At 37.1% G+C, this 72,089-nt stretch overlaps 1 protein-coding gene across 1 annotated transcript; it reads left to right on the top strand.

Moving 5' to 3' along the window:
- Positions 1-28,630: 28,630 nt before the first annotated feature.
- On the top strand, positions 28,631-30,733 carry LOC133828882 (phenylacetaldehyde oxime monooxygenase CYP71AN24-like). The gene is made up of 2 exons (XM_062258948.1): positions 28,631-29,740; positions 29,889-30,733. Exons 1-2 carry the CDS (start codon positions 28,796-28,798, stop codon positions 30,516-30,518), a joined length of 1,575 nt encoding a protein of 524 aa, XP_062114932.1. The 5' UTR covers positions 28,631-28,795; the 3' UTR covers positions 30,519-30,733.
- Positions 30,734-72,089: the final 41,356 nt, after the last annotated feature.

Here is a 72,089-nt window from a genome sequence, read left to right on the forward strand (position 1 = left end):
GGTTATACCTTGATGATAGATGCTAAATTGAGCAACAAGTTTGTTCAATAAAAAGTTTATCGGCATAAAAAAAAATAGATAACTAGAAAAAAATTATATAGCCGATGAAGATTATTCTTTAAAACCAAGTCTCTGTGAAACCCTTTCGTTGTCAAAACCGACTTCTTACCCTGAATGAGAAATAGTGAGTTAGGCCATTCATTAGGTACCAGTTCAGAAAAGCCTGACTCTCATTCTTTCTCTAAGAAAACATTTAAAAATCAAAATTGTTTTCAAATGTATAAAAATAATAAAGGGCGTATTGATACTATGCTAGAATGCAAATAACCGTGGCCACTCAGAAATTCATACACTTAGCTTAGTATCCCCTCATTGAATAAAACATGGGATAAGTCTTGACTAACCAATCCACCACTTTATCTACTAAAAAAAATAATTCCCACATGTCTAATAAGATAGACATGTCTCGTTTCAACACCTATACCAATAACACTTATTCATCACTTCACGCAAGTAATACATTAAGTTACTTTCGGGATAAAGCAGCTAATATACTATAATTTAACCGCCGAAAGTAATTCACACTACAGAGTAATTCAGTAATTAACATTTATCACCTCGATTCATTCAACAATTCACAAAATGTTTCCATGTTCAAATCAGGATCACAAAATCAATAGAAGTGATTTCTTTGTCGACAACATTTAATAAGTTTGACTTTCATCATTAGATAGGATAGTGTAACACATATTAAACAAGTTAAAATCTGTGATATCTATCTTGAAAACAACCAAATTCAAGGATCCAATGACCCAACAGTTCAACGCATTTTTCTATAAATAAAATTCATCACATACACACTAAAACACAATCAATCTCAAGCTTTTGAAAACAAATCATTATTACTTCCGTCCATTACTCAAGCTAAGCAACACATGGCATCCTCATCATCTCAGATGAACTTAGACCTAACTTTAGCTTTACCTGAGCCAAATCTACCCACTATCGAACTGCACAATCTTTTCTACCCTATCGGTAGTGGATTAATGAATTTGGTTGTGACATGTGAGGTGGTTGTCCTTACCTGCGTAAGAGTCATATGTTTTGTTAGAGCGACTCTAGCATGACATGATCGTTTCTGTTGATAGATCATTTGGAAAGCTGAGAAAACGAGCAGATAGCCCGATCCTTGTTTTCACATGCATAGTGGCACTGCTCATTGATATTTTCTCTTAGCTTCAAGCAATCCTAAAATCTCTCCTGTTTAGTTATCAGATGGGACAATAATATGTTTTGACATAACGATATCTCATTATAAAGAAGGACTAGGCCTAAAATTGATAAATCTTGAAGTCGCATTGTTTAAATAGATGCCAAGTTACTCCATGATTAGTGAGAGATTAAGATTATTGAGATGGGTGTGAGTTGGCTGTAGTGAGGTATATATGTGTTAATCGATCTTTCTATGACAACTTTATGTGGATGAGATCACTTAGGAATCTCTTAAGGTATTGGAGTGAAACTCTTACATTTTTCGATAATGATGAGTTCATGAGACTATTGCATTGATTTTATGCTCTGAGATAGTTTCAGTGGAACTAGTGAATCATATATTATGGTTTTCTTATAATTAAGGCTCAAGATATGACATAGATCATAAGTGGACAAATTTTGGATGAATACAACAATGGATATGTGATCATTATCTATTTCAAGGTGATAATCGTATTACTTGAAGACGTTCGTAAACATGATGAATCCAAATTAAATGGAAAAATGCATGTGTACTCAATATCATGTTGTTGTTGCTACTAAATTTGAGGATAGCTAAGTTATATTTAGGCAACAATTTTGGTTTGATTGAAGTAAATGAAACAAAGCTTGCCATATAGTGATATTGATGACTTAGTATTCTTTTTTAGATAAACCAATGGAAAGAATAAGGGAAAGCTAGGTTTTAACTTATTTAAGCATAGTACACATGTTGATATATTGATTCTTTTGTCCATAATTTTTTTTATGATCTATGATATCATGTATAAGATTTGAGAGATATCAAGTATTTATTAATCTTTTGTTAAAATCTCTCTCATATGATCATTATCTTGAGCACAGTCTTCTCAAGCTTTGACTCATCAAAGTTTTAAGCATTTTTTGTGTTTTAGAAAGCTTCAAAGTGGACAACACCTAAATGATTAATCCAAACATGCATAATAATGTGCATTCACTTCTTATACGCAGTGTTTGACGAAGTGACAAGTACAAAACGAGGCGTATATATATATATATAGTCTCAATGGTTGTACTACATGCATGTTGTTTTAATGGTTGTTATTATATTTGAATATCTTCTGGGCCAAATCATGTTTAATATATGTATCCTATCAGTATGATATGATACATGATTTATTTGACTACCTATTAGATAATGAAGTTTAATATAGTGTTTGTTTATTATATTGGTCCAAGTGGGAGAGATATTTGGAATTTTTGTATGGACTAATGTAATCACAAACATAATTCCATATTCACAATCATGTTATGTGTTTAAAGAGACAATATGAGTTAAGTATTTTGCTATGAATCTCAAAAGGATTTAGATTTGATGATTTGTATCGTTTCATTCCGAATAGCCTTACATAGGTTGAAACTTAATAAGGATTTTATTTGCAGACCTTGTTTTTGGACAATCACGATCTCAAAGTTTAATTGTGAAAGAGAAGATGATTATCTCAATGATTATTTTTTGAGAGTACTAAGGTTCATATAATTGTCTCTTCTATCCACTATTGATGATAAGTAAATAAAGTTGTCTATGTTGGAGTCTCAAGTTGGGATTAGTCAAGGGTAAAAAGATTATTTAGGGAATAACTGGACTTATCCCTTGTTTTGCTTCCGCTGTTATTATTGTCAATCCTAAAATCAGCCAGAATATGATAAGAAACTCCATATGTGAACAAGCAAAGATATAGGATCGAAATAGTTTTACAGACCTACAATTTCAAACAGGAAATAAGGTTGACATATACCTCAAAATTGATAAGTGAGAGCCATTAGTAGTTCTTAATCCTTATTTGGAGAGCTGATATGTTAATATCACGATTTCTAAGATATGATCAAGCATGGAAGTTTAGGCTTCATCACATGATAATTGGGAAATTTTTCTTGATGGAAGTTCTTGTTGAGAATATACTATTTGATGAATAAATTAAGATTGAGTAAAGCCTATAGCTAGTTGTACACCCTGAAAATTAGCACGTACCTTGTTGAGACAGCTCGGGTACAGCGAGCTAATAAAAAGCTGTAATCGATGCACCACGTGTTCACCTCTCATCTGAGGACATTCGGTGCCATCCCCTATACAAATAGCTCGAGCTGATGAGACATTTAGCAACCTATCACCTGGAACCATTTTGTGTAATATGGCATCAAAAGGGACGAGCTAACATTACGTTAAGCTCGTGGTACGCCAAAGGTCTGACGTACCTCAGGGTCTTTATAAAGTTGACCACACAATATAAACGTGCATAAAACAGACATCACATGTCTGTTTTATTCCCGAATTTTCAGATATGCAATATAAACGTGCGTGATCAGACACCACACGCCTGATTTAGGCCATGCATCCCATTACCTTTTTTATCTGTTGATTAGACCACACTTCAATGTAAAATTTAGATATTAATAATCAATGTCACAGAGATGATGTGAAGGATCAAGAGATCACGGGATGACCCCAATACCTACCCAGAGATCATTCTCCTATAAATACCAAGATCCTGGGTCGTGCAAGGGGTTGGATTCTTTCTGTAATACAAATACTCTGTAAAAATAGAGAGAAGCTTACATCAATAATATTGACTCGTGGACTAGGGGGAATTAAACCTCCGAACCACATAAAAAGGAGTGATCATTTTCTTTGCAGCTAATTTCCAACATCCTTGAGTATTATCACTTTCTTAGTACGGTTTATCATTAAGCACTAATCTATCCTAGTTCTTCATATAATTCATTGTTGGCGAAAAACCGTGTCAACAGTTTGGTGCTTTCATTGAGAGGATTTAGATTAGTGCTATCGCAAAAAGTTTATCATGGTGGTCACTCGTTCAGGGCATGGTAACAAAACGGATCAGCATGGTGGGCAGGAGGCTCACCATACCGCTGTGTCCAACGAACAAAAACCCAAAGATTCAGCAACGATCGGGGAAATAGCCGATGGGCCATGATGACACCGGAAGTTCAGCGCCCCTACCGCCAAATCTGAACCCGGGTTACCTGATGGCGGTGGAGATGGAAAACATGTAGTTGAGGAGCCATCTAGCCAAAGCAAATAAGAAAATTAAGGAAGTATTGGCCTGGCTACCCCCTCTTGTGAACGACGTTAACGTCGAAAAGAGGCAAAGCAGGACTCACAAGTCCCGCCGGGATAGTCGACCCAGGCCCAGTCGATCGGTTAGAACCTCAACCCCGAGTTCTGCGCCCATGTCGTACCATCACCAGGAAACTATGTTTGATGATTTTCCCAGGGACCATCAATGAGTCAGCCGGTCAGTCAGAACTTCAACCCCAAGTTTGACTCCACCTTCGAATGCACCCAGGAGAGCTCGTGACGATTCAAGAAGGAGGCCTTGCGGGGGGGGGGGGGGGGCTCGCGTGGCCAACCTGCTCTGGCTAGCCCTCCCACGCAGCAATCGGTTTGCCAAACACAGAGGGCTGAAGGCACTGGAGCAGAGAGACCAAAGGCTAGTTTGGTTCGACCTAACAGAACAAGAATTGCATCACCGATCAAACATCCTCCTTCGCCGATAAGATATCCATCTCCTCCCATCCTGCTCGAGACATTCCTGCATATGGAAACAGCAGGAGGAATCTTCCTCCCGCTACTCCTGCTCATCCCCCACGAACGCACGGAAATGTCCCAGATCCTCACCCTCGACAGCAGGCTCTGAGCTTCTCTAATGGGAGTTATTGGACCGAAAGCCACCGAAGTGGCAGATCTGATGGAGATAAGAGAAATCATCTAAGTTCGGCACAAAGCCTTCGAGCGCCCTGCTGACCGACCTTCGAGATCGCCTCAACTCGCATAGGGGAGATCCAACCAGAAATGAAAGTCATGCTCGCCGAGAGGATGGCCCTTCTGAAATACGTGACAACGGGAATGTCCCACCAAACCAAGTTCAAGCTTGGAGGGAAAATAACCCGCCTAACGCCTACAATGGGACGAGAGCTGTTGAACAGCCCCAAAACAACCAAGAGATCAAAGACCAAACCCTCGAAAGGTTAGCTCAGATGGAGGAGCTATTGAAGAGACTCCTATCAGAAAAGGGAAAAGAAGAATATGACTCGGGGGACGAGCTCGAGCTTTTTGCCCCCAACATCGCAGCAACGGCATACCCGCCGGGTTTTAGGATGCCCCATCTATCCAAATTCAATGGGGACGGAGATCTGTTGGATCATTTGGGGATGTTCAACACCTTGATGATGGCCCATAATATCGAGCCCGAGCTGAGATGCTTGATATTCCCTTCGACTTTGATCGGGCAATGGTTTAAGCAATATAAGAAACATTCTATCCACTCGTGGAAAAGTTTCTCTGCTGGTTTCAAGAGGGCATTCCGAGCCTCTCAAGCAGTTCGCATCAAGGCAGACTCCCTAGCAAACGTAAAGCAGCAGCCTGGAGAACCCTTAAAAGCTTATCTGAGCAGGTTTGCCAACGTTGCAGCCTGAGCTAGAGACGCGGACGAAAGTTCCAGACTCATGGCTATGAGAACTGGAATCCTTGTTGGGAGCGACCTATGGAAAGAAATCCAGAGGAAGGGCGTCAGCACCGTGGATGAATTCCTGAACAAGGCCCAGAGATGGATAAACTTGGAAGAAGCACGAACGTCGGTCGCAGGAACCGGCTAGGTCCCTGACCAGCTTGCTAGAGCAAAAACGGACGTCGTAACTACGACTCAAACCGTTGCCCAGAATAACCAGGGGGGAGGAAGCAAGAGAAAGGGAAATGGTGAGGGCGGCTAGAATGGTCCTAAGAAAAACAAGCATGTGGAGAAGTTCAAACCAGTCTACGCTACTTATGCTGACTTCACAGATACTAGAGAGCGTATTTTTCTGGCAAATTCTGCTCTCCTTCCTTGGAAAAAGCCGGAGCCCTTAAAAAATCAAAGGGCAAAAATGGACCCTTCCAAATTTTGTCACGAGCTGGCGATAGTCCTTTTCACTCGGGGGCAAGCCCGCCAGTGTCTCGTACTGACTCCCGAGGATCACGGAATTCTCCGTCCTTGCGAAAATGGCTGCAGAATTGTTCCAAGTCAGAAGCTAATAAAAGAAAAAGGAGGGGGGGGGGGGGGAGCTAATCGATACTTAACTAATGATCTAAGGATAACAGGCACTTACGTGGACAGTTGAAGTAATGCAGCTCGCAGTTGCGAAACCCCGTGGACATGAAGAACTGGTCTTTGAAGTCGTTGGGGTGGCTAGGCAGCTCGATGACAGCCGCCGTATTTGGGAACTGGGTCAAGTAATAGAACCCGTCGCCTCGCCCCCGCTGCTCCGGGCTGGCCTTGAGGCAGAAAAAGTACAAAATGTCTGCCGGAGTGGGGACCTCCCACTCTTGTTTTAGAAAGAGGCATCTCAACCCCGCCAACAGACGGTAAGAGTTGGGGGGGAGCTGGAAAGGCGCCAACCTCACATAGTTGAGGAAGTCGGCGAAGTACTGGTCCAGCGGGAGGAATGCCCCCGCCTTGAAATGCTCGTCGCTCCACGCCGAGAACACCTCGTCGAGCGGCGCGCAACTCCGCTCACCTTCCGCCCGACCGGCAATCAGGGTGCCTCTCCCCAGTTCGATGCTGTGGGAGAGGAATATTTTATTCACTCTCCCCTGGTCGGTGATCTTCGAGACAATCCTCTCCGCCTCGAAGAAAGCATCGGGCGCCACCTCGAGCTCCCGCTCCACTGCTGGCCCGAATGTGGGGATCGGGGAATCGGCCATCACCTCCTTTCCCTTGTGCTGTTGGGAAGACGAGCTGCCTACGTTCTTCTTGGGAGCATTTTTCTTGGGTCCCATCTGGTCACCTAGCGAACAAAAGAAGAATTTTTAGAAAAGGCGACCTAAAAAATGGAGAAGAATCTGAAGGTGTTTCCTTTGCACGAGCCGAGGTAAGCTCAGCCCGGGGAGAGTGAGACCACGCGGTTCTATGAACACGCGCCTGTACTCCCAACGGATCCCCATTTACTTGGGATTCGTGTGTCAGGAGGGTCAGGACAAAAATTTGCCTTGGAGGGAAAGTTTCAGTAGGCAAGGGATGCAAAACCGCCTATGAAGCGTGCCTCCTAAGCTACCCGGTTTTGCACCCAAAAGTACTGGATATTTTAAACAACCATACCGAAAATCCTACCCATAAAATTTCCCTAGAAAATGCATCCTATAAATCGTGTTCCTAAATGGTTTTCTACTACAAGCGATACCCTAACCTAAAAGGGATTTCACCCTTCATGCCCACAAAAAACCAACAAAACCTTGCATGTGGCTACAGTAAATATTTACCTAGGCTACAGTGAAAAATAATTTCAAAACATGCACAGTCAGGGGACTTACGGAGTATTCTAGTTGAGAAGAGGATGAAGGGATCGTCTGGGTTGGGGCTTCGTCGGGGTAGTTAATTCCAAAGCTTCAAGGGAGCCCTTACACCTGAACTTCTTGAGTGCTGGGAGTGGCGACCGGAGAGAAGAGGGTTTTTCTTTTGAAGATGAAGAAGAGAGAAGAAGAAGGAAAATTCTGAAAAATTTCAAATGAACGGGTGGCCCATGCGTAAGGTGACCACCCCTTTAATATACGGGAAAGGCCATGTGAGGAGGACCGTTGGATTGCCCTGATGAGGGATACAAGGCTCTCCACTCGAAAGGCGGAACGACGGCTGAGTGTAGGCTAGGCCATTTAATGCGGTTCTCGGAAGACGTATCGCCACCAACCATGATGTTCCACGTATCTGGCGCCTGCATAAAATGTGGAATATGAAGAGTTCGTGGGGAAGCCTAAAAGCCCCTACTGTGGCCCTACACGACGTCATGTACCACGAGCAGGGGCTTGGGGGGCAAATGTATGCCCTAATTTTCTCACGGGCTATTAGCGAGTTGAGATACGGCCTAAATCATATCACCCATGTGGATCCCCCATGACCGGAGCTGCTGTCGTCAGGTCCTACCTCGTTAGCTCGGGTATCCAAAGGGTTCACCAAGATTACTTAAGGATTGAGTCTGGACTCTGAAGGCCACAGGTCGAGGGAAGCATCCAGCTCGTGGTACGAGCTAGAGTTGGAGGCTGTGACCTTTTGTAAAGTCAACCACGCAAGGTAAATGTGCATATATCAGACATCACGTGTCTGATATATCCCTGACTTCTCGAACACGCAGCATGAACGTGCGTATTCAGGCGCCCACGACTGGGATGGGCCGTGCGGCCCATTATCCCCCTTACCTATTGATTAGACCACACTTCATGTGTCTGGTTTTAGGAATTAATCATGAATGTCACAGAAGTGACATGATAGGTAAGAAGGTCACAGGATGACCTTCTTACCAACTCCCAGGTGCCCTCTCCTATAAATATGGAGACCCTGTGAGTTGCAAAGGGTTGGATTCTATTGTATAAGGAAATACCCTGTAAAAAATATCAAGCATATAGCAATAATATTGACTGGTGGAGTAGAATGATTTTAACCTTTGAACCACCTAAAAAACGTAATTATGTCACCAGTCCATTTCCAAAAGATCATTCATCTGTTTCGGTTCATAATTAAGCACTAATCCCTTCCTCTTATTTTCTTAATTACCTGTTGGCGAAGAACTGCGTCAACAAATATAAATTAAGTTATAATTAATATTTTCAAAGAATTAACTTGATTTATTTTATAGTGAAAATATTTTATTATGATTTATTTTATGTTTGTTTTGCTAGGGAATTTGGTGTATTTTTGTGCTTGAAAGACAAGGATATAAAGCTAAAAAAGAAAGGAAAAAAATGGTATTTTCAAGTAAAAGAAATGAAAAGCTTGGCATTTATGAAAGGCCTTGAGCCTTCCCACCTCCTTCGGGCCCAAGCCCAGCACCCAGGCATGCCTCCAGCCGAAGCCTAGCCAAGCCTCCTAGCTCCTGGCCGAAGCCCACACGCCAGCACCTCCCTGCACCACCGAAGCTCCCAGGCCAGCCTCTAGCTGCCTTCGGCCCAACCAGGCCCATCCGCCAGAGCATCTGCCCAGACCAGCAGCCTGCCACCTTCGGTCCCAGCCCCTACCTCAGCTACCTTTGTGCATTTTGAGCCCAACAAAAGCACATTTGTCCCTTTGTCCCCTTATATCCAAAAATGTCATTTTTTACCCAAACTTTTCTACACATTTTACCCCAAAATCATCATTACACCCTATAATTTACCCCTATTTGACATATTATTATTAATTTAATCAATTTAATTAATTTAAATTGATTATTTTAATACTCTCATTTTGGCTATAAATAGGGAATTTTCAAGACCATTTGGGAGTGCTTAATTTGGGAGAAGTCATACCACAAAATTCCTACACTTGGAAGACCACTCCATTCTCTTCATCTTTTTCTTCTTTTTGGTCATTTTTTTCATGAGTTTTTAGAGGAAAAATTTGGGGGTTCCTCTCCAAATTTTTCTATTTATGTTTGTAATTTCTATTTTAGTTATGAGTTTCTAATCTTTTTAAGATTATTAAGGTGATGATGAAACAATATGTAATTAGATAGTGTTTATTTTGTATGTTGATTTCTCATTTTGTGCAATAAAGTTTATGGATTTTCTTCTTCAAATATTTTCTTTCATCTTAAATATCTTGTATTTTTTATTGTTAGAACATATTTACACTTGGTTCTTCATTAGTGCAAAATCATAATATTCTTTTATTAAGGTGTGCCATTAAATTGTGCACATCAAATGCTTAGAACAAAAATATTATGTTTGGCCTTATAAATAATATTAATTGATTTATTTGTTATTTCATTAGATTGATTTACACTAAATGCTTTGAAATTAAAATTTTAAAAGTGAAGATAAATCCCACAATTATATAATAATTTGTGCTTAAATAGAACATCTAATTTGAATAAGGGATTGTTTGATTAATTTATACTATTACTAAAACTTGTGAATCAATGTACTTATAAATATTATTGAACTTATATTTTGTGGATTCTATTATCTTAATAATATTTCTTCTACCATCTTGTTTACAATTATTAATTTAGTTATATATATATTGTCTTTAATATCTTTATTATTATCTTTTATTTTATTTTTATTGTTAGAAATTCTCATCAATATTTGGAGCTAGGTTAGAATTTTATTAATTTTGGTTTAAAATAGTTTTCTTTTCGATTTTAGACAACTAATTGGGTTCGACATCCTTGCTTACACGATCACTATTCTATATGAACGATTCGTGCGCTTGCGATTTATAAATATTTAAAACATACCCGTTTTGGGTCCATCAACAAGTCTTTATGAAAATACCTCAAGGCTATAAGCCTCTAGGGGAACTTCCAATAAATGTTGTTTGTAAACTTAATAAGAGTTTATATGGCCTTAAACAGGCCTCTCGACAATGGTACCACAAGTTAAGTACCACATTACTAAATGATGGTTTCAAACAATCTGCTTCAGACCATTCTCTTTTTATAAGATCTAGATCTAATACTTTTCTTGTTGTTTTAGTTTATGTCGATGATCTTGTTATTGCAAGCAATAATGACATGGATGCCTTTCATTTTAAACAACAACTTAATTCCAAATTCAAACTCAAAGATCTTGGTCCCCTACTGTTATACCCAAAAATTGGAGATCAAGGACGTGTCAATAAATGTGACAAATGGCAGTGCATGGTCAGTAAAAGACACGTTAATAGTCAATAAATACATTGACTCCTCAGAGTTGTGAGAAAGTGACCCGGTAGACTGACGAAGAATTTGGACTGCTTGAAAGATGTCATAGCCAAGCCAAGTGCACCTTGATCCTAGGAGGCTAAAGAGGATGCATTCTAGGAAAGCTAAGGGGAGTGCATCCTAGGAGAGCTAAGGGGGTGTATTGAGGAGAACTCAAGAAAGTGGTCTTAGGAGACCCCAAGGAGAAAGTGGTCCTAGGAGACCCCAAGGAGGATGTGGTCCTAGGAGACCCCAAGGGTGTGTCCGAGGTAAGCCTCCCAAGGTTTCCTAAGTGTTGGCTCGAACATGTCCAAGGTAAGTAGCTAAGGAGAAGGAGTCCCATGCAAACCAAGAATTGAGACTTAGATTTTGACAAGGGGAGTGCCTCGGGCTTGTACAAGGTGAGATGCCAAGAAGGATGCCTCGGACCACCTTGGTCCGAGGAGAAGGCAAGAGAAGGTGCCTCAGATCACCTTGGTCCGAGGAGAAGGCCATCATGTCCGATCGGACATGTCATGGAGAAGGATGCCTCAAAGTTGTCCGAGGTGAGAAACAAGAGAATTGCCTCGGACCTACCCGAGGTGAGGTGCCAAGGGAGTTGGCTCGGATCACCTTGGTCCGAGGAGAGCCAAGCTTGCATGACCTTTGGTCCGAGGAGAGCCATGCGTATACCACCTTTGGTCCAAGGAAAGCTTGAAGGAGTAATCAACATGCATGTGAGACTACGTCAAAGTCCCCATAACGACTCTAGCAAGAATTGGTCTAGGCACCCGGGAATCTCTCACTCCTCACTCAAATTGAGGAATCAGTTGTATTTTAAACATTTATTGTAATATAAATATAAGATGAATAATAAAATATCCCTATCGAAAGGGGATATCAGTTGAGGATCTTAGGCCTATAAATAGAGGGCTTATGGGATGAGAGAGGGGCTTCTTTGGCTTCTTCCTTCCTAGAGAGAGAAAATTGGGTCTGAGTATTCTAGAGAGAGAAAGTGCTGATATTTGAGAGAACTCTTGTATTTTCACAGTTTGTACTGAAGAAACTCAGTTGGCTCAGTCCATCTGATCTTGAGTATAGGTCTATAAATCACAACTCTAAGTGGATTAGGCTATTACAGACAATCGGGGCTGAACCACTATAAAAATCTCTTGTGTTATTTACTTTTTGTTCATAAACTGTTTGTGTCGTTTTACATTCTCTTGAAGGCTTGTCGTATTTGACGTTCTCACGTCGTTGGCTAAAAATACAGTCAACACCTACATTTCTTTCTTGGCCTTGAGATTGGTAGATCTAACAATGGCAATTCTGTTTCCCAGAGACCTTTCACTTTACAAATTCTTAATGACACAGATTTTTTAGGTCCCAAAGCTTCGTCAACACCTATGGAACCAAACTGTAAACTCAGTAAAGATGAAGGAGACATTTTGGCCGATCCAACAACATATAGAAGCCTCATTGGTAAACTCATCTATCTTACCGTCACTAGGCCTGATATTTCTTATGCAGTAAATTGATTAAGTCAATACCTTCAAGCACCAAGACAACCTCACATGATTGCTGCCCAACGAATACTCCAATACCTCAAAGGGATACCTGGTCAAGGTATTTTTTTCTACTTCAAGTCCTCATCTCAGCTTAAAGCTCATGCAGAAACCAATCTCAACTCAGCAGACATTCAGCTCAAAAAAATTTCAGATGCTGATTGGGGCACTTGTCCTGACACTAGACGATCCATTTCAAGTTTTTGCATCTTCTTAGGCCAATCTTTGATCTCCTGGAAGTCCAAGAAACAAACCATTGTGTCTAGATCTTCTGCAGAAGCTGAGTATCGGGCTATGGCTAACACCACTTGTAAAGTTTTATGGTTACTTGCTCTTCTAAAAAACTTTGGCGTTGCACATTCACAACCTGCCTTACTCTATTGTGACAATGACGTTGCTATCCACATCTCTGAGAATCCCGTCTTCCATGAGAGAACGAAACATGTCGACATTGACTGTCACATTGTTCGGGAAAAGGTTCAACGTGGTTAGCTCAAGCTCATACATGTACCATCCAAGCAAAACTTGGCTGACATCTTCACCAAACCACTCTTCCCAGCTCACTTCAATGATCTACTCTCCAAGATGAATGTCACCAATATGTACATTCCATCTTGAGGGAGCGTATTAACAGTTGTATACGTCCCATAACTAATTTTTTGGCTGTTATGAGTTGGTTAGGCAGTGTTTTGCTTTGTTCCTAATTTACCCCTGGGTTTGGGATATATATATATGTTCAATGTACATTTTCAGTGAGTTCAATAATAATAATACAAACATATTTTTCTTTAGAGTTTATTCTCTAATACTATTTTATTTGAAAATGAAAAGAAAAACAATTCCAATGCAAGATTGAAAAAAAAAATTATCAATTGTTTCATTTATATTAATTTTTAATAAATTCTCATTTTTATTTATTTTCTCATTCTCATTCTTATTCCCTATTTCTTCATTTTCATTTTCTCCAATTCTTATTCCCTATTTCTTCATTTTCATTTTCTCCAACAACCAAACGATACTTAATCTATTCAAATGGTATGGTTGGATGCCTAATCAGACTATAGAAATTACACAAAAATCCTTTAAAAATTACATTAAAATATCATTTGCCAATAACAAATGTAACCCCATCATACACAAATATTTTAAACCAAAAAATACAAACAGGTAATGCAAACTGGCTACTACCAGTATTAATCTTAATTTTTTTTAATTTTATTTTGGTCCAGATTTTATGACACATTTTCAAGCAAGTATAATAATTGGCAGCCACTTTTCAGAAGTTTAATAAAAAATATCATTACATTAATGTTTATTAATATAAAATGGGGAGCGTGATCATTACGATGTTATATACATAGTGATAGCGGGTTGGAATCGGACTTACATGAATAAGTCACAAGGTAACTTAACAAATTTGCCAGCCGGCCGAAACTTGTCTTTTCTTGCGGTAATTAATTAATTGAGCTTAGTGATTGTAAATTGGCCATTTAACACGTGATTTTAGTTATATATGACAAAGTGTTTATAAATACGGACAAGAATAAGTGAGCAGTATATAATGTAATAATTAATAGATGCCTATTGTGGCATTCGGCTGAATTGATATATAAGGGTTATTTGGATGGTATGATTATTTTAATATTAATTATTAGATTAAGATAAATGATATATATTTATAGTTATTAATTAATATTTTTAAAATTAAATTTTGATTTTTAAATTTTTTTGAAAATGATACCTAATTAATTGGGGACCACATATTTATTAAATTAAAGAATTAAAAAAAAAATCTTATTTAAGCATTATATATAAAATTTTGAAATTAATGTAAAAAAAAATCCTTACCTGTTGGTGACTGTTGACCCTGATTTTGGGCAACTGACACGGAGTCAAAATACGCTTGACGTGGATGAATGCATTGAAAAGAACGTAATGACGAAAATAATAAGAACACGATATTTTATAGTGGTTCGGCCCCAAAATCTGGTAATAACCTACGTCAACTTAGATTGTTATTGATATAAGATCAAAATGAGTGATCAAAGAATTAGGGTTCAATGATTTTCACCAACCTCTGAAGAACAATACAATATCTCAAATAGAATTACTCTAGTCTCCAATAATTCAAAAGCTAAAAGTTTTTCCTCCTTGAGCTATCTTTATCTATTTATAGGCTCAAGGGGGATTACATGAATTTGTTACAGATATTCTTTCCTAAATAATCGGATACTCAGGAGATTGTGGGAGTCAATTTCGGGATTTACAAAGATCTTTATAGAAACATCAAGAAACATGCGGAACCTGCGACCACGCTGGTCGCAAGTAAGTTTCGGCTGCCTACTGCTTATAATTTGTCTTCTGGTCGATATCCTAGCAGAGTTCCTCCAAGTGTTAGCCACGTGTCCAGGAATCACTTGCCACGTCATCTACGCCAGTTTTTTGGATAACATTTGCCCCCCAAGTTTATTTATTATGAGCAATAAATAAACTTTTGAGGAAACGACCCTTCGGTGACCCCGCCATACTTGTCAGAACCCTTCGTGTGTTCTTGGAAAAAACAACCTACTCTTGTCTAATCATGACTTTCCGCTTCCCCAGTAATAATTCAACGGCTATCTCGTTTCCCCATACTTCGAAAAAGGGGAAGCTGATGATTAATCCCTTTTAATGCCACAGACAAAATTTATATATAACATCTCCGAAGTTCTCTTTTCTTTTTACGCACGCCATTACTCTTTCAAGAAACCCTAAAACCAGAGCTTCCATTTTCTTCCGGAGATCGTCCTTCTGCGTTTTCAAGACTCAGCCCGAGAGTTCCCTGATCTCCGAAAACTCTTACCAATCTCCACGACCTTCTTTCTGGTAAGTCTTGGAATCTTTATGTTTCATATTTTTGTAATGCATGTTTCTGTATGTTGACTGTTGAGTTTATCTACTTCTGGGTTGAGATGCTTGTCAGTAGAATGTCTTGTGGGTGAAAAAAGTTACGAGTTAGTTTGATAGTTGAGATCATACTTTTTAGGATGTAAAACTGAAGTTAAAGTTCGATTTTTAGGCCAGCCGAAAAAATAGGTTTTTCCCGCCCTAAGGGGAGTTGAAAAAGCTTTTATGAAAAACTTTTTGCTTCCACCCTTTGATCTGTTTCTTAAACTGTTCGCGTGGAAAATTTTAGCTTTTTGTTAGAATGCTGTTGTATAAAAGCCTAACTTTTATACTCGACCAGCGTTATTCTAAAAACTTTCAAAAATTCTCTATCCTCACCTCCCCATTCTTCTGTTTGCAGACTTTAATGCCAGATTTGTGGGGAGGTGAACGGCCCATCGACGACGATCTTCTTGCCCAGCTGCTCGAAGGCGAAGAACAACCGACCGACAGAGTTCACGAGATCCCTTTTTCACGATCTTCTCCTAGACCTCGTCCTTCACCCCCTCAAATGGCCCGTTCTAAGTCTTTAGGCAAGAAAAGACCCGACTCCGAAAATAGCCCAAACTCCCCTGCCCAGCCTGATTTACAGGCTAGGGCTCCTTTGACCAGTGGTCGAGAAAATGTCGCCCCTGACCCTAATATTCAAGTCAGGGCCCGCCCTCATCATCAAAACCTTCTTGATGTCGAGTGGTATGTCTCCTCGACCAGCCAAGTGACTCCTCGGATGCTTGCCAACTACCATAGGAAGTATCCTCTTACAGGGGTTAATCTCAAAATTCCTGCTGCAGACCAAAGAGCTAACCTTCCCAGAGGTGTATACAGTGCTTGGTCTAGGTATCATATAGAGGCGGGTGCTATCCTCCCTCTACATCCTTTTTATCAGGGGGTGGCCAACTATTTTGGTGTCGCCCCCTTCCAAATTACTCCAAATGGATATAGAATGCTGGCCGCACTCTATATCCTGTACAAACTTAAAAAATGGCCAGAACCTACCCCCCATGAGGTCAATTATCTCTTCGACCTCAAGTCCAACCCTCAACAGTACGGGACGGGCTTCTTCCATCTTTGCCACCAGGAGACGAGCCGGACGTTCCTGAGTGACACTACGCACATATCCAACATGGGCCAGTACAACAAGGAGTACTTCCGTACTCCGGACATGACCACCAACAACCTGGCCTTCGCTCGAGGAGGTAAGTGCTGTTTTTACTGGTCGATACTTTTCATCAGCGAATTTCCCTTCATTTCTCTTAAAGTACACTTTGTCTTTCAGGCCCATGGTTACGTCCAACCCCAACACCAGACATGGTGTTGAGGTCCACCGCATTGGCCAGGATGACAGACGCAGAAAAAAGCGTTAAGTCCCTGGTCACTGATGAAAATCTGAGGCTATCCGGCCTCGTGGCTCCTCGCCATGAAACAAGAGGACCTGTGGTAGCAGATGCCACGGCTGAGGGGGATCTCGAGCAGCAACCCCCTGCGTCCCCTCCTCGAAGGAGGCCGACGGGGGTTACAATCAGGGAACCCACAGGCAATCCCTCCGCAGAAAGGCCTTCTGCACCCTAAGGCAAGGGGAAACAAAAGGCAATAGAGTCTGTTGTGGACTTGGGTGAATCCTCTGATGAAAACGGCACAGTTATTTTGCTTTTAAATAGCTTGCCAATTCCCTGTCACTTGTTTGACGGGGAGGGCAACTTTACGTATACTCCAAATCTAGGGCCAAACTTCTTCGTGCCAGATAGTGAGTGTGTGACTAATAGAGTCAATAGTATAACGAACAGTAGTTGTAGCTCGGGTATTAAACTTTGTGACCTCTTTCCTGTTTTATCAAGAGTTTTTATCCGCCTTTATCTTATCATTTGCATATGTTTATTTGTATGCAGATATGGCCACTCCCAACATCTTTGATTTATATCAGACTGAGGAGGAGGTAGAAGTCCTTCTAGTTCGGCGAAAGATGTCCAGGAGGCATAACGGCGAATCGAGCCAAGGACCTCCTGCCAAGAAGGGTCGAACAGAAGATCCTTCCAAGGACGTGCCAACTGGGCAAACTTCTGCCCAACCTTCGGTTCCTATTGAGAAGGAAACCCCGCTTGCTGCGATGAATCCTCCACCTGCAGCCGCGAAAGAACGACCTCAGCCTAACGAAGCTCTTGGAGCCAAACTTTCGAACCGCGCCTTGCGGGCAGCCAAGGACCGCCTTGCACACATCGTGAGGTATGACCGCTGCAAGGATGCGATGGCTGAGGCAGAGAATATGGGGGTCGACCAAATTCTGAACAGGGCCCTAAACGAAATGGCCAGCGTAAGCATTTCTTATCTTTTTGGCCTTCGTCTTTTATTCTTTGCAACATACTTTAACTTTATCCTTTGTCCTCAGGCTTTGCTGACTGCAACTACTGCTCGTACTCGTGCCCAAGCTACCATCGACCAGGCTCGGGCAAAGGCCATCGAGAGGTATCAGGAAAAAGCTGCTGAGGAGCTTCAGGCTGCAGAAGCCAGGCATGCTGGGGAGTTGGAGGTGGTCACCCAACAGAAGGATGCTGTGGTGGCAAAGTTGGCGGAGGCTGAAGCTTCCAAGGCAGCCTTGAGGAAGCAGAGGGAGGAGTATCAGGATTCCAGCCGAGTCCAATATCGCGAATGCAAGAGACTCAAAGAGGAGCTTCTTGCCAAGGACAAGGCCATAGTTGTTCTTGAGAGCCAAATAGAGCAGCTGAAGCTTACCAATGCCAAAGATCTGGAAAGGTACAAGAATGCGATGCTTCGGTGTTTTTATGACTTCTGGAAACACAACCAGGGCGCCAACTTTGACTACCTTCCAGAAGATGCCAGGAATGCTGAGCTGGCCCGCTGCACTGCTCGATTGGCTGAAGAAGAAGAAAGAGCAAGGATCCCTGCCTCCCCAAGCATCGCTGGCACAGAGGAAGGAGGAGTCGTTGAGGATACGACCAATCAGAATGTTGATAAAGACCCTCCTGCTCCTAATGCTTCTTGAACTTTTTATTTTTTCTTTCTTTAATTACACGACCTACAGGTCGTGATGTAAAGACTATATATTTTTTTGAATTTGCTGCATGGGCAGCAAACTTTCCTTTTATTTGAAAAATTACATCCAAGCAGTGATGCTTGCGGTGTAAAAGACTGCACTATAATGTTATAATATTTTCATTTACTATAACATCTGTCCGTATGACCGAACTTAGCATAGTACTTTGGTTTGATTTAACAAAATATAAATTTTGAAAAATGCTCTAAGTACCCTAGCATGCTTTCACTTATTTTGTTCATGTGTTTACATACCTTTTGATATGCTTTGCTATCGATGTACCTTATATGCCCCCCAAGTGATCGAGGAGCTGTAGGTCCTTGGTCACTTGCCTTGACCACGACCTGTTCGAACATTTTTGCTCGGTAGGAAACGTAATACTTGTAATACAGCAAAACAACACACGTAATGAACAAATACTTGTAAAAATAAATTTACAAAAGTTGGCAAGAATGACTGGCTGCGCACAGTCCCTTATAATCTCATATTAAAAATGGACTAAACATGTCTTTACGAGTGATCCTGAAAAAGGATCTTACATATATAAGCGATTAGCCATATAACGTGGTTAACCCTTTTTCAAAACTTGTAAAAAGTAAATTTTAATACAAGCCAGTCCTTTAAAAGGATTGTTCATTGATAATACTTGCGCAGGTGTTCTCCATTCCAATAACGTGGAACGAGATCTCCGTTTAGGCGTGCAAGTTTGTAGGTGCCCGGGTGAAGGACTTCTTCAATCTGGTAAGCTCCTTCCCAATTAGGTCTGAGTACTCCAGCAGTGGGGTCGCGGGTATTCAAGAAAACTCGTCGTAGCACCAAGTCACCGACGTTGAATTTCCTTTCTTTTACTTTCGAGTTAAAGTACCGAGCGACCTTTTGCTGGTACGCAGTAACTCGGAGTTGGGCTTTCTCCCGTATTTCGTCAATTGAGTCTAGGGACTCCATCATCAGTTGGCTGTTCTGGTCCTGGTCGTATGTTATGCGTCGATGTGAGGGGGGATCTAACTCGACAGGTAACATGGCCTCATATCCATAGGCTAAGGAAAATGGGGTATGACCTGTCGCTATTCGGTGAGACGTTCTATACGACCAGGGGACTTCAAGCAGCTGTTCTGGCCATGCTCCTTTAGCATCTTCAAGCCTCTTCTTTAGGGTGTCCTTAAGAGTTTTATTCACGGCCTCGACCTGCCCATTTGCTTGGGGATGCGCAACTGAAGAAAAGCTTTTAATAATCCCGTGCCTTTCACAGAAGTCGGTGAATAAGTCGCTGTCAAATTGGGTTTCGTTGTCTGAAACAATCTTTCGGGGTAAACCATATCGGCAAACAACGTTTTTGATGAAGAAGTCAAGAACTTTCTTGGTCGTTATGGTAGCGAGTGGTTCAGCTTCGGCCCATTTGGTGAAGTAGTCAACTGCCACAACTGCGTAGTTTACTCCGCCTTTTCCCGTGGGCAGGGATCCAATCAAGTCGATACCCCATACTGCAAAAGGCCAAGGACTCTGCATCTGTTTTAACTCGTTTGGAGCTGATCGTGGAATTTTGGAGAACCTTTGACATTTATCGCATTTTCGTACAAACTCCATTGAATCTTCGTTCATAGTCGGCCAGAAGTAGCCTTGCCTTAGAATCTTTTTTGCCAAACTCTGCCCCCTAGCGTGATCCCCGCAGAAGCCTTCATGTACCTCTTTTATCAGCTCCTTAGCTTTTTCTGGTGTAACGCACCTGAGTAGTGGCATGGAATATCCTCTTCGGTACATAACACCATCAACCAGTATATACCTAGAAGCCTACCTTTGCAGAGTTCTGGCTTTGTTTCTATCTGTTGGTAGCACACCATTCGTCAGATACTCCAAGTAAGGCGCCATCCATGTATCCTCCATTCGGATTTCCATACTGGCTTCAATTGCTTGTATGCTTGGCTCACTCAATCTTTCTACTGGCACAATGTTCAAAGTGTCAGCATCTTTCGCGCTCGCGAGTTTGGCTAGGGCATCTGCATTCGAATTCTGATCCTGCGGTATTTGTTGGAGGGTATACTTTGTGAACTGGGCTAGCAGGTCTTTGGTTTTGTTCAAGTAGGCCACCATTTTTAGGCCTAGCACTTGATATTCCCCTAGAACTTGGTTTACTACCAGCTGTGAATCACTGTAAATATCAAGCGTCTATATGCTCATGTCCTTCACCATTCTCAACCCAGCGAGGAGTGCTTCATATTCGGCTTCATTATTTGACGCGGTGAAGTCGAACCTAATGGTGCAGTGAAATCGATGCCCTTCTAGTGTTATCAATATCACACCCGCTCCTGCGTGAGATTCGTTAGACGATCCATCCGTGAATAATTTCCACGAAGGAGTTTCATCTTGAGGCTCAGGCTCACTAGGCTGTTCGCACTGCTCGCTATCTGGGAGTTCGGTGAACTCTGCAATAAGATCAGCCAAGACTTGTCCTTTTACTACTGCTCGCGGTGAATATGTGATATCGAATTGCCCTAGTTCGACTGTCCATTTTAATAAGCGCCCAACTGCCTCTGGTTTTTGGAGGACTTGCCGAAGGGGCTGGTCGGTTAACACTGTGATAGGATGGGCTTGGAAGTAAGGGCGCCGCTTCCTTGAGGCCAGGATTAAGCAATATGCTAACCTTTCGATGGGTGGATATCTCAGTTCTGCCCCGATCAGCCTCTTACTTACATAATAAACCGCTTTTTGTACGCCTTCTTCCTCGCGTACTAGTACCACACTAGCAGCAACTTCAGTGATCGCCAGGTAAATGAACAAAGTTTCTCCTCCGATTGGCTTTGATAAAATGGGAGGCTGTGCCATATGGGCCTTTAAGGCCTGAAAAGCTTGCTCACAGTCTCCTGTCCATTCGAACTTCTTATTGCCCCTAAGTAGATTGAAAAAAGGGACGCATTTGTCTGATGATTTCGAAATAAATCTACTTAGGGCTGCAATCCTTCCGGTTAAACTTTGTACATTTTGGATCTTTTCCAGTGATTTCATGTCGATCAGGGCTTTTATCTTATCGAGGTTGGCCTCGATTCCTCTTGAATTTACAATGAACCCCAAAAACTTCCCTGATCCAACTCCGAAGGAACATTTGAGGGGATTTAACTTCATTTGGTATTTGTTCAATACATCAAAACATTCTTGTAAATCCTTCACATGTCCTTCTGCCTTTTTAGACTTTACCAGCATGTCGTCCACATATACCTCCATGTTTACCCCGATCAGCTCTTTAAACATGTGGTTGACTAACCGCTGGTAAGTCGCACCTGCGTTTTTCAGTCCGAAGGGCATTACTTTATAACAATATAAGCCCGTATCGATCCGAAAGCTGGTGTGATCCTCGTCAGGGGGATGCATGCTAATCTGGTTGTAGCCTGAAATGCATCCATGAAGGAGAGGATCTCGTGTCCTGCAGTAGCATCGACCAACTGGTCAATTCTTGGGAGTGGGAAGCAGTCCTTTGGGCAGGCTTTATTGAGGTCTATAAAATCCACACAGGTTCACCATTTGTCGTTAGGCTTGGGAACTAGTACTGGATTGGAGACCCACGATGGATAAAACGCCACCCTGATGAACCCATTCTCCTTTAACCTTTCAATCTCTTCCTTTAAGGCTCTCGATCGATCCTTATCGAGCAGCCTTCTTTTTTGTTGTACGGGTGGAAAAGTCTTGTCTATGTTCAGGACATGGCTGATAACTGCAGGGTCTATCCTAGCCATGTCTTTGTGCGACCAGGCAAAGACTTCCTGGTTCTTCCGCAAAAATTCCACCAGTGCATGCTTCGTGGTTGGTTCTAGGTTTTTCCCGACCTTTACGACTCTGGTCGGGTCTTTTTCGTCGAGTTGGACCTCTTCCAGGTCCTCGACGGGTCCAACATTCTCTTCAAAATCCCCAAAGCGAGGATCTAGATCTCTATCCTCACTTTGGGCAACACCCTATTTGGTGACTTTATCACCAGATTGGGCTTGCGTATCAATTTCCATCTGCAACCTATCTGAGGTAGTGCTCTTTGACGTTCCCTTTTTCGCCTTCGTGACTGAGGCGTTGTAGCACTCTCTGGCCTCCCTCTGGTTTCCCAATATGCGTCCTACTCCTGCGTCTGTTGGGAATTTCATGGCTAAGTGCCACATAGAGGTGACGACCCGTAGATCAACCAGTATAGGTCTCCCAATGATGGCATTGTACGCCGAAGGACAATCAACTACTATAAAAGTAGCGAGTAATGTTCTGGTAGCAGGCGCTGTACCTGTCGTCACTGGTAGTCTGATTGATCCTGTGGGGGCGAGTCCCTCACCAGAGAAGTCGTATATTGTCTGGTTGCAGGGCTCCAGGTCCTTAACGGACAACTTCATGCGTTCCAGCGAAGACTTATACAGGATATTCACCGAACTTCCTGTATCGACCAGCACTCTCTTCACCATCATGTTGCCCATTTGGATATCCACGACCAGCGGATCAGAATGTGGGAACCGGACATACTAGGCATCGCTATCAAAGAAGGTAATCTCGCCCTCTTCTGACCGAGCCTTTTTTGGCGCGCGGTCCTCCACAGTCATCATCTCGATGTCCTGGTCGTGGCGCAGAGTCCGAGCGTATCGTTCACTGGCCTTTCCGCTATTTCCCGCGAGGTGTGGGCCTCCACAAATGGTTAACAGTGTTCCAGTCACGGGGGCAGGCTGCAAAGGTGGCGAGCGTTGGCGCGTGGGCGCCTGCTCGTTGCTACCCGGTGCTTCTCGTTGGGAATTTCCCGAGGCCTGTACGTATCTTCTCAAGTGTTCTTGTCTAATAAGGAACTCAATTTCATCCTTCAGCTGGTTGCATTCGTTGGTATCATGTCCGTAGTCGTTATGATAACGACAGAACTTGGAAGTGTCTCTTTTCGAAATATCCTTTCGAATGGGGGTTGGCTTCTTATAAGGCACGCTGGAACTCGTGGCCTGATAAACCTCTCCCCGAGACTCAACAAGGTCAGTATATTTAGTGAACCGAGGTTCATAACGATTACCCTTGACTCGTTTATTGTCAGAGGTGGAAGGCTCATTGTGTGACCGTTTCCACCATTCTTGCCATTGCCGTTATCGTTCTTGTTGCCCTTGCCGTTGCCGTTAGGTTTAGACCCATTGGCGGGCTCGGCAGCCTTCTTATCCTTGCCTGGAGGCTTTCCATCGTCGGCAATGGCATCTTCGAGCTTGATGTAACGATCAGCCCGGTCCAAGAATTCCTGGGTAGTTCTAACCCCATCCTTTCAGAGGCTTTTCCAAAGGGGGGTGTGACGCCTAACCCCTGCGGTTATGGCCATCATTTTTCCTTCGTCCCCCACCGTTTTTGCTCCAGCTGCTGCTCGCATAAAGCGCTGGATGTAGTCCTTAAGCGATTCTCCATCTTGTTGGCGTATTTCAACCAGCTGGTTTGCCTCGGTCGGATGCACACGACCTGCGTAAAACTGTCCGTAAAACTCCTTTACGAACATCTCCCAGGAAACTATGCTTGCAGGAGGGAACTTAAAAAACCATTCCTGCGCGGCATCAGAAAGTGTTGCAGGGAAGATCCTGCACTGAGAATCTTCGAACACTTTCTGAATGTCCATTTGTATCTCAAATTTATTGACGTGAGATACCGGGTCACCGTACCCATCAAAGTTCGGAAGCGTAGGCATTTTAAACTTGCTAGGAGTCTCCGCCACAGCTATCCTTTGGACGAAATGAGTGCCTTTCCTCCTGTTATGATCGATGTGAGATGTTCTTCCCTCGACCAGCTGTTGCACCGCTTGGTTAAGGGCATCTATCTGGGCCTGCACAGCGACGGGAATTGCTGTGGCTTCTGTTGCTGGGGGATGTTCTCGCCATGTCGCTCGCGGCGATCGTTGAGTACATCTCTCAAGTCCTCATCTCTTCTCTGCTGCTCACTAGCTCCGAGCCGGTTGAAGACGTTATTTTGTTTGGGCTACCCCCCAGCATCTCGTCTGTTGGGTTGGTCATTTTGAGGTATCTGGCTCCTGCCTCCACCTCTTTCTTCATTCCTCTGACCGGCATTCCCTTTTCCTAAGTCGTCCTCATTATAACCATGGAAATCTCTGAATCTTGAGTGGCTATGGTGGGATCGACTGTTCCCTCGATTTCCTTCCCGGGCTGAAACGTCCCGAGCGTTAGAGGGTGGCCTGCGTTGGTCGTTAGGTCCCCGTGCATTATCATGCCGTGGGGGACCTCGGACCACAGAGCCTAACTCTGAGTCCCTTCTGTTACCAGGAGGATACTGACCTCTGTTCGGAAGGTTCGGCTCGTCGCCCCTATGGCGTCTAGGACTACGAGGCTGATGCTCGGTCCTATTCTGCCTCTGATGCGGGGGATTGCCGCGACCAGCTTGGGATGGAGGCTGTGCCTCAAGGTCCCCTAGCGGGACATCGTCCTGAAGCGCTGGTGGCTGCTCGGGCCTTTATAGGCTCGAGGGTTGGATAGGTGGACTAGGATTGGGACCCATTCGCGGGTTAATCAGGCTGCGAGGCAGGTGCAGCCTGATTCCTAGCCAATTACAAGGCTGCCTCGAGGGCTGCCATGGCTTCGCTCTGGCGACGATCCATCTCCGCCTGCCTCTCACTTAACTCCGCGCGCTGTCGTTCAATCTCTTGCTGTTGCTGCGCCATGATTTCGACAGCACTTTCCTGACTGGCCCTCAGATTGGCCAGCTCTTCATGCAACGCCCCCAGAGTACTCTTCAGCGTCGCGTCATCCATTTCTTCCTCCTCAAAGTCCAAATGTGGCTCATCCTCAGCCACGCTTGCAGGAGGAGGAGGAGGCGGGTTTGAGGGTGTAGCGGCGGCCGCCTGTCCAGTTTTCCTTGCAGTTTTCGCCATTGGTTTTCTCAACGGTGATATATCAAGCTCTCAATGAAAGCACCAGAATGTTGACCCTGATTTTGGGCAATTGACACGGAGTCAAAATACGCTTGACGTGGATGAATGCGTTGAAAAGAACGTGATGACGAAAATAATAAGAACATGATGTTTTATAGTGGTTCGACCCCAAGATCTGGTAATAACCTATGTCCACTTAGATTGTTATTGATATAAGATCAAAAGGAGTGATCAAAGAACTAGGGTTCAATGAGTTTCACCAACCTCTGAAGAACAATACAATATCTCAATTAGAATTACTCTAGTCTCCAATAATTCAAAAGCCAAAAGTTTTTCCTCCTTGAGCTATCTTTCTCTATTTATAGGCTCAAAGGGAATTACATGAATTTGTTACAGATATTCTTTCCTAAATAATCGGATACTCAGGAGATTGTGGGAGTCAATTTCGGGATTTACAAAGATCTTTATAGAAACATCATGAAACATGCGGAACCTGCGACCACGCTGGTCGCAGGTAAGTTTCGGCTGCCTACTGCTTATAATTTGTCTTCTGGTCGATATCCTAGCAGAGTTCCTCCAAGTGTCAGCCACGTGTCCAGGAATCACTTGCCACGTCATCTACGCCAGTTTTTTGGATAACAGTGACTATATCAAATTACTATGTTGTCACATCATCATAATTGTTAGTACTCATCTGTGTAGTAACCATTGAGAAGTCTTATATATATATTTAATTGTTAGTACTATATCAAGTAGAAACAATGAGCAATGTTTAATTTTAAAGTTGTAAACATGCTTATCATGTATTTATTTTTATTATATATTTTTTTAATTATCATATAAATTTTAAATAAATAAACAATATCATATAAATACATAAAAGATGTTTAATATAATGTACGACATAAATGTATTAAATAAATTAAGGCAAAATATTGTCTATAATTTTAATAAAAACTGATTCACTTTTTTTTTTTTATAAAAATACTATATGTATATATATATAATAGAATGAATTATAGTTCTATAGTATATAGAAATATTTATATCAATAATCTCTACATATATAACATCTAAATACAACATTGACATAGATATATATATATATATATTTACATGTCTACATGACATATGTATATAAATTAAATAATATTTAAAAAAAAAATTAAGAATAGAAAAAGTTATAGTGTAGAGTAATATATATGCATCAACTATTTTAATTAATTAATTTTTGTTTAAGTTTATGTTTGTTTTAGTTTTTGAATTTGACAGTGACAACAAGAGATAATATATTAAATGTTTAATATAATATTAATATTATACGTGAATTTTAAATTTAAGTTTGTTGCTAGTTGATAGTAGATTATACTATATTGGAAGACTTATTATATGTTTAATATGATATTATTCTAATACGTGAAATTTAAGTTTAATTAAATAGTTTTTTTCAGCTGTGGTCCCCATTCTTTACACTTTATAACACTTAGGTCCCAAAAGTTGATTTTGCATCAGTTAGGTCTCCAATTTTTTCAAATCGTATTATTTAGGTCCCTCAATGCTATTTTTTATTTATTTATTCTTTCAAAATACATAGATAAAATATATAAAAAAAAAACAATTGGACCACTTATTAATTTTTGACAAAACCAAACATAACATGAGAAAAAAAAAATATATTTTCATGACATTTTTAAAAATATTTAATATTTTTATAAATTAAATTAATGTTTTACTAAAAAAAATATTCTTACCTACATTGTTGTTTGATAATTGATATTAGTAACTATATTATCTTGATTATCTTGATATTATACATTTTTATTATGTTTATGCTTTTTTATTTCACACATTTTTTAAAACTTAATAATAGTGCATATAAAGTTATTTATGTGCACACACACACACACATAAATATATATATATATAATTAGTTATAAGTTGCATTATAGAAAAAATTTACAAAATAAAAAATAAATATTTACGTTATAAATATTGATAAGCTCGTGATAGTTTAGTTATCAATATTAAAAATTTATAGATAATTTTTTTAATGAAAAATTAATTTAATATATAAAACCATTAAATATTTTTATATAAAAATTTATATTTTATTTATGTATTTTGAAAGAAAAAAGAAATAAAAATAATCTTTAGGAATAGAAATGATACGATTTGAAATGATTAGGGACCTAACTGATACAAAATCAACTTTCAGGACCTAAGTATTACAGATTGTAAAAAATGCGGATTGCAGCTGAAAAAAACTCTTAATTAAATTTTATTTAAGTTATAAAACGTATGATTATTTTTTTAAAATAATTATCATTTTAAAATATCTCAAAAATATCATATTTTAATTTGTTTAATTATTTATTTATTTAATTTTATTTAAGTTTAAGTTAAAATTGTAAAATATTCTATTAAAGTAAACGGAAAAAAAAATGTTAAAACAAAATATTATAATTATAAAAAATTTCCTTTACCTATATGTATAACAGATATATTTATATATATAATTATTTTAACATTTTATATTATAAGAAATAAGATTTGGTTTTAAATTCAGGAATAAAATAATTTTAGGGGTCGTTTGGTATGCATGAATCTGGACACGGGAATGAGAATCTGAATACTTTCCCATGTTTTCTACTGGGTTTGAGTTTTTCTAACCTGGGAATCTGTACTCCAGGGGTTTTAACTTTTCCTGATTCTAGGTTCAAGTGAAACCCATCTGACAAGTGGTTTTCAGATACCCAGGAATGTGAAACATTTCAAAATTATTATTATTATTTTTTAAAAAAATCTTAAACCAATAATTTTTTAGTTAATGACTTATTTTATTTTTGAAGCTTATAATATAAAAACAAATATACATATATCAAACTATAAAATGATAAATAATATTTGTTTATTTAAAGAAATTAATTTGTAAAGCCTTTATATCATTACTTTAGTTTAAAATAACAAATTAAATATTATTAAAAATAAAATAAGGGTATTTTTGTAATTTTAAAAATTATACCTGATTCTAGTATTCAATAGATATATTTTTTTAATTCTATTAAAAAATATTTCATGAGTAAAATTGTTTATAAATTATTTTGATGAAATATATTATTATATTAATTTTATGAAAATATGAAAACTTAACATATTCCTATGCACAACCAAACATAGAAAGTGATATTGAATCATAGATAAGATTACAGTGCACAACCAAACACAATGATGTAAGTTTCCAGACTAACAGATTACCCTCTTCAACTTTCCCAATAATATGAAAACTGTGAACTCCTCGTACCAAACGACCCCTTAGCGTGTTGAACACATAAAACACAAATTGTGGTTTCTCTGTTGACATTATTACGGAGAATTCTTGTGACATGGTAATCAAAGTCCTTGTAATTAGTTATAAAAAGGATACTAAACATATGCATTTATCATCCTAAAGAAAGAAAAAAAAAGTGAACTAAAATCAAGAAAATGACTCTATGCAGCTCAAAGGAGTTGCATGACTTGATCACCTCAAGCATACAATATCCCATGTTATTCCCCATCTCCATTTTCATCATATCTCTATTCATTTTGTTCACAAGATTTAGATCACGTGCCAAATTCAACTTACCACCATCCCCGCCAAGCTTACCAGTGATTGGCAACCTTCACCTTCTCGGCTCCCATCCGCACCGTTCTCTCCGACAACTTTCAACCAAATATGGTCCATTAATGCTCTTGAAATTGGGTCAAGTCCCAACCCTTGTGGTTTCATCTTCAGAAATGGTGAAAGAGATTGTCAAGAAGCATGACGTCGTTTTCTCCGACCGGCCTAAAACCTCCGCCGCTGAAATCTTCCTTTATGGGTGTCAAGATGTGGGCTTTGCTCCTTATGGGGAGTATTGGAGACAAGTCAGGAAAGTATGTGTTCTCGAACTCTTGAGTCTCAAAAGGGTTCAGCAATTCCACTTCGTGAGGGAAGAAGAGACAGATCTTTTGGTTAATAGGATTAGAAAAGGTTGTAAAGATGGGGCCTGTATAAATCTTAGTGAGCTGTTAGTCTTGACCTCTAACAATATAGTCTCTAGATGTATTCTTGGGCAGAGTTTTGAGGAGGAAAATGGTCAGAGCAAATTTGGAGAGCTAACGAGGAAGGTCATGGAAGATTTTGCGGCCTTTAGCGTTGCAGATTTCTTTCCTAGCAAATATTTGAGATGGATCGACGTTGTTACGGGGTTTACAGGGCGCTTGACTCGGAGGTTTAAAGCGTTAGACACTTTTTTCGAGCAACTAGTTCAAGAACACAAGGAAGTACTTAATAGTGATCACAGTGAATCTGGAAGGAAAGACTTTGCGGGCATTCTCCTTGGACTTCAAAAGGATGGCATGCTTGACTTTGACCTCACTGGTGAAAACATCAAAGCAATTCTCATGGTCTTTCTCTCACTAACCCTTTTAGCTTTTACTTTGGAGAAATTTATTTTTTTATTTCATAAAGTATTGTTAAATGATTTTTTTTGCTATACTACATGAAAAAGAAAAAATTAAGCCAATACAACTAGCTTATATTTGTAAACGATAGGATATGTTCGTGGGGGCAAGTGATACTACTTCAACAGCATTGGAATGGTTAATGGCAGAGCTTGTGAAAAATCCAAGAGTGATGAAGAAAGTTCAAGAAGAGGTTAGAAGAGTGGTGGGAAGTAAGTCCAAGATCGATATGAATGATATCAACCAAATGGGCTACTTAAAATGTGTCATCAAAGAAAATTTAAGGCTTCATCCGCCACTCCCTTTTTTAGTCCCTCGACAGACTTTATCAAATGTTAAGCTTGGAGGGTATGATATTCATGTAAAGACAAGAGTGTTCATCAATGTATGGGCCATTCAAAGGGACCCAAGTGAATGGGACAAGCCAGACGAATTTCGGCCAGAAAGGTTTGAGAACAACCCAATTGATTTCAAATTGGGCCAAGACTTCCAACTTGTTCCATTTGGCGTTGGGAGAAGAGGTTGCCCAGCTGTGGCATTTGGGACTATTAGTGTTGAATATGTGTCTGCCCATCTATTATATTGGTTTGATTGGACGTTGCATTCTAGTGACGGCGGAGCGGTATTGGCAGAGGAACTGGACATGAGTGAAGATTATGGACTCACTGTTCATAAGAGTACCCCTCTCCAACTCGTACCCAGCACACCATACTTCCCTTGATATTTGCAAATGGAGTCTATCATCTATTATGTGTTGTAAAATTTCTAAACCATTTAGAAATTATAATAAGAACTATGTTTAGCTATGTCTGTGCCTTAAATTGTAGTCCTAGGCTTAACTTATGTAGTTGGTTTCACACCTCTTCTCTCTGGGAGGAGTTCATGGGTTGAATCCCTCCCCACCACCCTAATATATCAATGATGTAATAAAAATAAAAATAAAAAAGTTTGTGCTTTAAAGATGTTACAGTTACCATAATGAATTTCCACTATTTCTAAATGAGTTTTGATCAACTCATAGTGTAATGCAATGAATTGAGAACGACTCAACCGGTAAAATTACTCATATGATCGTATGAAAAGGTTTCGCTATGTCTCTATTTTTTGTAGAGCCCCCACACCTTCACACATTCATAAACAACGTAATGGACAGTTTAAAGTTTAAACAGCGAGGCCAAGATCAAGTCAACTTTGTGATATATGCAGCGTGCCTTTGTGAGTCTGAAAGCAAAGCAATGATTAAATGTTCAACTTTATATGGTCAAAGTCTAAATATTTGAACTTGCAAAATCTAAAAGGATTAGTTTTTATCTTTATTCAAATAAGTTTAAATATTTTTACTTTTGTTAAATATTAAATGATAAATATTTTAACTTTAAGAGTTTAAAGTCAAGATTTCGAATTATTAAATGTTAAATACTCGCACATCTTAAAAAAATGTTAAAGACTCATATTTTATCTTTAGGCGCTTAAAGTCAAAGGATTTAGAATAGTAAAATATTTTAAAATCTAAAGATTTCTCAATTACTAAATGCTAAACAGATTAATTTTTAAATTTTGTTAACGTAAAATCAAGAAATGTAAATTGTTGTATGCTAAAAATTTGAAACAATAAAATTTTCATATAATATATATTTTTAAAAGTAATAATATATTTAATCTAATACTTCTAATGGTTGATAATAATATTTTAAATATACCACTTTAACAAAACTTTATTATGGCAGAATTATAAATATATATATTTATATAACAAATTTATGACATTTTAAATGTTGAAAATGTAAAATTTCTAAATAACATTTTTTATGTAATAATATTCTCAAGATATTTCTTCATAAATTAGTATGTTTCAATTAGAAAATTAATATGTTTCTATTTTATTATATATTTGGAACGGGAAAGTATTCAAGCTGAAATTCCTCTAGTACAATACTACGAATAAAGTCAGGAATGAGCTGCCGGGTTACAAATCCAAGGAGTAAATCGACAACAAAAATTATCAAGCTTGTCTAGGGAATTCGAAATATCCCTATATATGCGAGCCCTTAGAATAACTGCTGCATCCATGTTTATTTTAACACCACCCCACTCCGGCGGTCTGCAAGCAACATCACGGACCACTACACCCCCAGGCAGGCATACATCGTTTAGAGATGTTCTGAAAATCATCCGAAAAAAAAGCACCTGCTTCTTCCACCAGTTCCTTCGCACCTTTGCTTGGTTCCCCATGATGAAAACATAAATTTTGGTATCACGAAATATACCAAGCAATAATGAGCCACACCTCAAAATCACGTTTAGGAAGAGAATTATAGGGATAAAGCAAAAGATCACTCATCAACATACCGGTGAACTACTCTGATAATCCCCAAAAAGGAGTAAGTAGCTCAACCTCTTCCACGAACGGACAACAAGTAATGGCATGGACCATTGGCTTCCTCTCTCTCCCATAACAAAAGCACCCCAACATCGTACTAACTAGAAGCAGCTCATAATAAAAGCATCTCCATGCAAAAATATGTACTTTAATAGGCAGCTTTAAACCCCAAATGAAGTCCCACCATCGAGCAAAACCACCAGCATCTAAACTATCTCCACCATGTTGTGCGCGGAAGCAATAAATAGCGGTATAGAAATATATCAAATTGGTAAAACAAAATACACAGATTTACATGGTTCGACAATTTGCCTATGCCCACAGGAGGCAGCAGATATTATTGAACTTAGTAGAAAATATACATTATATAGATACATATTTCCTCACGAATAATATCTCTCAGGTGTTTCCCAAAATGTTTCTCAAATACTCACAAAGTATTTCTCTCAACAAATGCTCACACTCTCAACTAAGCCTTTTTTTTTCTCTCTGATTTTTTCTCTCAAAGTGCTCCTTATTTATAGAAGGGAAAGACTCTCTCTCCCCAAGGTGCATTAATGAAGAGACATAAGAGTCTCAAGTTACCACCCAATAGATGACTCTAGGTGCTAGCTAGGTGTCTTGAGCCTTGACCTTGAGCCAATTTGTCAACAATCGATCTCCACCTTGGCGAAAAGTTTTTAGAGCCGCCTCCAATTGCACCCTCAACGCTCTAAGCATGAGAGGTGTTGATCAGGTTCAAACAATGTTGAAACTTGATCCCTATAACTACCTTTGTTAGCATATCTTTATTAGCATATCTGCAATCCCGACTTTCAGGAGTAAGACATTCCCTTCATCGATGATTTCCCGAACATAATGCAATCTCACATCGATGTGCTTGGTGAGACCATGATGGACTTGGTTCTTTTCCAAACAAATGACACTCTGGCTATCGCAGAAAACCTTAAAGTTCTTTTGAACAATACCCAAATCCTTGGTCAACCCAGGTTGCTAGACAACTTCTTTGAATGCTTCTGTTACAACCATATACTCTGCCTCTGTGGTAGACTATGCTACAGTTGACTGCAATTTTGATCTCTAGCAAACTGGTCCTCCTGCCATTGTGAATACATAGCCAGTAGTAGACCGACTCTTATGCAAATTGTTTCCCAAAAATTGAGCATGATGGCGTGACATAAACATAAGGCACGTGAAAGACACATGGCGAGATATTTATAGAGGACTGGTCGACTCACGACCAACATGAGAAAAAAACATGCTAATAGGTAAATTCAGAACTTATACGAAACATCAGGAAAAGAAGTTGACAAAAGACATGGGTCCAGAGCTAGTCGGTTAAATGTAGTTAAAGCTCAAAGTTAGTTTAATATACACATATTTGTGAGATATTTGGTGTTTCAAATGTAAAGTGTATTATTTACCTATTATTTTATGTTTACTTGTTACACAAGTTACCACTACTACAAAATACCCTTTACGACACACTTTTTCAGGACACGCACATAAATGCAAGTTCTTAAAAATATTTATGAAGTTTTTAGGACACTCATTGAGAGTCCTGAAAAAACGCAATTTAGGACTCGCAATGAGTGCCCTAAAAGAAAATTCGAGTCCTAAAAAAATCTGGGCTATAAAAATAAGTGTTTTACTTAATATTTTTAAGGACTTGCTTTGGAAGTCCTTAATACTCTTTTAGGACTCGCAATGAGTGTCCTAAAAGAATCTGCGAGTCCTAAAAAATCTGGGCTAAAAAAAGGGTCTTACTTAATAATTTTAAGGACTTTCTTTGGGAGTCCTTAATACTTTTTTAGGACTCGCTTGCGAGTCCTAAAAAAGTAATAAGGACTCCCAAAGCAAGCCCTTAAATATTTTATGTAAAACTCTCAAAAGACAACCATATATTTCGAAATTATAGGGTTACATACATAAAAAACTATACACATTTGGGTTTTATTACTCAAAACCCACAGCAACCACACGGCAGCAGGACTGAAGGAGATGCACGGCTGAACGACATGACCAAGGCTGAACGACTGAAGGAGATGAACGACAGAAGGGTGGTGAACGGCGCTCGACGGCAGTGACGTTCCAGCATTCTCGGCGACGTCGACGGCGGTTCCAGCGTTCCAGCACTCACGACGGCGCACTACCGTGGCTCTAGCACTCACGGCGACGCAGGTCTCGGCTCCAGCAGGCTCTCCGGCGGTGCAGGGTCTCGGCTCCGGCAGTGCTGGTTGCTCACGGTTCCAGCCGTGGGTTCAGGTATATATATTGCTTTTTTTTTTTATTTGTTTGCTTATATAAATATATATATTATAATTTCAGATATATATATATGATATCAGATTTATTTATAGGATTGATATTTATTTATTTATATTATTAAAAATTGGTAATTGGTGTTATATTATTTATTTATTTATATATATTATAATTGGTAATATTATAATATCATATTTTAATATAGGATAATAATATAGGGTAATAATTTCAGATTATAATATAGGGTAATAATATAATTTCAAGTTTTAATATACAAAAAATTAAAATAATATAGGTAACTAGAATGTTTATAACAATAAAAATAATAAACCCAATGGTTATACAAATAAATAATATAGGGAACTAGAATGTTTAAAACACTAAAAATAATATAGGCTAATAATTTTCTATTTATAATATAGGGTAATAATATAATTTCAAGTTTTAATATACAAATAAATAATATAGGCTAATATTGATACTATTTGTTATTTTATAATTTTGAATGATAATTGTATTACTTTAGTGGAGTTTGAATATCTTAGATATTCATCCGTAGTGAAGTAGGTTTTGGGAATTCTGTGTGTTGCGGTGATAACGGAAGATTGAGAACTTGCATGTCTTAGTGAAGTAGGTTATGATAATTTTGTGTGCTGCGGTGATATATGGATGAAAACATGAGTACTGTTTGATTTGTTTGACATGTTAGTGTTGATTGTGACAGATGGCTAGGCTAGTAATTTAGGGGATATGCTGCCCGATTTTCTATAGATTTTTTTGTACTTAGTTTTGTGTGGGGAATATGAAAATGATAACTGCCACAATGATAAATTTGTGATCCGGATATTTAACATTTGACCGTCTAATTAATAATTAAGTTGAATTTCAATTTTGCTACTAATCACAAAATTTGCTTAATCCAAGCCTCAAAAGAGTCGATTTAGAGTAACTATGTATGACATGTTATTTGTGCTTTCGAGATTATAAGTGCAGGATAGGTCTTTCTAGAATTTAAATCAAAATCCTCATCTTTTCTCTCCCAAAAGAGTTAGTGATGTGAGTGGTGTGAGTGCTTGGATACTATTTGGTTTATTATTTTAGATAAGCTACGGTTTGGTTTCCTATATTAATATACAATTTAGTATATATTATTTTTTATGGATTGATTACATATGTTTGCATACTTATATATTAATTATTGTTTTAATTTGTGTACAAAATTTGATAATAAGATACTAAGTATATATGTGAGTGAAATTATATGATACCAAAAATTTATATCTTTGTCCTATTAAAAATTTAGAATTATTTTATGATTTTACTATTACATTAAATTTGGTAATCACATTCTAGTTGGTATATATGTGATTGATTGGATCTTAAAATCCAAATCACTCATTGTGATTTGGATCCTATTTATCACAAAATTTTGATGATTTCATGCATTGCATGGTAAAAACATAATAAAAAAATTTGGATTTGGATTTGATTAGGTAATATTATGAGATCATTCATTATTAGTATATATACCAAGAGAATAGAGATCAAGGATCTATATTTGATCACATCAAGGAAATTTCTTTAAGTGTTTGCTTTGTTTAGTTTAAGTGGAATAATGATGAAGCTAAAGTAACTTGTGTCTTACATTTATTCATCTTTCTAGTATTGTTGAAATCAATGCATATAAACACAAACCATTATTATTAACAAACGAGCAACTTTTTGCATGCCTTAAATATATAATATAATTAGACACACACACACAGAAAATATTTCTAAATAAAAAAAGCTCTTAAAGTGTTCATTAGACAAATAATAGTTGATACAAGTGTGACATGTAAAAGAATATACAAGTATGTATCCATTGACTTTGATGTGTTTGGCCATGCTTGTGAATACTTTGCTCTATTTCGGGGTGAAATACTTGAATTTTGTAGAAATGAGATGATTGGACAATCATGTATTGTCTTCTACATAAGGTATGCTAATAATATTTATTGTAAGGATTTTCTTTCATCAACTATTTAGTTTTCTTTTTAATTAATTATATTTGTTGGTAGGATTTTGTACCAGACACTGTTATTAGATGAGGAAAAGAGAGGATCATTGTTGTTTATGAATCCGAATAAGGTTTCTACTTCCGTGACTTGTGCAGATAGTCGTGCTCAAGCTTTATGTGATAGGATGTTATATTGCACGTCTAAAAAGCATGATTGGATAGTTATGGGTAAGTTTAATTATTATGCTTTTCATTGATACAAACAAATAGAATTTAAAGTTAACAACTGTGTAATACTTGTTCTTTCAACAGGGAGCATTGGATGTTATTTTTATTATATCCCAATTGGCATTATTGTTGTTTTCTCGATCCTCTCAATGCACCATTAGATAACAGGACAACCATCAAGGAGACCATCCATGATGCATTTGAGATGTATTTCACAGAAAGAATGAAAGCACGTCAAATGATCAACAAACGCTCATCGGGAGTAATGTATTTCCAACCTACGATATGTTTCTATTTGTATAGTTTATGTATATGTAAAGATGTTTAAGATATTTAATACTAAGAATTGTACATGTATTACCAATCTTTATATAGTGTCGTAAACAACCAAACAATATCGACTGCGGATATTACGTTATGAGGATGATGAAGAATGTACTTATCAATGCCCCTCATATCAAACATTTCTTGTCGAAACAGGTAATAAACAATATACAACTGCATAGTATTAATCTAGTACAATTTTTATATATGCTTTGAATTTATTACCACTAATATAATTATAATTAAATTTTTGTTTTTTTTTTCAGTTCACCTCCGACAAACCATATACTACTCAAGAAATTGACGAAGGTAGAGAAGAATGGGCAATGTCATTTTTACAAATGGTTAGAGCAAAATGAATGATGTTATAGCTAGCTAATTACAATACATGTTTAGAAATTTTAAATTTATTTCGTAAATTTTTTTTGCCATTTTTTTAGTATTTTCTTTTCAAATTTCTTTTGATACATATTCGACAGTCAAATGGATATATATTTTTAAATCAAAATTAAAATTGTAGCTGTATTTAAAAAAAAAAATACTTTTAAGGGCATGCAAAGTGAGTCCTAAGAAATTACCCGCGAGTCCTAAAAAATTACTTAAAGGCACTCAACCCGATTTTTTAAGACTAGCGTTGCGAGTCCTAAAAACATTTTTTTAGGACTCGCAAGTAAAGGCACTCAACCAGATTTTTTAGGACTCGTATTGTGAGTCCTAAAAACTTAATTAAAGGCACTCAACCAGATTTTTTAGGACTCACATTGCGAGTCCTAAAAATATTCTTTTAGCGAGTCCTAAAAACTTAATTAAAGGCACTTAACCAGATTTTTTAGGACTCGCAAAAAACCTTAGTTTTTAAGGCTCTCAAATAGAGGACTCGCGCCTCGCGAGTCCTAAAAAACCCTTTTTGTAGTAGTGTACGCAAGGCCCATGACCCATCTATGTACATTCTTGAGTCTATAAATAGAGGACTCAAGAATTCATTTGGTTTTTACGCTGTAATTCTTTACTTTCAGAAGAATTCAAAGAATCTAGTGCTAATATCCCCCTTTTTGTATCCTCCCTTTCGACTTGTGAAACTTGGTTGACTCTAGTCATCTGATCACAGGTTTTGAGAATTTACATAAATACGAGTGGACGTAGGTCACTACTGATTAGTAGCCAAACCACTATAAATCTGTGTGTCGTTTGTTATTCTTAAGTTTAGATATTATTTATATGGTAAATTTGACTCAGTGTTGTTGACCAAATCTTTGGTCAACATTGTTGAACTAAAAAATAGATAAATCTACTAGGAAAATGCAAGGTCAGCAGGTAGGTCAGACGTCTGAGAATCCTCGGAACCCACCCCCTCCGCCGGGAGTTACTAAAGAGGAGCCTCAAGTGGAATTGGAAGAATAGTGTCAAGAATTTGATACTGAAACCCTGCCAACAACCATGGGAATGTTACAGGGTGAGTTGGCCACATTGAAGGCTAACAAGGAGAATGTTACTGAGACCATGATCATGCAACAAATGAAAATTGTTAGACAAGGGTGAGAACTCAATGATAGGCAATTCGAGATGGATCGGCGTCAGAGGGATGCAACTGTGGCCTTGGAGGTGGCCATACAGTTATCACAAGGAGTTGGACATACACAGAACCTTCAACCAGAATAATCACGAAGTCCTCAACAGCCAGAACAACACTGGGCTACTCAACCTGACAAGCAGCCCCAGAATTCTAGCAGACATACCGAGCAGTTTCAGCCTCCTCGGTCCGATCAGGTCAGCAAACAACCACCTTGACAGAATAGGGATGAGAAACGTCCCTAAAGCCCAAGACGTCCTGTAACTGATGAGTAGGTCTTACCTGAAAGAGAACCAGAGAATGTTCCCTTAGGAAATAGGAGGCAACCAGAGTTAAGTTTAGCGGTCAGGGATCCCCCACGACAAAATAATGTACCGGGACCTAGCAACCAACGTAGACCTCATAGCCCCCCTCTGATATTTCGATACGGTTTTGGATGAAGAAAAGGTGATAGTGCGTACAATAGATTGCACACTCACAGATCGCAGTTTAGAGATGGGCATGAATACAATGAAGGGGATTCCAAATACAACAGAAATCCAAGAAGAAATGCTGGTCGACCTGATGAGCAAAGGTTTGAGTAGAAGGACTCTCAACTCCCTCCACCAATGAATCATCGACCAACAATTCAAAACATAGGGGGCGACCAAGGCAGCCTAATGTCTTTGGTTGACTATGAGCATCAGAGCAAAGACGAAGTGAAGATCTGAGAGATATACTAACCAACCGAAGAGAAAAATATGGTGAGCATATCCATATTACGGCTACTCCCGCCCCTGCAATACCAGCTAATGTCCAGACCCAAATAGATGCTTTGAACCAAGCGGTTCAACAGCTAGTCGACAATAAAACTTCCCACATAGACTATGATCAGAGGATAGGCACTCCTTTCATTAATATAATTTCCATGGCCGAAATCCCTAGTAAATTAAAAATTTCTGTGCTACCCAGCTATATTGGAAGAGAAGACCCAGTATCTCATGTGAGCAAATTTGAGATACAAATGGATATTCAGAAGGTGTTCGAAAATGCTCGGTGCAGGATTTTTTCGGCCACTCTATCAGATGTTGCTCAGGAGTGGTATTGTAAATTTCTACTGGCCAGCATAACCTCATGGGAAATGTTCATCAAGGAGTTTTATGGACAATTTTATGCTTGTCGCATACATCCAACTAAAGCAAATCAGCTAGTAGATATAAGGCAAAAGGAAGGAGAACCTCTCAAAGAGTATATTCAAAGGTTCATGAGAGCTACTGCGCGAGCTGAAACTGTGGGAGATGAAGGAAAGATGATGGCCATTATAGCTAGAGTACAACGCCAATCCCCGTTATTGAATAGCTTGCGAAAAAATTGAGTCAAGAACACCCAAAAGTTTTTTGACTAAGCAGATAAATACATTAAGTTGGAGGAGGATATTGCCAATGAAGGAAAAACCCTAAGAATAGATCAGAACAAAATAGAAAAGCCGGCCAAAGCTGTTGGCGACCATATTAAGTCCAATAATGGTGGTAAGAACAACAATAGAAATAGCGAAAAATGAGTAAGAACGAAATCGTCTACGTCCGACAATAAACGCTCTAAAAAAATAGATATGAACCAAGGTTAACCAAGCATAAGTGTACCAGGCCAACCATACCACTACACCTTTTAGGCGACCAGCCCCCACCAGGAAGGATATTTCAAAAAGAGATACAACAAAGTTTTGTCGCTTCCATAATGATTATGGTCATGATAAAAATGAATGCAACCAGCTGAAGGATGAGATTGAGTTTCTGATACGACAAGGACATCAAAGGAGATATATACGAGTACGGGATAATCCCCAACAAGGAGCTAACGGGGGCAACCAACATGCATGTACATGTTAGAGAATATATTTTTATACTCAATGGAAATATGGAAAAACCAAAAGACAACTCTATGCAAAAATACAATAGACAAGATAATATTGATTAAAGAAATATTACAACTCAATTGCTCAAAATACAAGTAAATAGAAAGATGTAAAAGAATAAAATTACAAACTCAAAACAATACAAGTAAATAAGATCAACAAGATCAAAAGAATAAACTCCCACACAACCAAAGTGTAGAGTAGTGGGGATCACCAACTTGAACAAGGTTCAAAACCTTTGTCCAAAAGCTTATTTCCCCCTATTCTCTAAGCACTAAGGGATCTCTCTAGGAAATAACTCTCTGGAATTATCAAGCCTCTATGGTGTATTTTCCAACCAAGTGCTTTGTGGATGGAAAATGGTGTGTCTCACAAGTGAGCATTAGGCTCCTATTTATAGAGTTTGAGATACCCTTTGAATTTCAAATTCCACCAACCCCCATGGCTGTTACCAATGTTTGATTGGATATTTATGGAATTAAAATGGAGATTTGGGAGTTATTTGGGATGTTAGAATTGTTCAAATTGGAAATAACTGAGAAATCAAATTGCATGTCTGCCTCACTGACCGCAACTAGGATTATCATTGGTCGCGATAACTGGCCTCTATCTCCCAGGCCGCAGCTAGGAAATGTCAGTTCCCGCGGCCACAGGCTATTTTCAGCACAAAAAAGTCATTTTTCCAAAAATATTTCAAAACGTCCCAAATCATTTCCCACATGATTTTGTAACCTCCAAACACCTATTGGGAGTTAAAAACATGTCTCCAATAGCCATATTTCATTATGGCTTTATGAAATCCAATCTCAAATGTGTAATATACAATCTACACATTATTGGGTAATATTTGGGAGTTACACATTTGTAACTGCATTTGTAACACCAAATATGTTACATATTTGGATATTCACATATATCTAAATATTGTAACTCTCTATTATATGTTACAATATGTAACACTCTTTGTCGCATTTATTTAATCTAAAACATTATATTATAAAATAATATAATATTACATTATATTATAAATAATATAACATTCCCTCACTAGATTAAATAGTTATCTATTGTAACACTTATTTAATCAATCAAACATTATATAAAATATAATATTCCCCCACTTGATTAAATAATCACTCTCTATAAAAACCTTTGCATTGATGCATAAAGTAAAATGTCTTTTAACTTGAATTTTACCTTAGTGTAATTATCACAAAGATTGTTGAAATTTTGGTAGCCGAAGCATTGAACCACTATCCCTTGATAACAAACCGGTGATGACACACACACCTTTGCTATGTTCACTTGAGACCTCAATGTCTCGCTTTTGCACCGTTAATAGCCATGTGCACATTCTATTCATAGACTTTTCTTGAGAATGACTCCTAATTCTCATGAGGGGCGGCACCACCCCTAGGTCTATATAGGTAGAACTTTTACAGTATTTTGTTACCCTAAAATACTTGTCTTTTCAAGACCGAGTTCTATTAAAAATCCTTTCGGTTTTAATCCTCATTTTGGTAACACACTAGTACTCATATATCAGATGTGACATAATTTTAGTACTACTATTATTCACTTGATTGACTTGTTATTACCTATTGAGCCTAATACTAGTTTGGTTACTAATATTAAGATAGGTTACCATCAATTGTGAATCTCTTGAGGGAGTCTAAGTCCCACCCCTTGAGATGTAGAAATGATGAGTCATTTCTGTTCTCATGCATGCATACTTAAACACTCTCATTATTTTATTCAAACTTTGTTGCTAGCCATAGTTTGATTAAAATAGTTACCCCTTTAAAATAGTGATTTTGACCATAGTCAACATCCCCACTATTTTATAGTTTGGTATCCAAGATAAACATTTGAATATTAATTCTAGAAACCTATTTGTTTCTAGAATTCTCCTTTATGTTTTAAATTGATTCCTTCTTGAATCAAAATATTACAAAACAATAACTTTAGACACCAAGCATGTCTAGATTTGTCAATTCTATACACATATAGCCAATGTGATTTAGAATGTGGAATTCTAAATCACCTATTTGATAGGATGCCAAAATTAATCAATTATTATCAACAAAATAAATTGATTAACTTTTGGAGCATCACCCCCACATTTCTATCATAGTGATAATCAATTTTAAGAAGAAATCTCTTCATATCTATTAAGTCCTTTATCCTCCAAGATAAATCTAGACTTATGAATCTCAAAGTTCATCATGAGTCCTCTAAGCCACATGATAAACTCTCAAGATAAAACCTCAATGTTTATCTTGATTTATTTACTTGCTAAAGCAAGAAACACTTATTTGAAAGTAACTTTCACTTAGTTGCTTTCTTTTATATATTTCACAAAATAAAATATGTGAACACAAATATCATGTGAAAATTTCTCAAACAAATAATCACTAATTTTCACTTTTAGTTGTCTAAATAATCTCAAAATCACTTAAACAAATTTTGTGCATTTTTTAAGAGTCTCTTTGAGATTCTTTTGCAAACATCATTTTGACATCCATTGATTTTCTCATCAAAAACAATTTGAAGATGTCAATTTTTAAGCACTTAAATAAATAAATATAAACCCTCAATGATTTATTTAAACACTTTGGTTTAAAAATTATCTCCCAATTGAGATTAATTTAAACATATCACAATCTTTAACCAAAAAGAATAAATTTTTCTTCAATATTATTCACCATTGGTGTGAAGATTCAAAATTACTTCTCCAATTTTGTAATGTCTCCTCATTGAGACATTGAATATTTAAGAACTATTGTCACTAAATAATTCTCAAATATTTTCTCTTTTGACCACTCTTTAGACTCGAAGCCTATAGATCAATATGTCATCCCATAGTTTTGGATCCCCTTAATCCATTTTCTTGCAATAGCAACACACAACCATTAAAAGATGTAAGCCCCTTAGGTTCATCTTTTCTTATCTCATAAAATGAGATGCTCATCTTTTAAATGAGAAAAATTTTAATTCTTAAATAATTCTTTTATTCACAAATCACATACTAACAATAATATAAGATAAAACCTATTAACATCTCACAAATGTTTGCATGATTATAATTTCACATAGTTGTCAACATATATGACTTATATCATACTCGCATGGCTCTTTATTAAAATGTAAACATAAATTACAAATATCATACACATATGATTTCATATTTTTATTGATTCACAAAATCAATATATTTATCCATGTCATATAAAACTCATAAAATTTTCATTCTTAATAATTTATCATTATCACATAATAAGACCATTATATAACATGCTAGCATATTAGCCAATAATCTACTAGATTATTTACACATTAATCACATATAACAAAAACTCAAGATATTAAATTATCTTCTAATCTAACCACTATATTTGAAAAAAACAAAGGAGATTAGAAAACAATGAACCTCATTTATAGAATTTTCTTCTCATTTCTATCACTATATGAAAACCATTAGATATTCTAAGAGAACAAAAGAAGAACATTACCTTATCTTACCATCTTTTCAAAGTTGGATCCTCACAAGATCTCTATGGTTTCTCCTTCCATTGAAAAGGAAAATAAGCTTTTGATTGTTAGAGAATATATTTTTATACTCAATGGAAATATGGAAAAACCAAAATACAACTCTATGCCAAAATACAATAGACAAGATAATATTGATTAAAGAAATATTACAACTCAATTGCTCAAAATACAAGTAAATAGAAAGATGTAGAAGAAGAAGATTACAAACTCAAAACAATAATAATACAAGTAAATAAGATCAACAAGATCAAAGGAATAAAAATAAAACCAATAAAAAGAATAAACTCTCACACAACCAAAGTGTAGAGTAATGGGGATCACCAACTTGAACAAGGTTCAAAACCTTTGCCCAAAAGCTTATTTCCCCCCATTATCTAAGCACTAAGGGATCTCTCTAGGAAATAGCTCTCTGGAATTATCAAGCTTCTACGGTGTATTTTCCAGCCATGTGTTTTGTGGATGGAAAATGGTGTGGCTTACAAGTGAGCATTATACTTCTATTTATATAGTTTAAGATACCCTTTGAATTTCAAATTCCACCAACCCCCATGGCTGTTATCAATGTTTAATTGGATGTTTATGGAATTAAAATGGAGATTTGGGAGTTATTTGGGATGTTAGAATCGTTCAAATTGGAAAAAAAAACTGAGAAATCAAATTGCCCGTCTGCCTCACTGGCCGCGACCAGGATTATCAGTGGCCGCGGCCACTAACCTCTGTCCCCCAAGCCGCGGCCAGGGAATGTCAGTGGCCGCGGCCACAGGCTATTTTCATCACAAAAAAGTCATTTTTCCAAAACATTCCAAAATTTCCCAAATCCTTTCCCACGTGATTTTGTAACTTGCAAACACCTATTGGGAGTTAAAAACATGTCTCCAACATCCATATTTCATTATGGCTTTATGAAATCCAATCTCAAATGTGTAACATACAATCTATATATTATTGAGTAATATTTGGGAGTTACAAATTTGTAACACCAAATATATTACATATTTGGATATTAGCATATATCTAAATATTGTAACTCTCTATTATATGTTACAATATGTGACTCTCTTTGTCACATTTATTTAATCTAAAACATTATATTATAAAATAATATAATATTACATTATATTATACATAATATAATAGTACACGCCAATGCTTGCCTCCTCTACAGCCGACCACGGTCGCGGGCACTCTGCTCACTATCTGCGGTGGACCACATTTAGCTGGTGACATAAGTAAGGCAAAAGAAAGGGATGCCAAGACTCTACGTCACAAGCAAGACATTGAAATGCTAATTGTCGAGGATCAGACTCCTAAAAAAGCTCAAATAGGGGAAGTTTGTATAACTTTCTCTGAGCTTGATGCACAACACGCCGGGTTCCCCCACACAGATCCCCTGGTCGTAGATGTCCAAATCGCCAACATGAGATTGTTGTAGGACACATGAAACTCATTAAATATACTTTAAAATTCTTCATTGGAGAGAATGAAATTATCGATACAAGATTGTGAATCATGCAACCAAACTATCTATGGTTTCTCTTGAGAAGGGCTCTCTCCAACAAGGTCGATCAGACTCCAGGCCACAACACAAGCTGCCCCTGCAAACAGGACATTACTCACTACTTCTATAGTAGTTGATTTTCCTTTCGCATATAGTTCTGTGATCGGAAGATCCATCCTAGTAGAGCTACGAGTAGTGACCTCGATGTGGCGTCTAGTCATGAAGTTTCCAATAGATGCAAGAATTGGGTGCGTGCTCGGAAATCAAGGGGAGGCAAGGGAATGTTATAACTCCTCCATCATGAAGGCAAAAAAGTATAGGGAGGGGAGTGGGCTCATTTCCTCGAGCAGTGCTAACGAATCAGAAAGAGGTTTGCAAGGAGTCAGCGGACCAAATGCCCAATCCCTTGAACAAGTCACCAAATAGGGTGTTGCCCGAAGTGAGGACGAAGATATAAACCCCCGCTTTGGGGATTTTGAGGAGGAAATTTGACCTGTGGAGGATCTCGAGGAGATTCAATTAGACGTAGAAAACCAGCAAGAGTTGTGAAAGTTGGTAAAATCTTAGAAACAACGATAAAAAAGAACTGGTGGAATTTTTAAGAAAAACTCAAGAAGTATTTTCCTGGTCACATAGTGATGTGGTGGGAATATACCCGAAACTTATTAGTCATGTCTTAAACATCGACAAAAATGACCCACAAAAACCATCGACGGGTCCAAAGCGCTAAACAAGGAAGTCGAGAAGCTTAAGGTAAACAAATTCATTAGGGTAACATTTTATCCGTCACGGGTCTCCAATCTTGTATTAGTCCTAAAGCCAAATGGTAAGTGGAGGAATTGCGTGGATTTTACAGATCTCAATAAAGACTGCACAGAGGATTGTTTTCCATTGCCAAGGATTGACCAACTAGTAAATGCCACATCAGAGCATGAAATGTTGTCATTTATGGATGCATACTTTGGCATAAGTATACACCCACCTGATGAGGAACACACCAACTTTCGAATAGATATCGGGCTATACTGCTACAAAGTAATGTCTTTCGGTTTGAAAAACACTGTTGCAACTTACCAATGACTAGAAAATCACATGTTTAAAGACCAGATGAGTAATAACATGGAAGTATACGTCAATGATATGTTGGTCAAGTCGAAAAAGGCTGGTGGGCATGTCAAGGACTTACAAGAATGATTCCACATCTTGAAAAATATCAGAAGAAGCTTAATCCTCTCAAGTGTTCTTTTGGAGTCAGATCAGAGAAGTTCTTAAGGTTCATAGTGAATTCACAAGGAATAAAAGCTAACCCCTAGAAGATTCAAGTGTTAATCGACATGAAATCACCCACCAAGATTAAAGATCTACAAAGTCTAACAGGAAGAATTACTGCCCTTAGCAGGTTTATTTCAAAATCTACCGACAAGTGTGTCCTATTTTTTAATCTGCTCAGGGGAAACAAGAAGTTTGAATGGACAAAAAGAGTGCGAGCAGGCCTTTCATGCACTCAAAAAGCATATGGCTCAACCCCCTGTTCTATCCAAACCAGTCGAAGGAGAAACTTTGTACATCTATCTAGCGATAATAGAATATGCTGCTAGTGATGTTTTGATTAGAGAAAAAAGTAGTATCGAAAAAGCAGTATATTATATAAGTAAAAGGCTAGTAGGAGCATAATCAAGATATCCATCTATTGAGAAATTAACGTATTTCTTGGTACTGGCATCACGAAAGTTGCGACATTTTTTCAAGCTCACCCCATAATAGTATTCACTGACCAGTCATTATGGCAAGTCTTCCAAAAACCAGAAGCTGTTGGCTGACTATTAAAATGGGATGTGGAGTTAGAACAATTTGAAATTGCGTACTTACCACGAACATCAATTGTAACACCCTACTACCCAGGGACCGTTACTTTGTGCATTTTAAACAGTGCTAAACTCGTTAACCGAGTCATTTGGTCATAATCGTGTAACTAATTGTGAACAGTTTAGAGTTAAAATTTTTGGTTAAAGATACAACGTTTCACTAAAACGTTTACTGTATACATTGGGATCCCAAAATATATTTTAAAGGTTTACATTGAAAGATTTACAACCAGCCGACCTAAGCGGAAAAATAGGGTTTAACCTTAGTTCCTCTTTAAACGGTCGAGCAGCCACATATGTACACATCGTCACCTAAGCTCTCCAACTCAAGGATGGTCTAGCTTTCTTTTACCTTTACCTGCACCACATAGCACCCATGAGCCGAGGCTTAGAAACTCAATATGCTCATGAACAGGTAATAACTTGTCACTGAATAATAATAGGCATGCCTAGCAATAATAGCCCTATTCATGCATGCAGTCAAGTCCAAATAAATGATTATGGGCTCTGCCCTCAGTATAGATGATGATCAAGTCAATCTGGGAATAGATGGCTGATGTGTCCATCTTTGAATAGGTGAAAAATAAGTCACGCACTTGGGCTCTGCACCCTAATCAGATAAGTGACAAATAAGTCACGCACTTGGGCTCTGCACCCTAATTAGATAAGTGACCAATAAGTAACGCACTTGGACTATGCACCCTAATCAGATAAGTGAAAAACAATAAATGATTCTGGTAATCATGCTGGGGCTTATAGCCCAAATTAGATAAGTGAGTCACACTTTGGGCTCCTTACCCTAATCAGATAAGTGACTATTAAGTCATACTCTAAATAGATGACTAATAAGTCTACCTCTGGATAGATGACTAATAAGTCTTTGTCTAGGGCTCTGCACCCTAAGCCATGTGACATCCAGTCACCTGAGCCTTTTGGCTCTGGATCTATGTAACTAGTCTTTAGACTAGACAAGCGCTTTTAGATCTATGTTAATTAGATCTAATCATTTCGGCTATGCGTTCAATACGCTTATGCCGCTCTTAACTCATAGGTCAATTCCATATGACTCGTGCCGTTTCCTGACTCATAGGTCAGTGCCATACACATATAAGCAAAGCTGCTATGCATTGACTATGCAATCAATGTCAATATATAGAGCACTCAACATGCTTCATCAATAACCATGCATGTCACATACTGGATGCAGTTTTCTTACCTTTGGTCCAAGCACAGGTTACCAATAAATGATCCTTAAGCACGATCTTGTTTCCAAGCCCCTAGCGATAGCCTAATCACAATAATAATATAAAACATCATCAAAATGAGTAAATAAATACTTCCAAACCTAAACCTAGCCTCCAGGATGTCGAATCCTACTCAATAGGGTAGTCGGATCGATACCAAACCTTTAGAGTTAAGTTCCCATGCTTAAAAACCAAATCTAGGAAAAAATGCCCAAGCCGGTCTTGACTTGACCTAGTGAGTTGCGACTTGACCCCTCTTGGGTCGCGGCGCACCCCCCAGGCTTCCTCTTCTTGGCTTCTGGTTTCATCCAAGTCGCGACTTGCTAGAACAAGGTCGCGACTTGACCACGAAATCAGCCATTTCCTATGATTTTTACCACTTAAAATCCTCCAAAAACCTATCAAAACATATCCAAATCCCAAAATCAAAGTTCCCAAACATTCCAATTATCCAAAACCAATAAAACCCAAGCTTCAATTCATTCAAAAACTCATCAAACCATAAAATCCAATCAAAGCTAAACAACTTTAAAAACTTCGAACTTAAAACTTGGATTACCTTCGAATAAGTCGTTTCCCAATAAATCCTCCTGCTAATAAGCATCTAATCTTCCCTAGAATCGATATGCCTTAATCCTTGCTTGAATCCGAGTCCTAAAACTCAAGTTTCCTTCGAAAATGTGATCAGATGTCGAAAAGGGAACGAAAGGGAGAGAGAACGTTCTAAACGTTTATTTTATTTCTTAACAGGTTACTTCAAGCTTAAGTAACCTCAAGCAAATCCTAATGCTCGGGGTCCCGAAAATGCCCCCCGGGGTATAATAATCAAAATTCTCATAATTTCCCCCTGATCTCACTAACTCCCAATTTATCACCAAATATTTATTCCCATTACCAATATCCCAGTAATGTGCTAAATACCCATTGACTCACTCCAAGTCTCCTAGGATCGTCTCGTGCTGAGTAACCCTAGCATAACAAAATAATAATGAGGCACCACACACATACCACATACATGCCAAATATACCCAAAACGGGCAAATTTATGAAAATTACCAAATTAAACAGAAATGGGCTCACATGCATATTTAATACATCTAAACATGCATATCAAATCATATTATAATATTATTCACATAATCACATAATGATACACATAAATATCACATAATCATATAATTCCAAATTTTTCCATCCTGGTCCCCTAATCAAGGTCCTAAGCCTTATTAGGAAATTTGGGTCGTTACAACTATCCCCTCCTTACAAAAATTTCGTCCTCAAAATTTTATTTGGGTAGCCCGAAATATTAATCTCGCATATCTGATTCTAGTTTCCAAGTCGCTCCCTCGACCTTACTGTTTCTTCATAATACCTTAACCTAAGGTACAACTTAGTTCCTCATAACCTTGTTCTTTCTGTCCCATATCTGGACTGGCTACCCTTTACCTGATAATTTAACCTCAAATTCCAGATTCTCATTACTCAAAAATACGAGTCTCATCTAACACATGTTTCCTCAATATGAAAATACGAAATACACTATATACGGTCGACAGTGCCAAAACTGAGGCCAAACCAAATGAAACCTGACTAATCTTATCCGGGATTTCCAATGGTCCTACTAATCTAGGGCTCAACCTAGCCTTATTTCCTCACCCATTTCCATGGTGACACTCTAAGGAAGATACATTCTTCCACTTGGAACTCCATGTTCCTGCATTTCAAATTAACAAAACTTTCCCATTTTCTCTGAGAAGCGAGCATCTGAGTTCTAACCTTTTCAATAGCCTCAATGATCCTCTAAACCACCTCAAAATCCAAATAAAACATCTCACCCATCTCATCCCAATGAATGGGTGATATACATTCTCTTCCTTACAGCGTCTCATAAGGTGCCTCTCCAAAAATTGGATAAATCTCTCTCTGATTTACCATCAGTTTGAGGGTAATAAATTGTACTAAACTCCAACTGTATACTCATCGCCTTCTACAACCTTCTCCAAGACTTGGAAGTAATATTAGAGTCCTCATATGATAAGATAAACCTCGAATTCCATGAAGGCGTACCACCTCTCTCACATAGAGGTTTGAATACTGATCAACTGTATTGCTTGTCCTTACTGATAAAAGTGAGTTGACTTATACACTGGTCTATATAGCCCCGAACCAAATCATGCTGACCCACTAACTTGGGCAGTCTCACCGCAAAACTTATCGTGATGTCTCCTTACTTCCACTATGGAATACACAAAGGTTGTAATGACGTTACTGGTTTCAATTACTTTGGCTTGACCTGCTAATAGATTAAGAACTTGGCCACGTATTCCATTACGTTCCTCTCCATCCTAGGCCACCACTATAAAGCTTTTAAACTCTGATACATCTTCATGATACCTAGATGAAGAGAATAAGGGTAATATGGGATTCATCCAGAATCCCTCGTTTATTCCCAGTGTCTATCGGATCCCAAGTATGACCCCTTTACCATAATAAACGCATACCTGATACTGCATAATCCTTAGCTAATCCAGCTAGGACATTCCCCTCAATTTTCCCATCTATGGGTTCACTTAAGGGGGCGTTTATTTTGGGGGTTTGCTTAGGGGGGAATGGGAAAGTAGACACTTTCCAATGTTTGGTTTAGTAATTAAGGAGGAACATTTTAATATTTTGTGGGACCCATAGGCATATTTGTGAGTAATGTGAATCCTTTTCTCCACTTGAGTTTCACTTTACTGCAATCTCCACTCCTAGACCACATTCCAATGCTAGCCCACACCCCAAAACAAACAGCCCGTAAGTATTTTCCCTTGATCCTCTCTGAAAGAGTGACTCAAACATAATGTTGGCCACTTGGCCCACCAGTAACTCTACTCTAGTTCTGGTCACACTCTTCAACTAACATGATGCTTGGGCAATCAGATTTTCCTGACAATGAGGTGTCATAATAACCTACAAACTGGTTCTGATATGTAAGAAGACTTAGAACTCTTCCACAAAATACATATAATATCCTGCCCGTCCAAGGAAATTCCTACCCTCTAAGGCGTTTCTTGACCTCGGTCAATCTTCGACTGAGAGTATACCACAATACCGTCGATCAAGACGATCACAAATCGAATTCAGATAATCTTTGGATACTCTGTTCATTTAATTCATCAAAACAACTTAGCATTAATCAAATCCTCAAAACATAACTCAGCACTCTCAGTGCTCTTATTTGATATAAAAACAGTCTTTTGCATATCCTTCTCCCTGATCTTTAGCTGTACTAACCAAATCAAAGATCCACTTTGGAGAATACCATCTTACTTAATAACTAAGCCTTTTAGTTCTTACAGTTCTGCCGAAGCCGTTCAATACAGTGCCCTAGACCTGGTTCCATCCCTGGCACCAATCCAGTTACCATTTATCTCTTTGTTTAAAGATAATCCTGACAAATCCCCTAGAAACACATCCAGAAACTCACAGGTTAATCCAGTATGTCCTGATCCCACTGGCATGACCTAAGTGGTATCCACCACACTAGCTGAGAGTTCTATGCATCCTCCAGCAATAGATCTCCAGCTCTAAATACATATGTCATCAACATAGTGCCAACTACCACAAATGTTTCCCACTCTTAAACCCAAGATTTACTATCCTTTCCTTGCAATTTATCATTGCCCTACCCTTGGTTAACCAATCCATATCCAGGATCATACTGAAGTCAGTCATAACCAACCCTATCAAGCCAACTGATGAGTCCTTTCTACAATAATCTAACTCATCTTCTAAAATTACCAATAAAGTGTCACATTCTCATCCCTCTCTAGATGCATCAAGCAAAGAACAACATGGCACCAAAAACTAGTCAGCACAATACAAAAATCAGAACTAGAAAGCTGACCTACCACCACTGAGGAACCATCCTTAGTCTTAGTCTCAGTCTCCGACTGCATCAGCGCGAACACTCGAGATGGAGTCGAGCTGTCCACCCCCTTTGGCTCATCCTTCCTTCACCTTGGGAAATCCTTCTTATGGTGCCCAACCATTCCACAAAAGAAACATGCCTTTGCTTGGCATTTTACCAGATGACGCCTCTTGCACCGAGTGCATTATGGGAAAACGGTCCAATTCTTGTTCTTGCTCGATCCAATAAATGGAGGTATCAATGCTTGAGCCCCATGCTCTCCGACACTCTCCTTTATAATCTTATTTCCTGTGCTCTCAACAGCAAGAGCCTTTCCTACCACTTGAGCGTAGGTAGAGAATTCATGCACTGGGGCAACTCTAATGCCCTGTGCTATTCTGGGATTTAATCCCTGGATAAATCGCTCATTCTGAGCTACATCCGTGGGTACCATATCAAAAGAAAACTTGGCCAACCCATCAAATCTGTTAACATACTCGGTTACTGTTGCATTTCCTTGAACCAGGTTCAGAAACTCATTCATCTAAGCAGTCTTGACTGCATCACAGTAATATCTTTCATTAAATAGCTGCCTAAATTCTTTCCAGTCCAACACAGTTGTATCTCATGTCTGGGATACTACTTCCCACCATGTCTGGGCATCATCCCGCAATACAAATGTAGCACAGATCACCCTATCGTGACCTACCACCCCCATACTGTCGAGGATGGAACTGATCATGGCCATCTATTGCTCAGTTCTGAATGGATCTAGGCCTCCCTCAAAGATTGGAGGGTAATAGTCCTGGAATCTTCCATAAAGAAATTCCCACCTATTCTCAACCCTAGGCTGAGCCAAAATTGGTGCCACTCCTAGCATAGTAAAGGAAGACGTGTTCCCTGACAGAACTTGCTGCTGTTTTAAAAACATTATCTCTTTCTCTTGCCTCTACAATCTTAATTGCACATCTGTAAACACCTGCTGGAAATTCTGAGGGGTAGGTGAAGAACTCAAACCCTGGCTGTAATTCCCAGCCTCAGTATAACTACCTATTAGGAGTATGTCCTAAAAGCATGTAAAATACATTTATCATTTCAATGAATAAATAAATACAATGGTCTATTATTGTTATATTTAGATTATTAAATTATTGTTTGAATAATTTTTTGTAAATATCAGAAAAATTCCATATTCATTATTGAGGATGTGATCTTGTATTTGTACGAGAGAATTAAGATCACATGAATGAATAAAAATAGTCAACGACAAATCAAAGTTAAGGAATTCTTTAATTGGGGTTGTAAGTACGGTTTGCTGAGTATCATGTTGATACAAATAATCTAGATTCAGATTATTGATGTGGTAAGACATCTCGGTAAATGTGCTTTATATAATATGATTATATATGACAACGATCGATATGAATAAAAGTCTTTATCCAAAAACCATTTTGATAATAAAGATTTGTAATTCATATCATAACTGATGATCATTTATAGATCAACCTAAATCCTGAGTGTTCATGAACTCCTCTTCATGTTTATTAAATATTTTGATTCATTCGTTAAGGTCTCTTCATAGAATGAGGATAATTACTTTTGTTTTGGAGATTTAATATAATGGATGGCTGGGAACATGTATCAACAATACAGAATCTAATCTTTCCTAACAGATTGTATATTAGTTCCCTTAAGGGTTAATTATGGAACTGAATGATTTTGAGCTCAAATCTATTATTAGATTATAGATTGATTATTCACTAGTGAATTAAAGGTACTTAAGGAATAAGAAGTAAATTAGAAAGGTAAAATGGTAATTCTTCCATTCTAATTTATGAAGTAATTAATTAGAGGGTTGAACTATTGTAAGATGGTTATATCAATGGACAACTTAAAATAAGATTTCTGTAAAAGTATATCTATAACATTAAAAGTTCAATTCTGAATTTATAATGGAGAAATGTCAGAATTAATAAATTAACTATTATAATTAAAGAGTTTAATTATTTAGTTTCAATTTATTGGAGCTTAATGTTATAGGTCCATGGTCCCCAAAATGGTTCAAACAAACACTGAAAAAGATAAATACAAAAATATGCAAAATGACTTATTTGATAAGTAAAATATTATTCTATGCACTAAACATAATTATTGTATAATTATGTGTAATTAATTAGTTAATTATTTGATTTAACAAAAATATAATTAATTTTGAGATTTTTGGTATTTAAATAATAAGAAAATTTGGGAAAAATCACATGCCTTCCTTGGCATGTGGTACACGTGTAGCACAGTGCACAGTCACTGTGCTACACGCACAATAAGCTTCTAGAGTTTCTTTGTTCCACAATTTTAGTTATTTAAATATTAAATAAATAATGAGATATTGTAATATGATTAAAATATTATTATTTAAACAAAATCTGATAACTGATTAGTTGTTTTTAAATTGTTTTAAATAACTAATATTTTATTTTTAATATATTGGATATATTAAATATAGGAGATCAGTTTTTCAGAGCGATACTTTGTAGTGATAGAAAACAGAGCGTGAAATCTCCCTAAGAGAAATAGAATAGTGAAACAAGCATAGGTCACTGTTCTTCACAAACTTAGGTCCAAACATTACCAGATCTCATGTGTTGAGAACATCTGATAAATAGATTTTGCCTGTTGTTTTGTATAGCGAGCCCACACTCGTTCTTTGAGTGTTGAGAACATTTTGGAAGATCATGGTGTGAGATCTCAATGATTTTTCCCGTACAAAAAGATAGCAGCAAGGAAGGACTTGAGGCAATTTTCTACTCATCTCTTTGATTCAATATATATATGTATGTGAAGAAGTAGATCTAGAGATCTTGTGGGGTTAAATTAACAATTTTGATTGTTGTTCCACCACGTATAATCTCTTATTTGATCTATAAAAACCAACAAAAGGTACCAGAGCCATCTTCACACACATATATATATTGAATCTGTGTGGGTTTAATTTATGTATTTATTTATTTATGATGAATGAATGGATGACTTAATATGATTGAATGCATGAGAATGTTGAATCGTTAATTGTATGGTGTTTTTGGGTTAGGATTTGTTTATGATTAGATCATTGTGTAAGCCATTAAGGGGCATAAGATTTATGTAATTTTAATGGTTTTTGACACCATAAAATTGTAATTCCGATCACATAAAGTCAAAATGGAGCCTGGGATTCAGAATTCAGCCACCGTTCCTCCGAGGCCACCTTCAAGCCGCTGCCGGGGACGTCGTACGAACGTCCGTACAGTGGGCCCCGACAACACCTCCAAGTGCCACGTGTCCCCGTCTTACTGGTCCATAATTTTTTTTATTTTTTCTGAAATTAATATGTTATTTTAAAAAAAATTTAAAATGTTAAATATCATACTTGTTAGAAATTTGATATTTAAATAATGAGATGTTTTTGTTATCCTAACAAACTTTTTTGAATATCTTATTTAAAAATTTATTTTTCAAAATAACAGATTTTAATTAAATTTATTTATGTTTTTTAATTAAAATTTGTTTTAATTAGAAAGGAAAATAAAATTATGATTATTTAAAAGTTTTGTTTTAATTAAGCAAGATAATTAGAAAATTGTTTTCTTATTCTTATTCTGGACCAACGACACATATCCTACCGAAAGTAAAGTGAAGAAGCCTGATGGAGATCTAGGCGGTTTTTTATTTTATTTTTAATTTTATAAAGAGGTTGTAAAATTAGAAATACCCAAAAGCATCCGGTTCAACATTTATTGTTTATTTATTTATTTAAATAGTTGTTTTCATGTGATTGATAACATGTTCATGCATTTTGTGCTATACATAAAAAAAAAACCCACACAGTCATTATCATGCATCTCATTGGTAGAAACATGATTATTAGGATTGTCCTATATGTTTATATGATTTGTTTTGCGAAACCAATTGCATATAAATTACTTAGATTTTCTTTGAAAACTTGGTAAAATATTACACCGTTTTTTAAGTCATTATGACTTAATTTCTTTAAACCAACTTTATTTTAAAATTGTTTTTTAGTAAAGTTTAGATGAACATAATTGGTAATTTAAAATTGGTTATGGACCTAGAAACTTGCTTTCTTACCAATTTTAATTATGTTCATAAAGTTTAAAGAATCTATAATTAATTTGGAATTAATTAGGTTAAAAACACTTATTTCAAAATAGTGAGTGGGAGAGGGTTGATAACTCAACATAACCCGTGGTCTCCATTATTAATATAACATCATGAGATATGAATAGCACCTTGCGACAACTTTTTTTCGTCCCCCTAAGGAAGGTGTCTAGACATGTCAATAGCAAGGTTATATTTCTTACACAAATAGGATCTAATGATGTATTTTAGGTTTGACCGACCCTAAGGCGGCATGTCCTAAGTTAAGTCATGAACTTCGAAATAATGGGTTACACTCACAAAGTTATGATTATGCTTTTGCAGTGGATAATCATAACTTGACCAAACTAAGCGGTACTTTAATGTTTAAAAGAGAAAATAATGAGTTATTTTAAGTTTTAAACAATAAAGATAAGAACGTCTTATAAATTCTCTAAGATTAATTTGATCGACCCTAAGGCGGCACTTTAATTGTTAGAAAGTTTTATCGTGGAAATTAAACTTTATTTTATGTGTTTTAATTGTGCTCATGCATCACGTTTAATTTCCAAAATTTTGATATTTATTTATTTTAAATATAATAATATTTGTATTTATTTATTTATTCCCAGCAAAAATGTCTATTGGTGAATTATACACCGATGCTTTTCTCAAATCCTTTGTTTTTTAACCTGAAAATATGCAACACTGGTTTCGAGGCATGTTGACCATTTTTTCTTATTAAAAGATGATGTCAAATGTCTATAAAAAACCTCCAACAGAACCACCTTTGGCTACTGGCTCTGAAGCAGAAGAAAAATATGCAAATTGGATGAAATCCGATCGGTTGGCACGTTAAAAGAGAAAATAATGAGTTATTTTAAGTTTTAAACAATAAAGATAAGAACGTCTTATAAATTCTCTAAGATTAATTTGACCAACCCTAAGGCGGCACTTTAATTGTTAGAAAGTTTTATCGTGGAAATTAAACTTTATTTTATGTGTTTTAATTGTGCTCATGCATCACGTTTAATTTCCGAAACTTTGATATATTTTTTTTTAAATATAATAATATTTGTATTTATTTATTTATTCCCAGCAAAAATGTCTATTGGTGAATTACACACCGATGCTTTTCTCAAATCCTTGGTTTTTTTAACCTGAAAATATGCAACACTGGTTTCGAGGCATGTTGATCATTTTTTCTTATTAAGAGATGATGTCAAATGTCTGTAAAAAACCTCCAACAGAACCACCTTTGGCTACTGGCTCTGAAGCAGAAGAAAAATATGCAAATTGGATGAAATCCGATCGGTTGGCACGTTAAAAGAGAAAATAATGAGTTATTTTAAGTTTTAAACAGTAAAGATAAGAACGTCTTATAAATTCTCTAAGATTAATTTGACCAACCCTAAGGCGGCACTTTAATTGTTAGAAAGTTTTATCGTGGAAATTAAACTTTATTTTATGTGTTTTAATTGTGCTCATGCATCACGTTTAATTTCCGAAACTTTGATATTTATTTTTTTTAAATATAATAATATTTGTATTTATTTATTTATTCCCAGCAAAAATGTCTATTGGTGAATTACACACCGATGCTTTTCTCAAATCCTTGGTTTTTTTAACCTGAAAATATGCAACACTGGTTTCGAGGCATGTTGACCATTTTTTCTTATTAAAAGATGATGTCAAATGTCTGTAAAAAACCTCCAACAGAACCACCTTTGGCTACTGGCTCTGAAGCAGAAGAAAAATATGCAAATTGGATGAAATCCGATCGGTTGGCACGTTAAAAGAGAAAATAATGAGTTATTTTAAGTTTTAAACAATAAAGATAAGAACGTCTTATAAATTCTCTAAGATTAATTTGACCAACCCTAAGGCGGCACTTTAATTGTTAGAAAGTTTTATCGTGGAAATTAAACTTTATTTTATGTGTTTTAATTGTGCTCATGCATCACGTTTAATTTCCGAAACTTTGATATTTATTTTTTTTAAATATAATAATATTTGTATTTATTTATTTATTCCCAGCAAAAATGTCTATTGGTGAATTACACACCGATGCTTTTCTCAAATCCTTGGTTTTTTTAACCTGAAAATATGCAACACTGGTTTCGAGGCATGTTGACCATTTTTTCTTATTAAAAGATGATGTCAAACGTCTGTAAAAAACCTCCAACAGAACCACCTTTGGCTACTGGCTCTGAAGCAGAAGAAAAATATGCAAATTGGATGAAATTCGATCGTTTGGCATGTTATTGCACGCTTTCAACCATGCTTGACGAAACAAAGGAAAAATATATACACTATGACTCAGCACATGAGATGTGGCGAGCAATGACAGAGGAAATCTTTGCTGAGTGTCATCGTTTATATCAAACGAAAAAGGTAAGTGAGATTTACATATATTTTTCAACTTTGAATAGTAGATTCAAATACTATGAATATCAGATTCAATTTTTGGATAGTAGATTCAAAAATATATGCCACAAATCTATTTTTCTTTTGTTTTTCCTTTTACAGAATCAGAACCCTGAAAAGGAGGAAGAGACTGATGAGGATTTGAATAGAAAGTAAAGAGGTGGAGAAGTTGAAGAGTAGTTTTATTAAGTAATTTTATTGTTAGTTGAACAATTTAAATTTCTTTATTTTGTTTTAGAAATTTTAGATTTCTTTAAACAATGAAAACTACAGTCTAGAAATTTAATTTATTATTAGTAATTTTGATTATTAATGTTTGGAAACTTATTTCTATGTTTTTGCATAACATTTATTTATTTTATTAATAAAGTAGTTATTATTTAAAGAAATTATATATTTACTTGTTATGCAAAAAGCTTTGGGATAAACAAAATATACATACTTATAATGAATGACATTTTTTTTATAATTATGAATTATTTAAAACAACTAATCCTAGATCTATTAAACTGATTCCGATAGTGAAACATATCTGTGGCACTTGAGATTGGGCCACATTAGTCTAGACAGAATAAATAGGCTTGTAAAGGATGGTCTTTTTTTAAGAGAGCTATCTATTGGATCTCTCCCTGTTTGTGAATCCTGTCTAGAATGCATTATGACCAAGAGACCTTTTTTCTGCTAAAGGTTTAAGAGCCACAGAACCACTTCAGCTAGTACATACGGATGTTTGCAGTCCACTTAATGTACAGGCAAGAGGATGTTATGAATATTTCGTCACTTTCATTGACAATTATTCATGATATGGTTACCTATACTTAATGCAAAGAAAATCTAAAACTTTTGGAAAGTTCAAAGAATTTCCAGCAGAGACTAAAAAGCAATTAGGTAAATCACTAAAAGCTCTTTGATCTGATCGAGGAGGAGAGTACTTGGATTTTGAATTCGAGGACCATTTGCGTGAGCATGGTATTCAATCCCAACTCACAGCACCTGGAACGCCACAACAAAATGGTGTTTCAGAAAGATGGAATAGTACTTTATTAGATATGGTTAGATCAATGATGAGTTTCTCATCATTACCATTGTCATTCTAGGGCTATGATATTCAATGTGCTCTAGACATATTGAATGTTGTTCCATCTAAGTCTATCAAAAAGACACCCATAGAATTATGGAATGGTTGTAAACCTAGTTTACACCATTTTTGAATTTGGGGATGTCCTGCACACGTGCTCAAAGGAAAGACTGGGAAGTTGGAATCACGCTCTAAAGTGTACATGTTTGTGGGATATTCCAAATGGATGAGTGGTGGAATTTTCTATAGTCCAAAAGAAAATAAAACATTTGTATCGACAAATGCAGCTTTTCTTGAATATGACTATGTTAATAACCACAAACCTCGCAGTAAGGTTGTTCTGGAGGAGATGGTCTCGAATGAAGTTGAAAAGTCACTAGCAACAACCAATGAGAAATGGCAACAGGAAACTGCTAGTTCTAGTCAGAATAGTAGAGAACCTCGTCGTAGTGCGAGGGTTAGTAAGCAACCCACACGCCATGAACACGAAGTTCAAATGCTTGTGTGTGACATAAACAAAGACGATTCATTGACATTTAAAAATGCAATGAATGATTCTGACAAGGAAAAATGGCAATAAGCCATGAACCAAGAAATGGAATCGATGTATTCCAATTCTGTCTGGGTTCTTGAAGATCTACCTGAGAATATCAAACCCATTAGTTGCAAGTGAATATTCAAGAAGAAAAGAGGAACGGATGGGAAAGTAGAGACTTTCAAAGCAAGGCTTGTAGCCACTGCTTACACACAGAAAGAAGGGGTTGACTATGAAGAAACCTTTTTTCCTATAGCCATGCAAAAATCCATTCGTATACTCTTGTCCATAGCTGCGTGCATGGATTATGAGATTCGACAAATGGATGTCAAAATAGATTTTCTAAATGGCTACCTTGACGAAACCATTTACATGTCTCAACCAGAAGGGTTCGAATTAAAAGGTCAAGAGCAAAAGGTTTGCAAGCTTCTTAGGTCCATTTATGGACTCAAACAAGCTTCTAGATCTTGGAATCTTAGATTTGATGACGCAATTAAAACGTTTGGTTTTGAACAAAACGTTGACGAACCTTGAGTCTATAAAAAAATCAAAGATGGTATAGTAGTATTCCTCGTTCTTTACATTGATTATATATTACTGATTGGAAATGACGTAGCATCATTATCAAAGGTACATAACTGGTTAGCCGAACAATTCCAAATGAAAGATCTGGGAGAAGCCAAGTATGTTTTGGGCATTAAGATTCTTAGAGAAAGACAGAACAAAACTTTGGCACTGTCTCAAGCAACTTATATTGATAAGGTGCTAGAACGCTTTAATATGCAAAAATCCAAAAAGGGTGATATGGCAACCCATTCTGGAGTATTCCTTTCCAAGGAGCAGTGTCCCAAAACACCTCAGGAAGAGGAAGACATGAGACAGTATCCATATGCCTCAGCAATAGGCAGTCTGATGTGTGCCATGTTGTGTACAAGACCTGACATTTCTTATGCAGTAGGGATAGTTAGCCGTTATCAATCAAATCCTGGATTGAGTCATTGGACTGTAGTGAAGAATATCCTTAAGTATCTTAGAAATACTAGAGATTATATGCTTGTATATTCATGTAGAGACCTGAACCCCACCGGTTACACTGATTCTGATTTTCAATCAGACAGAGATAGTCGAAAATCGATTTCTAGATCAATGTTTATTCTTGGAGGAGGAACGTAGTCTGGAAAAGTATTAAACAACCATCATTGTAGACTCCACCATGGAAGCTGAGTATATAGCGGCTTGTGAAGCAGCTAAGGAGGCTGTGTGGCTCAAAAAGTTCTACTTCGATCTGGAAGTTGTACCAGAAATGGAGAAACCACTTGTTCTTTACTGTGACAACAGTGGAGCAGTGGCTAATTTTAAAGAAACAAGAAGCCACAAGAGAAGAAAGCATATAGAGCGCAAATACCACTTAGTCAGAGAAATTGTACATAGAGGAGATGTGTCCATTATGAAAATCGCATCAGAACACAACCTGGCAGACCCGTTTACGAAGACGCTTCCTGCAAAGCAATTCGAGGGTCAAGTACGTAATTTGGGATTGAGAGAAATGTCTTACTTGCTTTAAGTACAAGTGGGAGGTTGTTAGGAGTATGTCCTAAAAGCATGTAAAAGATATTTATTATTTCAATGAATAAATAAATAGAATGGTCTATTATTGTTATATTTAGATTATTAAATTATTGTTTGAATAATTTTTTGTAAATATTAGAAAAATTCCATATTCATTATTGAGGATGTGATCTTGTATTAGTACGAGAGAATTAAGATCACATGAATGAATAAAAATAGTCAATGACAAATCAAAGTTAAGGAATTCTTTAATTGGGGTTGTAAGTACGGTTTGCTGAGTATCATGTTGATACAAATAATCTAGATTCAGATTATTGATGTGGTAAGACATCTCGGTAAATGTGCTTTATATAATATGATTATATATGACAACGAACGATATGAATAAAAGTCTTTATCCAAAAACCATTTTGATAATAAAGATTTGTAATTCATATCATAACTGATGATCATTTATAGATCAACCAAAATCCTGAGTGTTCATGAACTCCTCTTCATGTTTATTAAATATTTTGATTCATTCGTTAAGGTCTCTTCATAGAATGAGGCTAATTACTTTTGTTTTGGAGATTTAATATCATGGATGGCTGGGAACATGTATCAATAATACAGAATCTAATCTTTTCTAACGGATTGTATATTAGTTCCCTTAAGGGTTAATTATGGAACTGAATGATTTTGAGCTCAAATCTATAATTAGATTATAGATTAATCATTCACTAGTGAATTAAAGGTACTTAAGGAATAAGAAGTAAATTAGAAAGGTAAAATGATAATTCTTCCATTCTAATTTATGAAGTAATTAATTAGAGGGTTGAACTATTGTATGATGGTTATATCAATGGACAGCTTAAAATAAGATTTCTGTAAAAGTATATCTATAACATAAAGAGTTCAATTCTGAATTTATAATGGAGAAATATCAGAATTAATAAATTAACGATTATAATTAAAGAGTTTAATTATTTAGTTTCAATTTATTGGAGCTTAATGTTATAGGTCCATGGTCCCCAAAATGGTTCAAACAAACACTGATAAAGATAAATACAAAAATATGCAAAATGACTTATTTGATAAGTAAAATATTATTCCATGTACTAAACATATTATTGTATAATTATGTGTAATTAATTAATTATTTGATTTAACAAAAATATAATTAATTTTGAATTAATTTAATTTTGGGATTTTTGGTATTTAAATAATAAGAAGAATTGGGAAAAATCACATGCCTTCCTTGGCATGTGGTACACGTGTAGCACAGTGCGTAGTCACTGTGCTACACTCACAAGAAGCTTCTAGAGTTTCTTTGTTCCACAATTTTAGTTATTTAAATATTAAATAAATAATGAGATATTGTAATATGATTAAAATATTATTATTTAAACAAAATCTGATAACTGATTAGTTATTTTTAAATTGTTTTAAATAACTAATATTTTATTTTTAATATATTAGATATATTAAATATAGGAGATCATTTTTTCATAGAGATACTTTTCAGTGATAGAAAACAGATCGTGAAATCTCCCTAAGAGAAATAGAATAGTGATACAAGCATAGGTCATTGTTCTTCACAAACTTAGGTCCAAACTTGATCAGATCTCATGTGTTGAGAACATTTGATAAATAGATTTTGCCCATTGTTTTGTATAGCGAGCCCACACTCGTTCTTTGAGTGTTGAGAACATTTTGGAAGATCATGGTGTGAGATCTCAAGGATTTTTGACGTACAAAAAGATAGTAGCAAGGAAGGACTTGAGGTAATTTTCTACTCATCTCTTTGATTCAATATATATATGTATGCGAAGAAGTATATCTAGAAATCTTGTGGGGTTAAAGTAACAATTTTTATTGTTGTTCCGCTGCGTATAATCTCTGATTTGATCTATAAAAACCAACACTACCACCAGGTCTTATTATCTACCTTGGATACATACCTTCTGATTGAATCTGTAGTCAATAACTTGACCCATTTAACATGATGAGCATATTCAAAAGCCTTTCCCACGGGAACAATCTTATAATACCACATTCACAACCCACTGTAGTGCTAAAAACATGCCCATGACATTCATACATCATTCATAATCCCTTCTCTTCAAACATACATACCATGCCTCCAACTCCAACATGCAAATAACATATTTATATATTCACTAAGCAGGTAATCATATAATCATATCAATAATCAATCAGAATCTCATGCTCCCTAATACAATATGCAAGTAAATCATTTATATTCTATTTAAGAAGTTAAGCACATAACTACATAAATAGTTACCATACCTTGAGTGAAGCTTGTCTTTAGTGACGAGTGTACATGCCCAGCTTGTCTACAGGAACCCTTAACCTTGGCTCGCTCTGATACCAAGATTGTAATGCCCTACTACCCAGGGACCATTACTTTGTGCATTTTAAATAGTGCTAAACTTGTTAACTAAGTCATTTGGCCTTAATCATGTAACTAAGTGTGATTAACGGTTTAGGGTTAAAATTTTTGGTTAAAGATACAACGTTTCACTAAAAAGTTTACTGTATACATTGGGATCCCAAAGTATATTTTAAAGGTTAATTACAATAAAAGATTTACAACCAGCCGAGCTAAGCGGAAAAATAGGGTTTAACCCTAGTTCCTCTTTAAAACCTCGGCTGTGGTGGTCGAGTTGCTGCACATGTACACATCGTCACCTAAGCTCTCTAACTCAAGGATGGTCCAACTTTCTTTTGCCTTTACCTACACCACATAACACCCATAAGCCAGGGCTTAGCAAGAAAACTCAATATGCTCATGAATAGGAAATAAAATGTCAGTGAATCATAATAGGCATGCCTAGTAATAATAGCCCTATTCATGCATCCAAACAAGTCCAAATAAATGATTATGGGCCCTGCCCTCTGTATAGATGACTATCAATTCAATCTAGGAATAGATGGCTGATGTGTCCATCTTTGAATAGGTGACAAATAAGTCACACACTTGGGCTCTGCACCATAATCAGATAAGTGACAAATAAGTCACGTACTTGTGCTCTGCACCCTAATCAAATAAGTGACCAATAAGTAACGCACTTGGACTCTGCACCCTAATCAGATAAGTGAATAACAATAAATGATTATGGTAATCATGCTGGGGCTTATAGCCCAAATCAGATAAGTGAGTCGCACTTTAGGCTCCGCACCCTAATCAGATAAGTGACTATTAAGTCATACTCTGAATAGATGACTAATAAGTCTATCTCTGGATAGATGACTAATAAGTCTATCTCTAGGGCTCTGCACCCTAAGCCATATGACATTCACTCACCTGAGCCTTTTGACATTCAGTCACCCTAAGCCATATTACTAGCAAGCACTTTTAAATTTCATCGAACTTAGGGCCAGTCAAGCATTTAATGCTTATGTTGATTAGATCTAATCATTTAGGCTCTACGTTCAATACGCTTATGTCGCTCTTGACTTATAGGTCAATTCCATACGACTCATGTCGTTTCTTGACTCATAGGTTAATGCCATACACATATAAGCAAAGTTGCTATGCATTTACTATGCAATCAATGTCAATATATAGAGCACTCAACTTGCTTCATCAACAACCATGCATGTCACATACTGGGTGCAGTTTTCTTACCTTTGGTCCAAGCACAGGTTACCAATATACAATCCTTAAGCACGATCCTGTTTCCAAGCCCCTAGCGATAACCTAGTCACTACCATAATATAAAACTCATAAAAATGAGTAACTAAATACTTCCAAACCCAAACCTAGCCTCCGGGACGTCGAATCCTACTCAACAGTGCAGTAGGATTGATCCCAAGCCCTTAGAGTTAAGTTCCCACGATTAAAAACCAAATTTAGGGAAAAATGCCAAAGTCGGTCGCAACTTGACCTTGTGAGTCGCGATTAGCCCCAAGTCAGAGAGCCCTTTGCCTGGGCTCTGAGTGCAGGCCCTAACTTGACCCCTCTTGGGTCGCGATGCGCCCCCCAAGCTTCCTCTTCCTGGCTTCTGGCTTCATCCCAGTTGCGACTTGCTAGAACAAGGTCGGGACTTGACTAGGAAATCAGCCATTTCCTACGATTTTCCCACTTAAAATCCTCCAAAAACCTATCAAAACATATCCAAATCCCAAAATAAAAGTTCCCAAACATCCCAATTATCCAAAACCAATAAAACCCAAGCTTAAATTCATTTAAAAACACATCAAAACACACAATTCGATCAAAGCATAAAAACTTTAAAAACTTCGAACTTAAAACGTGGATTACCTCCGATTAAGTCATTTCCCAACTAAATCCTCCGGCTAATAAGCTTCTAATCTTCCCTAGAATCACTACGCCTTGATCCTTGTTTGAATCCGAGTCCTAAAACTCAAGTTTCCTTCTAAAATGTGATCGGATGTCGAAAAGGGAACGAGAGGGAGAGAGAACGTTCTGAACGTTCTTTTTTATTTCTTAACAGGTTACTTCAAGCTTAAGTAACTTTAAGCAAATCCCAATGCTCGGGGTCCCGAAAATGCCCCCCGGGGTAAAATAGTCAAAGTTTCCAGAATTTCCCCCTGATCTCACTAACTCCCAATTTATCACCAAATATTTATTCCCATTACCCAATATCCTAATAATGTGCTAAATACCCCTTGACTCACTCCGAGTCAAGTATGGATCCCGTTGTGACTTTCCCACTGGCTTGCCTCCTAGGATCATCTCGTGCTGAGTAACCCTAGCATAACCAAATAATAATGAAGCACCACACACATACCACATATATGCCAAATATACCAAAAACGGGCCAAATTATGAAAATTACCCAATCAAATAGAAATGGGCTCATATGCATTTTTAATACACCTAAACATGCATATCAAATCATATTATAATATTATTCACATAATCACATAATGATACACATAAATATCACATAATCATATAATTCCAAAATTTTCCATCCTGGCCCCCTAATCAAGGCCCTAAGCCTTATTAAGAAATTTGGGTCGTTACATCAATGAAAAATCAAGCATTAGAAGACTTTGTTGCTGAATTCACTAATCTCCCAACATGCGAGCATACACCAGGAACACAAGTGCAAGTAGAAATTCCAACCTGGAAGATGTTTGTTGATGGGTCTTACAACGAGCACAATTCTGGGGCAGGGTTGATCCTTATAACACCAGAAAGGCATTGATTTCTCTGTGTACTTAGATTTGGATTTGTTGCCTCTAACAATGAAACTGAATATGAAGCACTACTCGAAGGATTAAGACTAGCCAATGAAGTAAATGTGAAATCACTAGAGGTATACAGTGATTTACAGTTGATCGTTAATCAGATTCTAGGAGAATATCAGGCTAGAGGATTGAAAATGGTCACATATCTAAACAAATCAAAAGACTTGCTAGCGCAATTCGAAAGATATACATTGCAACAAATCCCTCGCTACCAGAATTTCAACACTGATGCATTGGCCAAGTTAGCAAGTTCTAAATATGCAGATATGCTAAGCATAGTACTGGTCGAACATCTATCAACCCCCAGCATATAGAAAGATTATTCCACCCCTAGTTATACATATAACTGATACTTGGATGACTCCTATTATCCAATACATCGACCAGGGAATATTGCCAACAAAAAGGAATGAATCGAAGAAACTACAAAGTCAGTCTGCTCGATTTATTGTAATGGATAGAATTTTGTATCAACGAGGATATTCTATGCCACGATTATGATGTTTTCCCAAAGAAAAAAGCTAAGGAACTATTACAAGAAGTACATGAAGGGTTTTGCGGAGACCACGCTGGGGGGCAGAGTTTATCAAAATAGATTATACGACAAGGGTACTTTGGCCTACAATGAATGAGGATGCAATGGAATTTGTGAAAAAATGCAACAAGTGCCAATGATTTTCCAAAATAACTCAAGCAGCCCCAAATGAGTTGAAGTAGATGCAAAGGCCTTGGCCATTTGCAATTTGGGGAACAAGACTGATCAAATCTTTGCCAACGGGAAAAGGGGGTGTAAAATATGCAGTAGTAGCAATCGTCTACTTCACCAAATGGGTAGAAGTTGAGCCACTAGCAATAATCACGACCAAGAAAGTTCTAGATTTTGTCGTCAAAAAAATAGTGTGCTGGTATGGACTACCAAACAAAATAATAGTAGACAATGGCATGCAATTTGATAGTGACCTATTCACCGATTTCTGTGAATGACATGGTATAACTATAAGCTTCTCATCAGTCGCCTATCCATAAGCAAATGGACAAGTCGAAGTTGTGAATAAGACGATAAAGGACACCCTGAATAAAAGACTTGAACATGCAAATGAAGCTTGGCCAAAAGTGTTACCAGAAGTTATTTGGTCGTACAGAAAAACACATCGAATATCAACAAGTCATAGCCATTTTCCTTAGCATATGGATATGAAGTCATGCTCCCAGTTGAGTTAGATTAACCCTCACATCGAAGGCTAACATATGACCAGAATACTAATCACTAATTGTTGATGAAGTCATTAGATTTGATAGTAGAGCGAAGAGAGAAGGCTCAACTATGAATAACAGCTCACCAACAAAAGGTTGCTAGATATTTTACTCTAAAATATGCGAGAGAAAATTTTCTTTAGGAGACTTAGTACCTAGAAGAGTTTTCCTCAATACTTGAGACCAAGTTGCTGGAGTCCTTGGGCCAAACTGGGAAGATCCATATCAAATTGAAGAAATACTACAATCAGGAACGTATAAACTTGCTCGCTTAAACAGAGTTCTCATTCCTCGTTATTGGAATGGAGAACACCTGGGCAAGTATTATCAATGAACATTTATTCTTAAAGAATGGCTTGTATTAATTAATTTTTATTTTTGCATGTTTTTGAACAAGGGCTGGTCGGTTATTTAGCTGGTCTCTTATAAGTGTAAGATCGTTTGATCACTCGGACAAACACAAATCTGTCCATTTTTTTTATGAGAAATAAAAGGAATTGTGCACAGCCAATTATTCTTGCCAATTATTGTATTTTGTACAAGTATTCGCTCATTATGTGTTTTTTTGCTATATTTTCATAAGTTAATAATAAGTACGCGAGCTGTAAGGTTCGAAAAAGTATTGGTCTATGGCAAGTGACCTAGCACCTTAAGATACTCAATCACTTGGAGGGCATATAAGATACTAAGAAGCAAAGCATACAACAATCTTAAACACACGAGAAAAATAAGGGAAAGCATGCAACAATACTTAGAATATTTTTAAAAATTTCTTAGATTTTGCGCAAAAAGTGTAACGTGTTATGCTAAGTTCGATCATACAAGATGTTATAATAATAGTTATAATATATAAAAAAGAGGTCTTTACACTGCGAGCAGTACTACTCAAATGTTATTGAGAAACTAGCATAAAAGTATCAGTGCTTTGAACTTTAAATTGTTTCGACACCACAAACAAGTTGATCGTGTGTTATAACTACAAAAAAGAAGAAAATAAATCAATTCACTGACCTGGAGGGTCCTAATGGGGCTGCTGGTCGATAGTCGCTCCAGCCTCCTCTCTACATTGATACTTGTGGCCAAAGAAATCTCAGGAGATGCAGGGGAATTTTTCTCCTCCTCCTCCAGTCGAGCAGCGCATCAAGCAAGCTTAGACTTCTTTATTTGTTCGAGAAGATAATCAAAGTTTGCACCTTGATTGTTTTTCCAGAACATATAAAAGCAGGTGAAGGTTGCACCTTGAAACCTCTCCAAGTTTCTTGTATTAATCTCCTCGAGCTGTTTCACCTTTTCCTCAACCTGATTGGCATCTTTATGACTAGCGACCAGGTCATCTTAAAGCTTAAACACTTCATCACGGTTGGCCTTGGACGCAGCCTTGTATTTTTCTTTTAAAGTTATTGCCTTGTCCAAGTCCTCCTTGGTTTTTTTTAGCTCCTCGTTGAAGGCCTTTTTCTGGTCCTCTGCCGCTTTTCGCCCCTGGGAAAATTTGGAGCCATCTTCTTCAGCACAACGCCACTCATTATTCATGGTTAGGAGAGCCTGGGAGCAGTATAAAAGTGACGTTAGTATAAGAAAAAATATTAACCAGAAATACAACAGTTAGAAAAGACTTACAGCGAGCATTTCATTGAAACCACGACCAATGACTTAATCAATTTTTAACAAAGGAAGAGAGGAAAATGCCTATTTGCTGAGTCGATGTTTAGCCACTTTTTGCAACTTATCTATTGTGGAGCAGGAGGAATTTTTCAGCATCTCGTTCATGGAAGGATCTCTTGTTGGGAATTGTTCCCTTAAACCAATTGTAGTTGCAATAGTTTTAATGAAATAAATTATTATATATATGTAGCTTATGTACTATATTATTGTTAATAATATTAAGTAAATATCAGAAAATTCCCATGTTCATCAATGTGATCTCAATCTCATATTGGTATGAGAGGATCGAGATTGAGATAATGAACTTAAATAGTTTGCAGTAAAATAAAGTTATGTAATCTTTAGATTAATTACTGCTAGTACGGTCCACTAGTATTATGAATACATGTGACCTAGATCTCGGTTACTAGTGTAGTAGGACACTTAAGTGAAGGTACTTTGCATGTTGAGAGTATGTAGAACTGGACCAGTTGTGATTTAATAATACTTGTTTAAATACCGTTTCATAGTATTATAAAACACATAAACTAATGATCATATACAAACTGATTTTAATCATGAAGTTACTATGAAATCCTATATATGTCATTTGATCCTTTGATTCATGCATTACGATTTGTCAGAATGATCAGGCTAAGAACTATTGTTTTGGGGACTCAATGATGTACATGGTTAGGGACATAGCTTAACATACATGGAATCTACACCTTCTTATAGATTGAATGATGATTCCCTATTGGGTTAGCTTTTGGAACTGAAAAGGTTGTTGACGTCAAATTCATAATCAGATTATGAATTAACCTTCACTAGTAAAGTCAATGGTGTTAGGAAAACTTATACATGATCTTGTCTATTTTCACGTAAATCTTATATGAAACAAATTAATATGAGACAACCTAGACTATATTTCTAAAATTGAATTCATACAGAGATAATGATAAGAACACTTACATTATTGTGCAGTGGAATGATTGAGTGCTTCCTTCAATTTTTCTAACCCTTGTATCCTTTCTGTCGCAAAGTATCACCAAGAAATTGAACCGTTCTTCAGTTTTCTTCACAACCAAAGTATCCTTAGAATCACCTAGACTAGGGTGGGAAATTCTCAAACCATGAGATAGATACAGAGAGAAGAAGAGAAAAGAATATCGAGGCTTAGAAAAGGTCTTATGTTGTAGAGAGAATCTAAAACCTGCTAGATCTTCTGATCTTTTCAGAAACAAGTGTTTCAAAAAATTGATTTCAACTCTCACATATCATTCCTTTTATAGACTCAATTAGGCCATTTATTTTAATTAAAAAATCAATAAAAAAAGAGCCAATTATCAGCCCTAGGTCAAAATTCTCATGGGCTTTAGGCCCGTGAAATTTCCAATTTAATTATGAGCCCATTCGACTTAAAATCAAAGCATGTATTATTTTCTATTGATTAATTAATGAAATAATTATTTAAATCCTTTATTATATTAATTATTTATAATTTGAACCTTGATTTAAACTTATTTATTAATATAGACACCATTTTTTCTTAATTAATTAATCTGCCCTAAAATCTATTTTCTTCTCGAACTTACATAACTCTATGAAACTATAAATAATTGACTTGGTCAACTTTGATAATTCTAATTGATAATTAAATCAATTAATTGAGACTATCTAGATGATTTTATCCAATGTAAAATGGGGAGCATGGGCCTAT

The sequence above is a fragment of the Humulus lupulus genome, chromosome 4, assembly GCF_963169125.1.
Source record: "Humulus lupulus chromosome 4, drHumLupu1.1, whole genome shotgun sequence".
Lineage (NCBI taxonomy): Eukaryota > Viridiplantae > Streptophyta > Magnoliopsida > Rosales > Cannabaceae > Humulus > Humulus lupulus.

Excerpts from the sequence above, each read along its gene's own strand:
- LOC133828882 (XM_062258948.1), top strand. The coding sequence starts at position 28,796 with ATGACTCTATGCAGCTCAAAGGAGTTGCATGACTTGATCACCTCAAGC. Across the intron at positions 29,741-29,888 it reads ACATCAAAGCAATTCTCATG|GATATGTTCGTGGGGGCAAG; the intron begins GTCTTTCTCTCA and ends TGTAAACGATAG.